At 42.6% G+C, this 55,911-nt stretch overlaps 3 protein-coding genes and 1 non-coding gene across 4 annotated transcripts; 2 read left to right on the forward strand and 2 right to left on the reverse strand.

The window, feature by feature from the left end:
• Positions 1–242: 242 nt before the first annotated feature.
• LOC136164556 (olfactory receptor 2G3-like) lies at positions 243–1,190 on the reverse strand. Its single transcript, XM_065929677.1, has one exon. It carries the CDS (start codon positions 1,188–1,190, stop codon positions 243–245), a length of 948 nt encoding a protein of 315 aa, XP_065785749.1.
• An 11,197-nt stretch (positions 1,191–12,387) lies between these two features.
• Positions 12,388–12,537, forward strand: LOC136156386 (small nucleolar RNA SNORA62/SNORA6 family). Its single transcript, XR_010660951.1, has one exon. It is a non-coding gene; the product is annotated as a small nucleolar RNA SNORA62/SNORA6 family (small nucleolar RNA).
• A 13,754-nt stretch (positions 12,538–26,291) lies between these two features.
• LOC136164558 (olfactory receptor 2D2-like) lies at positions 26,292–27,230 on the forward strand. Its single transcript, XM_065929693.1, has one exon. The coding sequence runs from the start codon at positions 26,292–26,294 to the stop codon at positions 27,228–27,230; it is 939 nt and encodes a 312-aa protein (XP_065785765.1).
• Positions 27,231–41,443: 14,213 nt separating this feature from the next.
• LOC136164560 (olfactory receptor 2D2-like) lies at positions 41,444–42,382 on the reverse strand. The gene has a single exon (XM_065929707.1). It carries the CDS (start codon positions 42,380–42,382, stop codon positions 41,444–41,446), a length of 939 nt encoding a protein of 312 aa, XP_065785779.1.
• Positions 42,383–55,911: the final 13,529 nt, after the last annotated feature.

Raw genomic sequence — 55,911 nt, forward strand, 5'->3', positions numbered from 1 at the left:
GACCATAAGGACATACTTATTGTAAATCAAATCCTTCATCTTAAATCCTTGACTGAGTCTGTGGGCAGTAGCAACTGAAATTTTTCCAACCAGTGAGGAGAAGTTCAGGGTGACCTCACCTTTTTTGGGTAACTCAAAATTTCTGGCCAGAAATGCTGGCCAGAACCTGATGTACTTTCATGATACCACATGAGCCTCATCAAGTCGGCCCATGATTCTGGACAACTCTGAAACACCCTGGGTCATTGAGCTGTCCCTCTCTGGCCAAGTACTTTCAGAAAGGCCCTCTTTACATCTTTGTTCCGGAGACTGTAGATGATGGGGTTGAGGAAGGCAGAGACAACATTGTAGAAAAGGGCCAGCTTCTTGTCCCTCTCTGGATCATACCAGGACCCAGGCCTCATGTACATGATCATGGCTGGCCCATAGAACATGGTCACCACAGTGATGTGGGAAGCACATGTGGAGAAGGACTTGAGTCTCCCCTGGGGTGAGCGGATGCTTAAGATGGAGACAAAGATGCGAACATAAGAGACCAGGATGAAGGAAAGTGGTATCAAAAGCAAGATGAAACCCAAGATGAAGTCCAACTGGTCATTGAGGGAGGTGTCTGCACAAGCCAACTTCAGGACAGCAGGGACCTCACAGAAGAAGTGGTTTATCTTGTGGGGGCCACAATAAGGCAGATGCATGGTGAAGACAGTATAGATCAGGGCCCCAGCTACGCTAATGAACCAACAGACTGTGACCATCTTGATACAAATAGGATGACTCATCAGTATAGTATAGTGAAGGGGGAAGCAGATGGCTATATACCTGTCATAGGCCATAATGGCATAGAGGACACACTCAGCAATGCCCAGGATCAAGAAAATGAACATCTGGGCTGCACAAGCTCCCCAGGAAATGGTCCTCCCTGGATATACCAGATTAACCAACATCTGGGGCACAGTGGTGGTGACATAGCTCATGTCTACCAGGGAGAGGATGCTGAGAAAGAAGTACATAGGTGTGTGGAGGTGTGTATCCAAGTAGATCAGGGTGATGATGAGTCCATTGCCCAAAATAGTGATAAAGTAGAGAAGAAGGAAGAATATGAACAGAGCCATTCTGACCTGAGACTCACTGGAGAAGCCAAGGAGGATGAACTCAGAGACAGAGCTGTGGTTCTCCTTGCCAAGGCTGTGCATGGTGGTCTGCCTATTAGGAGATAAAGACCAGTCTGTTCTGTCCTCAGCCTTGGGGGAGGGAGGACACAGCTGACTGAACCAGAGCCACATGCAGCCCCTTGCACAGTAGCTTGAGATTCAGTCAAATCTTTGTTGAGTTGGGTGAAAAGGTGTAGTAAACTAGGGCAGCTCCTGAACTGGGAGAGCCATCGGAAGATCTGGATTCATGCCTGTAACAGAATATAAGACGCCTGAGTGCTCACAGGTCCTTCCCTGGAACCCACCTTCACCTCTAGAGGGCAAGGCTTTAGGTAGCTATGTCTGAAGCAGGGGAACCCAGTCAGCCTCTGATCACTGCTGAATGCTTCCAAGCACACATGCTTGTCTTGGTCTGGAGAACAATTCTCTGCTGAAAATTTTAAATGATGACACTGAAAGTCTGTGTCACTGGGCTGTTGGTGCTTGAGGTACAGTCAACCCAGAGCTGCTGTGCTGGCAACCTGAAGTCACAGGGGAGCTGGAGTTGTAGAGAACAGTGGAGGTCTTAGAGAGATGAGAGCCGACATGCTAGGAAGGAGAGAGCAGAGACCTCACAGCCCTGAGAAATGGAAAGCATGGTTTTGATTCCTAACTTGCCCTGAGGCCTGTGATTGGATATCTGTGGGATTTTCTGTCGAATCCTTATAATTACCACCCTATGATAACATTTTAAATTCAGCTCTTCCTAAATGTCCAAAGGCTGTCAATAACCCATCTGTGTGAATTTGGGCAAGTCCTTCACCCCATCTTCAGTATCCCCATCTGTTATAAATGAAGCATTCATGGCACAGGGTAATAGAAAAAAGCTTATGAGATACCCCATGCCAATAAATTTTGCAAAATACCAACACTAGACAAGTAAAAGTGTTGATGTAAGTGGGAGGACTCTGGAAATCAGAAGAGTGGGGCTGGTCCTTAATCTGCACCTAATTTGCTGTGTGATTTTGGGTAACTCTGTTGGTCTTGACGACTCCAAGGGACTCTTCTGGGTCTGCTATTCTTTGGTCCAAGGAACACCTGGCTGGAGACCTGTGATTGCATCAGTGTCATAAGAACCAAGGGGAGGACTGGGCCGAGCAGTCAGCTGAACAGGGTTGTGTTAGCAGGAGATTCCTTCCAGGAGTTGGAGACATGAGAAGAGAGCATAGATTCAGGTGTCAACACACCTTCATCTCCTATCCTCTTTAACCACTCCTAAGTCACTTAGCCTCTCAGGGTCCCTTGTGCTTTATCTGTAATACCTCCTCCAGAATGGAGTTTGTGTGAAATCCATCTGGTCCATTGAAAGTGCTCAATAAATGGTAGCAATTTATGTAAGGGAGGCTTAGTGGAAGTAGGAATGGAGGGAGAATTGAGGAGCCATCGTGACATTTTCAAGCATCTAAGTTCCAGAGGACAGCACTGAAAACAAGACTATGAGGACTGCTTGCTGCAAAATTCTGGTGAAGGGTGAGGGATGAAGAAGTTGTCTGAGGCTATGAGCAAAAGAAGATAGTGTGATATTTTTTCTGCTGAGCTTTAGGAAACACCAGTAACTGGAAGAAGAAGGAAAATTATTCAGGTCAGGAATGTTTATGAAGAGAAGAGAACTAGGGAAGCTCAGCATCTTGGACTTTGAGAGGGGTCACATTCAAGAGACAAGGATTTGTCAGCTGTGCAAACAGCAAACTCTAAAGCCAGAAGGATGAGGGATGAGAATGGGGAGAGGCTAACATCCTCCTTCTCACTAGTCCACATCTGGATCTGGGCTTTCTCAGGAGCCCCTAACTAGCCTGCCTTCCTGCTCCACCCACCAGCTGATACTGCTTCATCTCTCATGCCCATTCTCATGCCTTCTTAGACTATACTAAGACATTTCTCTTTTAGTTCTGACCAGTTTTCAAGTCTATAGGATTTTCTATGACTCAATGAGAGTTCTAAGCCATGATGCTAACAGCATGATCACCAAAACATCCTCATCTAAACATCTTGGGGGCCCCTCCTCTCTGACCAAAAGATCCTCCAAGCTACCTGGCTTTCTCAGCACCTACCACATATGCCATGCAAATCTCACCATTCTTTCCTTGAGCTGTTTATCTGTTGGAATGTCTCCCATGGGAGACATCCCTTCTTCCTCCTCACATCCCACCAGCCCTCAAAGCCCAGTTTGGGGTTCCCTCCTCCTCACCTAACCAGTCAGCCTTGTGGGGTTTGTGTATTGTCTTCCCAGGCAGGCTACCTGCAGAGGCTGTGTCCATTAGATCTATCTCTCTACAGTATTTAAGTGGGATCAACAGATTTCTTCTGGAGCCCTGTTCCAGGACTAGTTTTCTCTGCTTTAAGACCAGACTCTGCTCTGCCTTCCTCCAAGCTAATGAGTGGTGGTCCCAGGCCTTATACTAGATTCTCTGGGTGCACAGCTTGCCAGGCTCTTAGCCACTGCTCTCTCTGCTGCCTCCCTCAAAGGCACACATGAAGGAACAATTACATCAGTCCTTTGAACTATGAGAGCTCCGTTTTTAATTTCTGCCCTCCTCTCCTCCTGCCAACCCTTCACTTATCCTTCTCAGTCTCTGCTCCTCCAGTAGACAAGAAAAAAAGAAGAGGGACTTCCCTGGTGGTCTCATGGCTAAGACTCCTCACACCTAATGAAAGGGGCCCAAGTTTGGTCCCTGGTTGGGGAACTAGATCCCACATGCTGCAACTAAGTCCTGGTGCAGTCAAATAAATAAAAACATATTTTTTTTTAGAAAAAGAAGAAAGAGGATCCTTTGTCAGGGGTCCACCAGAGTGCCCCAGGACCCATTTAGGGAATGGGGGTAGGTGGTGCTCCTGAGGGCCACTGTTTGAGTTTGAAAATGGCCATGAAGTTGTGCTAGAGATTCTACTTCTATTTATGAGGGCAAGAAACCCCTCTCCCTCCCCCGGGGAGTGGGGCAGAGAAGACTAGGGTGATCCCTTGTCCATTCTTGGAGGTGCCCTAAGAAGGAAATTCACCTAGCTCATCCCTCAGTCCTACTTACGAGTGCACAGTGCACTATCCTTCACCCCCTTCACCCCTGCAGCAGCCTTCTCCTGGTGTCTCTTGGTCTCGGTGGTGCAGTGGAAGGCAGTCTCCCCTTCCCCTTTGCATGGTGGTCCTACTGGGGAGATCTGTGCCATTATTAAGTGTCAAATGTATAGCATCCCTGGAGGGAGGGGATTCTAGCAGGCAGGCCCAGGGGCTTCCTTCACATCAGCATGGAGTTGGAGAAGAGATTTCCTGTCCCTGAAAGCCCTGAAGATCTCCTGCCCATGCTGGTAAATGCAGCAAGAGCCGCTGGGCTGGGTGAAAGGCACAGGCAGGAAGCTTAATGCCCCCAAGGCATTTTGGGCTCAACTTCTGGAGTTAGTGAGCCGGGCATCCTTCCAAAATCTCCGTGTAGGGACTGAAATTCCTTCCCACTGAGACTTCGAGGAGGGAGGAGTCTTACGGTTGAGTGGCTACATCCCTGTGTGACACAGTGACAGTACTAAAACTGTGTGCTTTGTTTCCTTCTGAGCAATTTTGTTTGCCTTTTAAATCCATATTCATCTTATCCAAGGCCACTTATGGAACAGAGATAAAACTGAGGCTTGGATATAGACAACATAAATGCTGCTAATACTTATTAGTGATCTCATAAATTTCATTTATTGAAACCTACTATTATCCAAGGCCACACTCCTCACTGCAGTAAAAATGTTATCAAACCTGACTATAGTGACAACCATGTACTATTGAACACTTACTCTTATAAGATGCTACACCGGGCACTACATATAATTAATCCTCACAAGAAGGTACATAAGCTATTTGATAGGTCAGGAGGCACAGAGAGTTTAAGAGAATTAAGGGACTTATTCACACCACATAGCAAATAAATTGTGTAGTTGGAATTTGAACCTGGATCTGCTAGATTCCATGTCATTCCACTGTAGACTGTCTATGGCCAAAGTGTAGGACTGATTTATAGGGTATGTACAGTCAGACTGTAGAGTGTCTGCAAGGCTGAGTGTAGGAATCAGGTGGTCAGAAGCCAGGACAGGTGCACAGACTTCCTCAGACCCACTGGAAGGACACCTTCCTCAACAAAGTTCTGGGAGAAAAAGACAGCAGACTGGCTTGACTTCATTAACTGCTGCAGGACAGCAGGCTCACTGGAAAGGAGCCTATTTCGTGAGTGGGAGGCAGTGATCCACTGTTAGAGACAGTCTAGTCCTGCAAAGTAGAATTCAAATTCTGAAGGGTGTGGTGATGAGGGTGAAAGGGCGCTGGAAGACTTAAGGCCAATGGGCAATACTTTTACCTTGGTAGAGGTCAGTGATGAATCCAGGTCAAGTGACACTTAGTGGTAAAAGGGTATCTGTCTGCAGAGATTGGCCTGAGCCACTGCATGGGAACTGAGCACAGAACTGGATAAATCCTGGTATGGGAGGGGTCCTGGAAAGAGAGTGTCATGTTAAAGGACTGGTTCCCAAGGCAAAGACAAAAAAATGCCCTGTTAGTATCCATGTAACTGGAACATGAAGTTGGATAAGCCAGCAGCTGAGCTGCCTGGATGTTTTCTCAGAGTAAAGGGCCAGAATGCTTAGGTCCCCAGAGAAATAGCACATTCATCCAGGGAACATGAATTTTAGGGCTAACAAGTATCAGCCATAGGTCAGTTCAGTTCAGTTCAGTCACTCGTTTGTGTCCAACTCTTTGCGACCCCATGGACTGTAGCTCGCCAGTCTTCCCTGTCCACCACCAACTCCCGGAGCTTGCTCAAACTCATCAGCCATCGTGCTTGGTCCCAACTGTGGGAAGACAGTAGGCTAGCCAAGGATGGAATTGGGTAGTTTGATCTCATACCCTAGTTTTCATGGGACAGTTATGGTTTATGCCTATTATAGATCAATTAATTCCTGTAAGTAGTTTAAATCCTCCCTTTCACTCTCAAAATGTGTCTGAGTTTGCACATTGTATGATTTCCTAGATTAGGAGGCCATGAACCTGGTAGACACCTGATATGGGGTGGCCCTATCCAGGGAACATGCAGTAAATGTTAGGTAATATAGTCATAAATTTTAAACAAAATTTTAAATTTAATTTTAAATCTAAAAATTTATATGGAATCACAAAAGACCCTGAGTTGCCAAAGGAATATTGAGAAAAAAGAACAAAACTGGAGACATCACATTTTCTGGCTTCAAATTATACCTGAAAAAGATCAAAAACACTAGTTCAAAAAGATACACTCACCCCATTGTTCACAGGGACATTACTTACAATTTCCAAAATATAGTCATCAATCTTGATATATTTTCCCTCTTGGCGATTTGTTCCCTACCTCATTCCCTTTTCTGGACTTAGGTTCTGAAACCCCAGAAGGCAAAGAGCCAATCTTTCTTGTGCAGCACAGAAAGCAAAAGACCAGAGAGATTGGTGGTTGAATGCTAACTCCACTGCTTCCCAGCCACATGACCGTGTGCCAATCACTTTCCCTTCCTGAGTCTCAGTAGAAATCAGTGCTGTGAGAGGTGAGAAGGTGCCTGTATGATGCTCAGCACAGAAGCGGGTCAGTCAGTGGAATGTCTTATACTGACAGCAAAACGTGAGCAGTATACAGGTTAGTGTAGTTCTCTGGTGGGACACCCAGACCCCCTGTAGCAAGGGCTTGAATTCACAGGAGCGGACCCTGACCCAGGCCACACCTTTCTCAAGCTAGTGGGAGGGGACAGTGCCTGTGTGGTGGTAATTTTCTTCCCCCCTTAAAGATGGTGGACCTCTTTATCTGGCATTCTTGGGATCTCAAGCAGATAGTCAATGTTCAAAGAAAGGACTGCACCTTCTTAAATACATAAGCAGGTAAGGAAGTTTGTCTAACGTGCCAGGGAGTGCTATGCCAACTGTTTAGTGTTGTCTCGCTGAATCCTGATCTGGGTTTGAATCCCCATTTGATCATTTCTAGAAACCCAGGCACGTTACTTAACCTTTATGGGCCTCAGTTTACCTGATGGTTCAGACAGTAAAGAATCTGCCTGCAATGCTGGAGACCAGGGTTAGATCCCTGGGTTAGGAAGATCCCAGTATTCTTGCCTGGAGAATTCCGTGGACAGAGGAGCCTGACGGGCTACAGTCCATGGGTCGCAAAGAGTTGTACACAACAGAGTGACTAACACACACACACACACACACACACACACACACACACACACACACACACAGATGCCTCAGTTTCTTAAATATTTGGATATTTATGATTTGCATAATATGAGCTTCACATGATCAATCTGAGGATTAAGAGAGAGGACGTGTTTAAGCATCTGACACCATAAACCTAGCATGTGCTTAAGAAATGGGAGAGAGCATCCTGATCAACATCATCACCATTCCTCCGAGGACACACAGCTGGGAAGTGGTCCAGATGGGGCTGGAACCAGACCTGCACCCCTCTGAAGCCTGTTTTCACCCCAGTACCCTTCTCTGCCTCTCAATTTAGTTTCTCTTCACTTAAGAGTTGGCCATGGTGCGTTGACCAAGTTACTAAAATTTTGTTAGAAAAATGGTATTGATGAATCTATTTGCAGGGAAGGAATGGGGATGGTGATGTAGAGAACAGACTTATGGACACAGTGGAGGAAGGAGAGAGTGGGGTAAATGGAGAAAGTAGCCTTGATATCTTTACACTACCGTGTGTAAAATAGATAACTGGTGAGAAGTCACTGAATAAAACTGGGAGCTCAGCATGGCACTCTGTGATGATCTAGATGGATGGGATGAAAGAAGGGGATGAAGCCAGGTTCCTCTGTCTCTGGGGATTCTCCAAGGAAGAATAGTAGAATGTGTTGCCATACCTTCCTCCAGGGGATCTTCCCAACCCAGGGATTGAATCCAGGTCTCCCACATTACAGGCAGATTCTTTACCATCTGAGCCTCCAGGGAAGTTCGAAAAGAAGGGGAGGGAGGCTCAACAGGGAGGGGATATATGTAAACATATAGCTGATTTACACTGTTACACAGAAAAACCAACACAACATTGTAAAGCAATTTTCCTCCAATTAAAAAATAAATTTAGAAAAAAAGAATTTTTGCATCTATGGCAGACCAGATATGGGTCTGTTTTTACTTTTCTTGTACTATCTTTATTCCCATATCAGAGAGATGCTGGCCTCATAGAATACATTGTGAGTAAGTTCCTCACCCTTAAATTTTCTAGAAGAGTTAGTGCAGACTTGGAAGTATTACAACTAAGCAGGATGCTACTGGACCTTCCTGGGACAGACCCTCCCACCCTTCCACGTCCTCCATCTGCTTCTTGTTTGTAGCACAACTTTAGCTTCCTAGGCCTTCCTTGAGTTTCAAAGAATGAATTTAACCAGAGAAGTAAGAAAATGCAAAAGCAAAGGAGAAAAGTCAAGCAAGACAAAATAGTAATAGTTTAGCCTACACAATGTTAAGACTTTAGTTCCTTCTGAAGGACTATAGCTCGTTTTCTGAGCCATGTCCTTTGAGCTATTTTGCAGATACTGAAAACCCCACCAGGTGTAAGAAGTTATCTGTGTGCTTCCCACAAGTAAGAAGATCTCAGATGGTTTGGAACCAGAAGGTTGATGATGTGGACTCCCATTATCTCACCAGGAGCCAAATTGAAGAACATCCACGAGGTGATCATGCACTCTACAACCCTTCTCACTCACCCTGTCTTTAAAAATGCTTCCCTGAAAACTATCAGGGAGTTCAGCTCTTTTAAGCACTAGCTGCCTGGACCCCTTGCTTGGCCCCTGCAATAAACACTGTACTTTGTGTCACCACAACCCAGTGTCAGTAGATTTTGTTTACTGCCCAGGCAAGTAGTCTCAAGTTTGGTTCAGTAGCAGTATTTCTTCTTTAAAGGACTGGTAGAATTCACACGTAAATCCATCTAGGTCTAGAGTTTTATCTGTGAAAAGGTTTTAACTCCACATTCAATTAAAAAAACTATATCTATGACTATTCCGGTTACCTATTTCTTTACAGATGAGCTTTGGCAGTTATCATCTTTCAACAAATTTATTCATTTTATTAAAGTTATCTAATTTGGGGATAAAGTTGTTCATGATATTCCCTTATTAATCTTTTAGCATCCCCTCCTCCTCTGGGGTTACCTCATATGCATGAACTGATCAGCCCTCATCTAAAGACAGGAGGGGACCTTCTGAAGACTCCTGGGTTCACTCTCTGTGCAGCTTTCCTCTCCATTGCTCTGCTCTGAATTCTAGCCACCTTGACCTCTGTCTTGGTCAGCTCAAGCTGCTATAATAGAATCCCACAGACTGAGTGGTTTAGATAACAAGCATTTATTTCTCACAGTTCTGGTGGCTGAATGCCTGAGATCAGGGTAAAATACTTGCCACACAATGTTCATTTTTTCATAGGCAGAACACTTAATTCATTAGAATTTCCCTCAAACACTAGGAAACTCAGCTAACAGTGGTTTAGATATACAAGAATTCATTTCTTCACATAACAAGTCTTGAGGTAAATAGTGTCATGTATTAGTTCACAGATGGATAATGTTAGTGAGAGGACCCCTGTGGTTCTCTGAGCCTTTTCCTCATGGTAGCAAGTCAGGTGCCCATTTCCGGATATGACATCTCATTTGTGGTGAAAGAAAGGAAGTTTGAGGGAACGGGTTTGTATCACAGTCACTCTGTTCCTTTTTAAAGAGAAGTAAACATTTCACTAACCTTCCTCAGCTGAGTTCCTCTCGAGTCTTGCTGGAAAGGACCAGGTTATCTGAATGCTCTCACAGAGGAATTCTGGGAAAGGAAAAATGAGCTGCCATCTAGGCTTGGACTTTCCATGATGTGTTCACTGCACTTAACAAGGGTTGTCAGCAAGAGGATGGTTCTCTCAGCAAAGAAGGGGGAAATGGATAGTCATTCAACAAGTGTCTGCCATGATAAAATTGTATGTAAAGCATGATAATCATTGAGGTGAGAAAAATATCCATTATCATTTAAGGATAGGAAAAAATTAGAGAGAAACTTCCATAAACTAAAATTTTCTTTGTCATGTGGAAGGAACTAGAGGCTAATTATTTTCTTCTTTCAGCCTTCCTATGTCTACGAACATTCCTGGATGAATACGATCACTGTTGTAACTCAGAAACAAGGGAAGACTCTCTCAGGAGTTATCCTGAGTGTGAAGGAATCCACGGGGGAAGGACATCCAGACTGAGAATCAGGATTCTCTATTCCTCACTCAGCCTCTACCAACTTGCAGCTCAGGAAGGGGCCGCAGAAACAACACAGGACCCTGGAAAGTCTGAAATCCAGCTTGGGGGGAGGGTGTTAGAAAAGCTGAGGGAGAGGCCGCAGATGAGAGGTTTGGGTGGCCCTGACCTGTCACCCCCATGGCCCACCTCAAGCAGAGTATGTTGGAGGCACTTTTGGTCCCACTCACCTTCATCCTGGCCTCGTATGTTCACATCTTTGCCTCCATCTTAAGAATCTGTTCATCCCAGGGGAGACTCCAGTATTTCTCCATGTCTACTTCCCATATCACTGTGTTCTATGGGCCATGTTCTATGGGCCAGTCATGATCATGTACATGAGGCCTGGGTCCTGGTAGGACCCAGAGAGGGACAAGAAGCTGGCCCTTTTCTACAATGCTGTCTCTGCCTTCCTCAACCCCATCATTTACAGTCTCCAGAACAAGAATGTAAAGAGGGCCTTTCTGAAAGTGCTTGGCCACAAAGGGACAGCTCGATAACCCAGGGTGTTTCAGAGTTGTCCAGAATCATGGGCAGACTTGATGGGCCTCATAAGGTATCATTAAAGTACATCAGTTCTGACCAACTTGAACCTTTCTATGTCTATGAGATACGCAGAAAGGGTGAGGCCACTCATACACTGAAGTTCTCCCCATTTTCAGCTGCTACCACCCAACAAATTAGTTGAGTACTGAAAGCAAAGTCTTTCTTTTACAAGGACTATGTCCATATGGTTCAAGGCCATTACTTTATTGTTTTCCCCGGGTTTTCTCCTATTTATATCAGTTTTATATTAGTTCAATACAATCACAGTCAAATGTTTAACATACATACACGTTTTCTACAGTATAAAGTGTTGGGGGATGAAGATGACACAAAGAGTAGACAGATTATGCAGGAACAGTCTTTCATTACTGTCTAACAAGCACTCACAGTAATATTAGCATTGTTTTTTGCACTTAGTGCTATAAAATGTAAGTTAGAATTATTTTAGACATATCTCTGGGAAAATATGACTAATAACCTGGTCTGAACTCAGCTTGTGAAACTGTCTCTTACCTGGTTTTACATTTTATTTATTATTTAAAGATTTTTTAATGTGAACATTTTTTAAAAGTCTTTATTGAATTTGTTTCATTATTGCTTCTGTTATATGTTTTGGTTGTTTAACCACAAGCTGGTGGCTCAGAGGTTAAAACGTCTGCCTGAAATGCGGGAAACCTGGGTTCGATCCCAGGGTCAGGAAGATCCCCTGGAGAAGGAAACAGCAACCTAGTCCAGTATTCTTGCCTGGAGAATCCCATAGATGGAGGAGCCTGGTGGACTACAGTCCACGGGGTCGCAAAGAGTTGGACATAACTGAGCGACTTCACTTTCATTTTCACTTTACGTAGATCTTTGCTCCCAAACCAGGTATTGGATCCATATCCTCTGCATCTGAAGGCAAAGTCTTAAACATTGGATTCCCAGGGAAGTCCCAGGTTTTACATTCTAAATCTCACTTCTTTTTTTTTTCCCCCAGGAAAAAAAGTGTATTTCACAAAAAAAAATACAATTGTATGACTGTCTATCTGCATGAATCTCTCTGTTTATTTATATGTATATAACCAGAGAGTCAGATGGAGTCAGAAATATGCAGAAAGAAATTATGGAAAAAAATAAAGCAAAGATACCATTTTCTCACATCCAAAATAAAGACCCAGAGGGACTGAATGGAGAGGGAGGTGGGAGGGGGGATCTGGAGGGGGAATACACGTAAATCCATGGCTGATTCATGTCAATGTATGACAAAAACCACTACAATATTGTAAAGTAATTAGCCTCCAACTAATAAAAACAAGTGGAAAAATAATAAAAAATAAAAGTAAAAAAAAAAATAAAGACATCAATATTTTGCCATATTTAGTCTGAGTCTTTCTTTTCCTTTTATTAAAAACGAGACTACTGCACATTGTTAGAGCTTGGAGTTGAGGCTGCTGGCCCATGGACTCACAAGTGTAGGTAGTGTACTACACGAGGGGCAAGTGTTTCGCTAATACCACAAGGGTCTCTGACCCAATGAGTGGAGTTGGATAGTAATACTTGCTACAAAACTATGATTTTTAAGGAATGAGAGCTTATTTAAGGAGAGATGAAAACATTTAAAAATAGCTTTTTTTCTCTTCAGTATTCCTAACTCTTCAGGCAGTACTTGACTTTTCTGTTTTCTCAGTTGATGTATCCTGCTCTGAGATCCTAAAAAGGGAGCACACTCAGTGGGTCTGATGTGGATGCTCGCTCGGGAAGTTCTGCGCATGCGTGGCACCATCTCCAGAGAACACCCATGGGAGGTCATGCCGGGTCTCTACTTCTACAGAGATCCTGAAGAGATTGAGAAAGAAGAGCAGGCAGCAGCTGAGAAGGCTGTGACCAACGAGGAGTTTCAGGGAGAATGGACTGCTCCAGCCCCAGAGTTCACCGCCACTCAGCCCGAGGTGGCAGACTGGTCCGAGGGCATGCAAGTGCCTTCCGTGCCGATTCAGCAGTTCCCCACGGAAGACCGGAGTGCTCAGCCTTCCACTGAAGACTGGTCTGCAGCTCCCACCGCTCAGGCCACTGAATGGGTAGTAACCACCACTGAGTGGTCGTAAGCTGTTCTTCAACAGACTTCCACCAAAATGGAAAATAAACCTTTTCTAAAAAACAAAAACAAACAAACAAACAAAAAACAAAAAACACGAGACTAAATAGTTACAAATAAAGCTGAAGTGCTCTTGAACTCAGCTCCTCTGAAGGAACTGCTATCATTAAATTGAAGTCTACTTAGTGTGTTTTAAACCTTTAGCATACATACAAGTGTATCCATAATCAATACATACAATTGTTTTTGTATGAACTTGAAATTTGATAATGGTATCAAGATATCAGTTCTGTTCTGAAAAATTTAACTCAGCATCATGTTTCTGATATCTCCCATAGGATACTTAACAGGTCTAACTAATATTGTAACAAGCATTTTGATATACCACATTTCATTTTATCTAATTATTATGGAACAATTGTGCATTTAAAATTTTTCACTTCTTAAACAATCTGTGACAAATGTATTTAGACATTTCTCCATGTGAAGTGTGAAAGTGTGAGTCACTCAGTCGTATCCGACTCTGCGACACTGTGGACTGCAGCATGCCAGGCTTCTGTATCCATTGAGTTCTCCACACAAGAATATTAGAATGGGTAGCCATTTCCTTCTCCAGGGGATCTTCCTGATGCAGGGATTGAACCTGGGTCTCTTGCATGGCAGAAAAATTCTTTACCATCTGAGCCACTTCATTATTTAAACAATTCTGTGACAAATGTATTTAGATATTTCTTCATAGGTAAGTATTTTTTTTCTAGGATTTATGCATAGCAGTGAACTTGGCAGAGTTTACAATCCAAGAATTTTCAAACTTACTGGATGCTCCTAAACTATTCTTCTAGGTATTTATGCCAATCTACACCTTTCCCTCTCATCAACACTTGTTTTAATCTAACAGAAGCAGAAGATATTAAGAAAAGGTAGCAACAATACACAGAAAAGCTATACAAAAAGATCTTAATGACCCAGATAACCACAATGGTGTGATCTCTAATCTAGAGCCAGATAACCTAGAGTCCAAAGTCAAGTGGGCCTTAGGAAGCATCACTACAAACAAAGCTAGTGGAGATGATGGAAATGCAGTTGAGCTATTTCAAATTCTAAAAGATGATGCTGTGAAAGTGCTGCACTCAATATGACAGCAAATTTGGAAAGCTCAACAGTGGCCACAGGACTGGAAAAAGTCAGTTTTCATTCCAATCCCAAAAAAGGGCAATGCCAAAGAATGTTCAAACTACTGCACAGTTGCACTCATCTCACATGCTGGCAAAATAGTGCTCAAAATTCTGCAAGGGAGGCTTCAACAGTACATGAATTGAGAACTTCCAGGTGTTCAAGCTGGATTTAGAAAAGGCAGAGGAACCAAAGATCAAATTGCCAACATCTGCTGGATCATAGAAAAAACAAGAGAGTTCCAGAAAAACATTTATTTGTGCTTCATTGACTATGCCAAAGCCTTTGTGTGAATCACAACAAACTGTGGAAAATTCTTCAAGAAATATGAATACCACACTACCTTACCTGTCTCCTGAGAAATATGTATGCAGGTCAAGAAGCAGCAGTTAGAACTGGCATGGAACAATGGACTGGTTCCAAATTGGGAAAAGAGTACGTCAAGGCTGTATATTGTCACCCTGATTATTTAACTTCTATGCAGAGTACATTATGTGAAATGCTGGGCTGGATGAAGCACAAGCTGTAATCAAACTGCCAGGGGAAATGTCAGATATGCAGATGACACCACCCTTATGGCAGAAAGGGAAGAGGAACTGAAGAGCCTCTTGATGAAAATCAAAGAGGGGAGTGAAAAAACTCGGTTAAAACTCAACATTCAAAAAAATAACATCATGGCATCCGGTCCCATCACTTCATGGCAAATAGATGGGGAAACAATGAAAACAGTGACAGACTTTATTTTCTTAGGCTCCAAAATCACTGCAGATGGACTGTAGACATGAAATTAAAAGATACTTGCTCCTTGGAAGAAAAGCTATGACAAAGCTAGACAGCATATTAAAAAGGAGAGATACTACTTTGTCAATAAAGATTCATCTAGTCAAAGCTATGGTTTTTCCAGTAGTCATGTATGGATGTGAGATTTGGACTATAAAGAAAGCTGAGTGCTGAAAAATTGATGCTTTTGAACTGTGGTGTTGGAGAAGACTCTTGAGAGTCCCTTGGACAGCAAGGAGATCCAACCAGTCCATCCTAAAGGAGATCAGTCCTGGGTGTTCATTGGAAGGACTGATGCTGAAGCTGAAGCTTCAATACTTTGGCCACCTGTTGTGAAGAACTGACTCATTGGAAAAGACCCTGATGCTGGGAAAGATTGAAGGCAGGAGGAGATGGGGACTACAGAGGATGAGATGGTTGGATGGCATCACTGACTCGATGGACATGAGTTTGAGCAAGCTCCAGGAGTAGGTGAGGGATAGGGAAGTCTGACATGCTGCAGTCCATGGGGTCAGATAGAGTTGGACATGACCGAGTGACTGAACTGAACTGAACACTTGATAATGTCATTTATATTGACCATTCTAAAATTGATATCTATCTCATGAGAAGTGGAGGGCATGGTTTTCTGTTTCATTTATAATTCCCAGATTGCTGATGAATGTAACATCTTTTCATAAGACGGTTGGTAGTATTGAGTAGTGAAGTCAACCCTGGTGTCAGACTTCTGTATTCTAACTTCAGCTAACCCTTTACTAACTCAGTGATGATGGGTAAGTTACCTAACTTCTGTGAGTCTCAATTTCCTCATCTGTTAATGGGAAGAATATATTATAGATCTCAATGAATATGAGATATTGTATATCTTTTCTTAATTTATAGTTTATTATATATCTTGGGATATTATTCCTTGTCTATTACATTCATTGAAAATATTTTCCCTCAGTTCCTTGTTTGCTGCTCTGTGCTGGGCTTTGTCGCTCAGTTGTGTCTGACTCTTTTTGACCCCATGGACTGCAGCACGCCAGGCCTCCCTGTCCATCATGATCTCCTGGAGTTTTTCCAAGTTCATGTCCATTGAACTGGTGATGCCATCCAACCGTCTCATCCTCTGTCACCCTCTTCTCCTTCTGCCTTCAGTCTTTCCCAGCAGCAGGGTCTTTTCCAATGAGTGGGCTGTTCGAATCAGGTGGCCAACGTATTGGAGCTTCAGCATCAGTCCTTCCAATGAGTATTCAGGGTTGATTTCCTTTAGGATTGACTGGTTGACACTACTCTAGTATTCTTGCCATGAGAACCCCATGAACTCTATAAAAAGGTGAAATATAGTATATGTTTGTTCTCATAATTGTGCATGCAAACAAATACTCATTACCTTAGACTAGGAGATAACCACAGTTAACCTTTCAGGGTCTAAAATTTTTTAAATTACTTTTATAAATATTTTTTTAAATAACAACACAATTCTTTAAAATTTTATTATTTGCTTCCATGATTTATAAAACTGACTTTCACAGTATTTATTCTTTTGTAACTTGATTTATTCACTCAATAAATTTGTTTTCACTGCTTGAAAAGTATTCTTTTCACTTTCCTGATGAGTAGAATAATGACTTTTGAGTGAGTGAATAGAATTCTTAATGACTTTGTAAATCTTTCTTTATTTTTTTTTTTTAATATAAATATATGTAAAAGGTTTCATTGAGCTATAGGAGAGAAGCCTGGGCAGATAGACCCAATTCAGGGTAAAAAAGATTTTGGCAGCTGGACAAAGTAGTTGAAATGAAACTCCACATGTAGGAACCAGTGAGGACTCTGGAGTTGGGCGAAAAAAGTCAGAGCTGCAGATTAGAGACAGCCACACCAGCTGTCGGAATGCTTATAGCCCCCAGAGCCTGGTTGTTGTATTTAGGTCCTGCGATTTGAAAGGGAAGGTGGGTCACAGACCTGGAGACCCTTGTCACTTGAGGTGGGCAACCTGGGAGAGGGCATTCCAGGTTGGGCCAGGGGAGGTGTGAGGAGGCCCCTGGGATAGGGGATTACCTATGGCCCAAGCAAACACCTTCTTCCCTGAGGATCTCAGAGGGAGCTGAAATCAGAAATCCCTGAATTGGACACCACCAAAACCTGAGCTCCCCTCCAGTGGAGGAAGGGGCCTCCATGGCCTGGTCAGTGCTGTAGTGGACTCTACACTGGGGTCAGGATCAGGACAGTGGGGAGCAGGAATGAGACTGTCACCCAGGAGGAAGAGATTGAGTGGCCAGTAAGCAGGAGAGTGCAGGGTGCAGTCGGCTAGAGTGAGCCTGCCTAAAGAGCCTTTAGGTGCCCTGCCTAAAGAGCCTTCTGTCCCAGAAGCCAGGCTCTTGGGCTCCACTCTCATCAGCTTTCTCCTGTGTGGATCTCAGCTTTCAATCCAAGCCCCAGTCTGGTTCCTGTGGGGAAATACCTGACCAAGTAACAAATGTAACCCCAGTCCCCTCTGCTGTGTGTGGGCAGGGGATCTTCTCATGCTCAGGAAGGATAGAGCCTAAAGTTTCTTTTGCCCTCCAGGCAGGACTGAACTCCTTATCCCTTGGCCAGAGACATCAAAAATGGGGCTCCAAAGGCTTCCCTGCTGCCTCACTCTCTCAAAATTGCAGGTGACAGGAACTTTCTATTTCCTGTCTTAAGTCCTTGGTGCCACAGTCATTGCAAAGTGAGGGAAAATACAAGGAGCCTGTCCCCTTCTCTCCTGCTTGAGTAAAGCTTCTCACCAAGTGACTTGAAATGACAGAACACATCCTCATGGGGCTGAGACCCTGAGACCTCTGGGTAGTTTCAGACCTCCATGGGCACCATTGTTTACTAGATACATATTAAAATGTACCACATGTGTGCCTAACAAGTCGCTTCTGTCCTGTCTGACTCTTTGCTCGCTATGGACAGTAGCCCGCTAGGCTCCTCTGTCCATGGGATTCTCTAGGCAAGAACTAGAGTGGGTTGCCATGCCCTCCTCCACGGGATCTTCCTGACCCAGGGACTGAACCTGCGTCTCCTGCAGTTCCTGCATTGCAGGCAGATTCTTTACCACTGAGCCACCAGGGAAGCCCAGAATGTATGATGTCCCACTTCAAAAATCTGAAAAGAAGATGTAAGAGTCTAATGAGTGGCAAGGGACTAACTGATAGAATGTTGTATTTAATAGTCATTTGATTAATCACAAAATGTGGTGCACTGGAGAAGGGAATGGCAAACCACTTCAGTACTCTTGCCATGAGATCCCCATGAGCAGTATGAAAAGGCAAAAAGATAGGACACTGAAAGATGAACTCCCCAGGTTTGTAGGTGATCAATATGCTACTGCACATCAGTGGACCAATATGCTACTGCAGATCAGAAAGAATGAAGGGACAGAGCCAAAGCAAAAACAACACCCAGTTGTGGATGTGACTTGTGATAGAAGCAAGGTCTGATGCTGTAAAAAGCAATACTGCATAGGAATCTGGAATGTTAGGTCCATGAATCAAGGCATACTGGAGATGGCAAGAGTGAATGTTGACATTCTAGGAATCAGCGAACTAAAATGGACTGGAATGGGTGAATTTAACTCAGATGACCATTATATCTACTACTGTGGGCAGGAATCCCTTAGAAGAAATGGAGTAGCCATCATAGTTAACAAAAGGGTTCGAAATGCAGTACTTGGATGCAATCTCAAAAACAGAAGGATCTCTGTTCAGTTCCAAGGCAAACCATTCAATATCATGGTAACCCAAGCCTATGCCCTGACTAGTAACACTGAAGAAGCTGAAGTTGAACGGTTCTATGAAAACCCACAAGACCTTTTAGATCTATCACCCCAAAAAGATGTCGTTTTTATTGTAGGAGACTGGAATGCAAAAGTAGGAAGTCAAGAAACACCTGCAGTAACAGGCAAATTTGGCCTTGGAGTACAGAATGAAGCAGGGCAAAGGTTAATGGTGTTTTGCCAAGAGAACACACTGGTCATGGCAAACACCTCTTCCAACAACACAAGAAAAAACTCTACACATGGACATCACCGTATGATCAACACTGAAATCAGATTAATTATATTCTTTGCAACCAAAGATGGAGAAGCTCTATACAGTCAGCAAAAACAAGACCAGGAGCTGACTGTGGCTCTGATCGTGAACTCCTTATTGCCAAATTCAGACTTAAATTGAAGAAAGTGGGGGAAACCACTGGACCATTCAGGTATGATCAAAATCAAATACCTTATGATTATACAGTGGAAGTGAGAAATAAATTTAAGGGACTAGATCTGATGGACAGAGTACCTGATGAACTATGGATGGAGGTTCATGACATTGTACAGGAGGCAGGAATCAAGACCATCCCCAAGAAAAAGAAATGCAAAAAAGCAAAATGGCTGTCTGAGGAGGCCTTACAAATAGCTGTGAAAAGAAGAGAAGTGAAATGCAAAGGAGAAAACGAAAGATTTACCCCATTTGAATGCAGAGTTCCAAAGAACAACAAGGAAAGATAAGAAAGCCTTCTTCAGTGATCAGTGCAAATAAGTAGAGGAAAATAATAGAATGGGAAAGACTAGAGATTTCTTCAAGAAAATTAGAGATACCAAGGGAACACTTCATGCAAAGATGGGCTCAATAAAGGACAGAAATGGTATAGACCTAACAGAAGCAGAAGATATTAAGAGGTGGCAAGAATACACAGAAGAACTGTACAAAATAGATCTTCACAACCCAGTTAATCAGGATGGTGTGATCACTCACCTAGAGCCAGACATCCTGGACTGTGAAGTCAAGTGGGCCTTAGGAAGCATCACTACAAACAAAGCTAGTGGAGGTGATGGAATCCCAGTTGAGCTATTTCAAATCCTAAGAAATGATTCTGTGAAAGTGCTGCACTCAATATGGCAGCAAATTTGGAAAACTCAGCAGTGGCCACAGGACTAGAAAAGGTCAGTTTTCATTCCAATCCCTAAGAAAGGCAATCCCAAAGAATGCTCAAACTACCACACAATTGCACTCATCTCACACGCTAGCACAGTAATGCTCAAAATTCCCCAAGCCAGGTTTTAGCAATACGTGAACCGTGAACTTCCAGACGTTCAAGCTGGTTTTAGAAAAGGCAGAGGAACCCAGAGATCAAATTGCTAACATCCTCTGGATCACTGAAAAAGCAAGAGAGTTCCAGAAAAACATCTGTTTCTGCTTTATTGACTATGCCAAAGCCTTTGACTGTGTGGATCACAGTAAACTGTGGAAAATTCTGAAAGAGATGGGAATATCAGACCACCTGACTTGTCTCTTGAGAAATATGTATGCAGGTCAGGAAGCAACAGTTAGAACTGGACATGGAACAGTAGACTGGTTCCAAATAGGAAAAGGAGTACGTCAAGGCTGTATATTGTCCCCCTGCTTATTTAACTTCTATGCAGAGTACATCATGAGAAATGCTGGGCTGGATGAAGCACAAGCTGGAAACAAGATTACTGGGAGAAATATCAATAACCTCAGATATGCAGATTATATCACCCTTATGGCAGAAATAGAAGAAGAACTAAATGGCCTCTTAATGAAAGTAAAAGAGGAAAGTGAAAAAGTTCGCTTAAAGCTCAATATTCAGAAAACTAAGATCATGGCATCAGGTCCCATCACTTCATGGCAAATAGATGGGGAAACAGTGGAAACAGTGGCTGACTTTATTTTTTTGGGCTCCAAAATCACTGTAGATGGTGACTGCAGCCATGAAATTAAAAGACACTTACTCCTTGGAAGGAAAGTTATGACCAACCTAGACAGCATGTTAAAAAGCAGAGACTTTACTTTGTCAACAAAAGTTCATCTAGTCAAGGCTATGGTTTTTCCAGTAGTCATTTATGGATGTGAGAGTTGGACCATAAAGAAAGTTGAGCGCCAAAGAATTGATGCTTTTGAACTGTGGTGTTGGAGAAGACTCTTGAGAGTCCCTTGGACTGCAAGGAGATCCAACCAGTCCAACCTGAAGAAGATCAGTCCTGAGTGTTCATTGGAAGGACTGATGCTGAATCTGAAACTCCAATACTTTGGCCACCTGATGCGAAAAAATGACATTTGAAAAGACCTTGATGCTGGGAAAGATTGAGGGCAGAAGGAGAAGGGCGCAAGAGAGGATGGGATGGTTGGATGGCATCACCGACTCAATGGACATGAGTTTGGGTAAGCTCCGGGAGTTGGTGATGGACAGGGAGGCTTGGTGTGCTGCATTCAATGGGGTCGCAACCAGTCGGACACGACTGAGCGATTGAACTGAATTGAACTGACTAATCACTAATTTTATCCTGTGGAATCTCTATTTTTGAGCCAATAATATCTTTCTTTTCTCTAATATGTTTATAGACTCTGAAAGCTCAAGGACCCTAGACATTTTGTCTACAGCTTCTAATGGATAAAATGGCCCTGGGGATGCCACCAGGCAGAGGGAGGGGACCATTTCATGGCCTTCATCACCCTACACATCCCCGGGTGCCTCATTTTTTTTCCTGTGTAAGGAGGGGCAGCTGAGAAAAGACCTGCCCTCAGGGCCCTGCCAGGAATGCCTGCTCCCCAGCACCACACTCCTGTCCCAGCTGAGCCTTACCTTCCCCCTGCCCTACCTGGGCTTCCAGAAGAGCCTTATCTGAGCAAGAGTGATGCTCCTGAGTGGGAACCTGGGTGCTTCCTCCCCGGCAGGAAGGGCCTGCAGGAACTGTAGCTCCTGGCTAGAGCCCTGGGGCCTCATGTCACTCAGGAGTGATCTCCTGAGTCTGGGAGCTCTGCCCACAGCCCCCTTCCCAGAAGAGTTATAAGCTAGGGATAGCGATTATAAGCCTTGAACCATTCTGGGGAGCAAGCCAGGCTGCCAGCTGCCCCCTATGCCCAGCCTTGCCAGGAGCTCTGGGTAGGACCTGGTCCACAGTTCCCGGTCATCTTGGTCTCTCTCTCCACGTCTGTGTGAGTGTGTCCTATGGCCGTCTCTGCCTCTTTCTCTCTATGTGTCCCTCCAATCATTTCTCTGTCTCTGGGTCTGATATTATCTCTGTGTCTCTGCCTTTCCTTCTCTTTTTTACTTTCCATCCCTCTTCATCTGTCTCCTTCAGCCTCTGCTTCTGCTGGCTCTGTCTGTATTTCTCTGCCTCCTGAGATTTTGTCCATCTCTCTGGTCCTCTGAGTCTCTGGCTCTGGTATTCTGTCAGACTTTGTGACTTTCTTTCCCTCTTGATGTCTGTTTACTGCTCACTGTGCCTCTGGATTTGCCTGCAGCATTGCCCTCTTCAGACACCCTGCTTCTCTCCTCTTCTCCTCACTCTGTACCTGTTCCTTTGATTCACAAGGATCGTCCTGGCAGGGTCTCTCTGGGTTTCCCCTGGAACCCAGTTCTCTGCCCTCATCCTCCGCCGTCTGGGAATCTCCCTCACCTTGCTGCTCCCTCTGCCTCCATCCCTCTGTCCAGCTCTCCCTTGTCTGCAGTCGCCCCATCTTCTTGCTCTTGCCCTCTCTTCCAGCTCCTTCTCTCTCCCCGGGAGACTGGCCTTACCCCTGCCTCTCTCCACCTGCCCTGTGGATTGCCTGTCTCTCTTTTCCCCTGTCTGGTCTCTGCAGGCTGTTTGCTGTTCCAGGTACAACCTCAGCCCTCTGGTACCCCGTTCTCATAGCCCTGGCTCACATGCCTTTCCAAGAATCTCTGACATTCCTTCCTGTCTTCTCCTTTATCTCCCTGACTTCTTCCTTTTGTGTTGTTCTGTCCTCTGACTTGCCCATTGGGTCTCATGTCTCTCTGTCTTTTTCCTCTAATCTTTTGTCTTCTTCTTACACAAAGAGAATAAACATTCTCCCATCATCTTCCTCCTTCTGAGTTCCCACCTTCTCCTTCTGTTGATGTCAATTACATGCCCACCATCCATTTTCCTCTCTTCCTGTGTGTGCCCCGCCCCCAGATTCTGATTCTCTGTTCCTCTCTCTGCCTTCTTGCCCTTTGTGTTTGTGTCTTTCCCTCCCTTCAGGGTCCTCTCTATCTTTCCCCATCATTCTCTCTGCTTTTGTTGCTTTCTAGTTTTATCTGTTTCTCTGGGTCATTTTTAGCCATGCAGGTCTGTGCCGATGCTGGGGGAAGGGAAAGGGAAAGAGCTGGAGAAGGCGAAGGAAGGAGAAAGTGTGCCTTCAGAACTTGACAGAATCATATATTATTGCAATAAAGCTTTTCTTTTTTAACTTTACAGATAAGAAACAATTACTTGCTCAGAGTCATGGCAGTAAATGGGAAAAGTGAAAATTCAAAGCTACTTTGAATTAGCCTGTGCTGCAGGAGAGTAGGTACGTATTGTTGTTGTTTAGTCACCAAGTTGTGTCCGATTCTTTTGCAACCCCATGGACTGTAGCCCACCAGGCTACTCTGTCCATAGGATTTCCTAGACAAAATTACTGGAATGGGTTGCCATCTTATTCTCCAGGGGATCTTCCTGACCCAGGGATCAGACCCATGTCTCCTGTATTGGCTGGCGTTTTCTTTACCTCTAAGCCACAAGGGAATACTGTAGGTATGTGAGTAGGAGATAAATATAAGGATTCAAAGTTAAAAAGAAAACAAATTTTCTCTGCTTTCCACTACATCTAACTATGGCCTGAGGCTGGCACACCCAACCCCAGCTCCAGCTAATTTGAGAACTGGGCACTCATTTCTACCAGGACTTGTCAATCACACAATCCATTTCTGTTTCTTCATTGGCAACAAGTCATCATCAAACCTGGCTGTGGCAGGGTCAGAACCTGAAGTTCAGAGAGGCCAAGCAAATGGCCCTTAAGACACACAGCAAATCAGCCAAGGAAAGTAAAGGTAGAAACCACTCCCCAGGCTCCATTCAGGAAAAAGACACAAACTCATCAGAGGGAAAGGAGTCCTGGGGAGCAGAGTCCTGTCATTCACATCTCCTTCTACCTTCACTCTGCAGGTACAAGCTGGAGATAATAACTGGGCAGCCTCTCATCACCAGAGGCCTTGTTCAAGGATCTCTATCACTCAGGACCTATCTCCTAGTCAAAACACTTTAACCTTGACCAGAGAATGTACTTGTATGAAACAGTCTACGTTGATTCCCAAGTGTAGCTCAGTGGAGGGGATGAGCTCAGACAACAAGAGAAGCTGTCCCTTCTGTTCTCCTTTAAACCTTGCTAGGTCCAGCATGCCTTTCTCCATCTCTAATCTTCCTCTCTCATATTCACCCTTTTATGTAACTAATCTGAATTGAAAAGTCAAAGTCCTATATATTCCATCCTTGAAGTATCACTCGGGGACTTCTCTGGCAATCCAGTGGTTAAGACTTTGCCTCCCAATGCAAGGAATGCTGGATCCACACCTGGTCTGGGACCTAAGATCCCACCGTGCCTCACAGCTATAAAACTAGGACAAAAATAACAGAAGGAAAATTGTGAGAAAATCAATAAAAACTTTAAAAATGGTCCATAACCAAAAAAAAGTTCACTTGAACTTTATTCCTTATTATAAAAATTGCTTGTGTTTCTTGTAACAAGTTTGGGAAGTTCAAAGAACTTTAAGAAATAAATATCACCTATGAATCTAATCACCAGAAATGACCACTGTTAACCTATTTCATATATTTCTTTTCAATTTTAGTCCAATTTTAGAAATCATTATGATATTTGAACTGCGTCATATATAGTTTCCTATTCTGCTTTTTAACTTAACAATCTGTTGAAGAATTTCCCCACAATGTGAAATAGTCTCCAAAGTACTGTTTTAAATGTTATAAGGTATTCAATTATATCAGTAGACCATAATTTATGTAACCAGTTCCCTGTTATAGGATATTTAAGTTGTGTGCAGTTTTCCCCATTAGAAATAATACTGCAATAAACCTCCTTGATGAAAATCTCTTTTCACATCTCTCATTTTTCCATAGGCAAAATGAACCTTCCAAATCAAAACTCTGTGTGAGGCACGATAGCATCTGACAAACCATCCAAGTGACTCAGATGCACATGAAGTTTGAAGCACTGAGTTAGAGGCATTGGGTTTGTGGCTGGTTGCCCAGGTAATGAGAGTAAGGAGAATCTTAGAATAGGGAGACCAGGAGAGATGAGAGGAGGTTCTAGGAAGGAGAACAGTCTCCAGTCACTTGCCAGCTGGCTAGGAACTAGAGAGGAAAAACAGTTGCACAGATAACTTAGGGACTTTACAACGTTAATATTTGTTTTAAAAACAGCTTTCTGTTCTGTACTAACTTGTAAGTCATCTTCCTCTTACCCATACCTTCAGGGCAAGTCTTACAAATAGCATCCTTGTGTTGGTGAGGTTTGGAGGCATGAAGAAGAAAGAACATAGGGATGACCACACAAGAAAGGCAGTGAAGGGAGTCAAGAATTCACCAAGAACAAGGATTTTAGAGCAAAATGATCAGGAATGGCCAAGAAATCTTCAACAATACTGGGGACATATAGAGCAGCTCAGATGAGGAGTTCTGTTGCTTTGTTTGGGTTATGAGAGAGAAAAGAGTCAACACCATGAGGTTGAAGAGCCTTGAACAATCAGGTGAGGCTTCAAGGCCTTTCTCTGTCCCATCATAAAATAAATATTCACCCATGTGTATAGTCTCCTAGGTTGTTTTATAGTTTCATCATTTGCCTTGAACTCTTTAAAGTATTTAGAATCTATTGCAGTCGACTGTGTGAAAACTTTCCCACTCGTACTATTTTTAACTCTTCTTTGTTCCTCTGATTTATAACAAACAGTGAACATTTGGCAAAAACATATGGAATCAATGACATAATTAATGAACACCAGTAAGTTTCATTCACCAGAAAAACTAAATCTTAAATTCTATTGCTAAACTTTACAATAGCCTTGACTTTAATCACCACTTACAACCTTAATGCCAATCCTAACAGTGATAAAAACCTCAACCCAAATAATGAGTGTAATAGTCTTAACTCTGATCCTTAAAGTGAGTCCAAGCAACCTCTCTTGTCCCAAGAGAAGCAGAAATGATGTGAACAACAGAGAAAAAGGCATGACTGTCTCAGGAAAGGGAGTAACAGAAAGGAGCATAGAATATGTCACTTCCCTGACGTGGTCTTCACCATTTCTTCATGATGATCGTCAACTTAATCCTGAACCATATCCCATGAACAGTAGGGCCCCCATCTGCTAATCCAAACTACCTGTTAGGAAACCTAAATGAAACAAGGGTGAGAAGCCCTTGGCATAAAAACCCAATAAATTAAATATCCCCCAAACTCTTTAAGCAGGCAGAGCATAATGCAGGAACTCAACCAGTCCGCTGTGACAGAATTCATCCTGTTGGGCTTTGCCTCGAACCCCAGGACCAATCCTCTGCTCTTCACCTTCTTTCTGGTCTTTTACCTGCTGATCCTTGTGAGCAACAGTCTCCTCATCACCCTCATCCACCAGGACACACGCCTCCACACGCCCATGTACTTCTTCATCAGTGTCCTCTCCCTGTTGGACATGGGCTACACCACCACGACGGTGCCCCAGATGCTCGTGCACATTCTCAGCAAGAAGAGAGCCATCTCTTTTGCTAGATGTGTGGCCCAGATGTACATCTTCCTCCTCTTTGGGATCACTGAGTACTGTCTTTTCTCCATCATGTCTGTGGACAGGTACGTGGCCATCTGCCACCCTCTCCGTTATAAGGTCATCATGAGCCACTGCGTGTGCCTTCTCATGGTGGGCATCTGTGCAGCCTATGGTGTGGTGGGCGGTCTGTCCTATACCTCCTTTGCTATGTGCCTTCCCTATTGTGGCCCTAATGATATTGACCATTACTTTTGTGAGGTCCCTGCGGTCTTGAAGCTGGCCTGTGCAGACACATCCCTCAATGACTTGGTGAACATCATCACCAGCTTCAATGTCATTGTGGTCCCACTCTCCTTGATTGTCATTGTCTATGTCAACATCTTTTTCACCATCATGAAGATCCGCTCAGCCCAAGGACGGATCAAGGCCTTCTCCACCTGTGCCTCCCACATCACTGTGGTTTCCATGTTCGCTATTCCATGCAGTATCACATATATGAGCCCTGGCTCTGACTCTTCATCAAACAGTGGCAAGAAAATGGCCCTTTTCTACAACATTGCCACAGCCTTCCTCAACCCTGTCATCTACAGCCTGAGGAACAAGGATGTGAAAAATGCTTTCCTCAAACTGATGGGAAGGGGCATGACTCCAGAGTAATGCTTTAAAGATAAAGATATGCAGAGATGTACAATTCAGGGCTCGCAGTCACACCAAAGACTCTTCCATGAGTCCTGAAGTGATCGTCTCCATAAAGCTCATGCTTCGCTCTGGCCCAGTGGGAAAGAACAGGGTGCTTGGCCATCAGCATTATCTGTGGTGGTGTGGTTTGAGACAAAGATGATCAGGAAGATCCAAGACAGTGCTCAAGAGCCTGGACTCTACTGCCAGGCAGACCAGGATGAGAGAGTTAGCTTTACCAATCACTAGGCAAGTGAATTCTTACAGCTCTTTCGGCTATTTTAAGGTTTGTATCTCCTCTTCATAGGGAAGTTGTAATAATTAAATGAGATAATATTGATACAATAAAGGTACTTAGTACAGAGCCTGCAAATGTTAGTTTTAATTTTCAAGACTTTTGACTTGAATTATCAATTCAAGTTGATAATTGAATTCAATGGGTTGAATTATCGATCTTTAAACAGCAGTGATCTTCTGGTCTTTGGAAGTGACTGGATGCCCAGAGAGAGTGGGAATAAAAAGAGTGTTGTAGGCAGAGAGTGGAAGAAGGACAAACTCAGAAACTGTCAAGTGGAGATTCTCAAGGTGCAGAAGAAAGTTGAGAAGGAGGAAATGAACCTATATAACCCATCTAAAAACTCAGTCAATTAGAGCATCTGGGATCGACTGAAGTTCTCTTAGAAGGTGAAAAATTCTCTTTTATGACCATGTTTTTCTGTTCTCTAGATTTCCTTTTTTTCCTTGTTTCTAATAGCATCCATTTTCAAAAACTATAGCCTCTCTTGGGTAATCCCAAGAAAAGGGACTCTAAGGCTGAGGGAAACTAGAGACAGGAGGGTGAATATAATGTGACCCCCAGATACAAAATGTCAGGAGTTCTGAGAGAGGTTACAATTTCAGTGGGGAGTTTTTTGCTTTGTTCCTTCTTGTTTGAAATGACTTCCCTGGAATTGTTTATTTCTCAGAGAATCTTCACAAACATGAATTGTTTTTTCCCACGCTTCACCAGCCTACAAAGATCATGTTACTGGGCATCACTCATATTCACTGCCTGCTGGCTGCCACAGGAACTTCAGCACACAACAAAGCAATTCCCATGAGGTTCTAGAGGCATGTCCCATAAACTAACTTGTAGCCCCTTTGAATTCCTCTTTCTGGGTCCTGTGTTGATGTACACTGCCTGTGAAAACCTTCGTAAAAAAAATTAACTATGCTGGCCAAAAAATATTACATGAGTGTCTGTTTGCTTCCGGAGAGGCCATGGCCCATGCTGAGAGTGCAGGTTCACAATATCCCCACAGGTATTACCAACTCCACCACCCAGAAGTCAGAGTGTTGCATAAATTAAAGACAAACAGCAATACAGGACATATAATTTCAACATATTTACATACGTGAATAAAAGCATTAACACATAAAGTACTCTTGAAAAATGATAAGAAAAAATACACTCAGAAAAACTAGTAACAGGTGTGAACAGTTCATAAAAACAAAATCCAAATAATCAATAGACACATGGGAAAAGCAAGCACAGTAGGTATCTAAGAAATGAAAATTAAAATATCAATGAGATACTATATTTTCACCTTTTGAAACTGTCAGAGTGCTTAAATAGAGTCAGAGGTGGCTGAAAGTGAAAGTAAAGTGAAAGTTGCTCAGTCATGCATGTCCAACTCTTTGTGACCCCATGGACTATACAGTCCATGGAATTCTCCAGGCCAGAATACAGAAGTGGATAGAATACAATAAAACATGGATTTTCATACACTACTCATGGGAATACAGATTGACCTAGAAAGCATATTCATATTTTGCACAACCAAGTAATAGTAATTAGTCTAAGTCCTAATTGTATGGCAGCCAGGGCTTTCCTAAAACTCAGTCTGTGGCCAGAGCTTTGTAGAAAATAAAAGGTTTATTTATATGTAGTCAACTATGTTAATAGTTTAGGTTTTAGCTCAGTTTGAATGTGTGGTGGAGAAGGCAATGGCAACCCATTCCAGTGTTCTTGCCTGGAGAATCCCAGGGACAGGGGAGCCTGGTGGGCTGCCGTCTCTGGGGTCGCACAAAGTCAGACACTACTGAAGTAACTTAGCAGCAGCAGCAGCAGCAGAATGTGTGGTCGAACAGAAAGTAAGTTAACTGAAAGCAGAAAAACCAGCAAAGCAGATTTCTTCTCAATCCCAGGTGTACTCATGCTCAGCAACAGGCTACCAAATGGAGTATTGGAAGCAGTCGTTCACTCTGAGTCTGGTCTAGAAGGCTGCAGAAGTGAGGCCCATAGGTCCGAGGTGACCTACCTAGATGACCTCTGACACTGTCTCAAGCTCTGAGGGTCCTGATTACTCAGTTCAGTTCAGTTCAGTTGCTCGGTTGTGTCTGACTTTGTGACCCCATGGACTGCAGCATGCCGGGCTTCCCTGTCCTTTACCAACTCCCAGAGCTTGCTCAGACTCATGTTCATCGAGTCGGTGATGCCATTCAACCATCTCATCCTCTGTTGTCCCCTTCTCCTCCTGCCTTCAATCTTTCCCAGCATCAGGGTGTTTTCTAATGAGTCAGTTCTTCACATCAGGTGGCCAGAGCATTGGCGTTTACTAGATTACTAGATTTGCAAAGCAGGAGTGCAAGGCACATCACCCCTTCCTCCATTGTTTTCCTCTTACAGAACTGTTCCCAGAGCAGTATCTATCAGAATTGGTTGCAGTTTGACAAGTGAATTCCCTGGTGGTCAAGAATCTGTCCTTCCACTATAGGAGTCATGGGTTCAATTCCTAGTTGGGGAACTAAGATCACACAGACCATGCCATGTGGCAAAAAAAAAAAAGAAAAAAAAGAAATTGGTTGTAGTTACAGTTTCTCCTGTATCTTAATGGATCTTATGGCTGCTAGCAGTTGAAGGGAGTGGTGCTCACAGAAGTGCTAGGTTCTACTTCTGATGAACACAAAGGATGCTCTTTCCATATTAAAGTGCCACTTGCATTGAGTAAGTAGTATCTCGTGGCCAGGCTCCAATAACCTGCAGGGCTCAACCCCCAGTTAGCTCCTCTACTTCACAGTTCAAGGAGATTTACAAGATTAGAGGTACTACCATTTTGGTTAAATTCACCTGGTTTGTGGTTTCCGACAGGCAGAAGAGGTGGCTGGTACAAGGCCATGTCAGGCAGGCTAGTCCTGTGCAAGTTTCCTCTATGTAGCAGTCAGAGTTCACTCAAGAAAGCTAACTTCTGAACATGCTATGGATAAAGAGCTTATGTTAGGAATTAGACCTTACACAACTGTGCCAAGAACTGGGAAAGTGTCATTGGAGGATCAGAGTAAAATCATCTTGAACTGCTGGTAATGTTAGACAAGTCAGAGCTTGTAAGAAGATCTGAGAAGCTCCAGATCCAGTCACTTAATAGATCATTAACAGATGTCTTAAAGAGGCTTCTGGAAACCTATTATTGCCTTTGAGTGTCCATAGCCAAGCATTCAGTTGTGGTCCTGGGGTTCCTGTTAGTCCCAGGGTCAGCTTACCAAGGAAAACAAGGACAAACTAAGACCCAATGATCTTCAGCGTCTAGCCATCATTTTATCTGATCATGAAGACTTTCACTCCAACATTAAGAACTGCTACTTCACTTCTTCAGGCCAAATCCTAAAGCATACAAAGAAGAGGATTCTGGAAAATAGGACCCACCTTTACCAGTTAAGGATTATTTTAGGAATAATGTATGTATTTTAGGAACTGAACCTTACACAATTGTGGGAGGAAGTGTGACCCAAGTTGACAATACCACAATCCAGTCGCCCTTCTGGCAAAACATCTTTATTCTGTATTTTTCATTATGGTTTCCTCTTTTATTAGGAATTATTGGAAGTAGTTTTCAAATTTCAAATATGGGGAGGGACTTTTGTTTCTGAATATGATTGAGTAACATGTATTAGAACTACCTTTCCATTATTAAAAAAAAACTATAAAACAGAAGAAAATTTATGAAGCAATGCTTTTCAGGCATTGGACAACAGACAGTATATATTAGTTTACCGGGGTTGCCGTAACAAAATACTATAGACTGGGTGATTTAAGCAAGACAAATTTATTTTCTCATAGCTCTGGATGCTGGTGCAAAAGTAATTGCAATTTTGGACTGTGATTTTTAAATCATTATAACTAAGCTCAAACATATCTTTATTAATCAAAATATGAACTGTTACAGTCAACACATTTCTGCCAATGAGAAATAAGTTTGCTTATTCCTGTGGCATAAAAATCCATGCCTCAGGATTCAACGAACTGTTGGAAAGCATATTCTCTCTCCTGCTGGTTGTGGAAGCAGTCTCCCTGCAAAAAGTTATCAAGATGCTTGAAGAAGTGGTAGTCATTTGGCAAGAAGTCAGGTGAATATGGCAGATGAGGCAAAACTTCATAGCCCAATTCGTTCAACTTTTGAAGCATTGGTTGTTCTATGTGCTGTTGGGCATTGTCGTGGTGAAGAATCGGGCCCTTTCTGTTGACCAGTGCTAGCTGCTGGTGGTGTAGTTTTCAGTGCATCTCATTGATTTGCTGAGGATACTTCTCAGATATAGTGGTTTTGCTGAGATTCATAAAGCTGTAGTGAAACAGACCAATAGTAGACCACGAAAAGTGAGCATGACCTTTCTTGGGTGCAAGTTTGGTTTTGGAAAGTGCTTTGGAGCTCTTCTCAGCCCAGCCTCTGAGTTGGTTGTCACCGCTTATCATATAAAATCTGCTTTTCATTGCACATCACAATCCAATGGAGAAATGGTTCTCTGTTGCTGCATAGAATAAAGAAGACGACACTTCAAAACAATGGCATTTTTTATTTGTGGACCCCTCATGAGGCACCCACTTATCGAGCTTTTTCACCTTTCCAGTTTGCTTCAAATGTCGAACAACCATAGCATGGTTGATGCTGAGTTCTTCGGCAACTTCTCAGGTAGTTGTAAGAGGATCAGCTTTGATGATTCTCTCAGCTGGTGGTTGTCAACTTCTGATGTCTGGCCATCTTCAAGGCTCTTGTCTCCTTCGCAAAACTTCTTGAACCACCACTGCACTGTAGGTTCTTTAGCAGTTCCTGAGCCAAATGCATCGTAAATGGAACAAGTCCCTGTGTTGGGACTGAAATTCCTTCCCACTGAGACTCAGCGGAGGGAGGAGTCTTATGGCTGGGTGGCCACATCACTGTGTGACACAGTGACAATACTAATACGGTGTGTTTGTTTCCGTCCAAAGCACTTTTATGTGCCTTTTATGTGCTTATTAATCTTATCCAAGGCCACTTATGGAGCAGAGATAAAACTGAGGCTTGGATATAGATAATATAAATGCTGCTAATACCTATTAGTGCCCTCATAACTATCCAGGAGCTTCCCTGATGGCTCAGTGGTAAAGAACCCACCTGTCAATGCAGGAGATACGGATCTGATCCCTGGTTCTAGAAGATCCCCTGGAGAAGAAAATGGCAACCCACTTCAGTATATTTGCCTGGGGAATCCCATGAACAGAGGAGCCTGGTGGGCTACAGTCCGTGTAGTTACGAAGAGTCGGACATGCGTTAGCGACTAAACAACACTATTTTGAAAGACCATGTACCTAATTATAGTATAAATGCTACTAAATCTATGACTATAGCAACAACCACATATTATTGAACACTTACTCTTTTAAAATTTTTTAATTGGAGGAAAATTGCTTTGTAATGTTGTATTGGTTTTTGCCGTACAACAACGTGAATTAGCCATAATTATGCATATTGAAGCTCCTTCCGCTCACTATGTCCCACCCCTTGGTCATCACAAGTTGCGAGGCTGGGCTTCTTGTGCTATAGATAGATAACTGATGAGCAACTTCTCACCAGTTATCTAGTTTAAATATATCGATGCTACTTTTTCCATTTGTCCCACTCTCTCCTTCCCCCACTGTGTCCAAAAGTCCATTCTCTACATCTGTGTCTCCATTCCTTACCTGCATATAGGTTCAACAATACCATTTTTCTAGATTCCATATGTATGTGTTAATATGCAATATTTATTTTTCTGTTTCTGACTTATTTCACTCGGTATAACAGGCTCTAGTTTCATCTACCTCACTAGAACTGACTCAAATTCATTCTTTTTTATGGCCAAGTAATATTCCATTGTATATATGTACCACAGCTTCTTTACCCATTCATTTGTAGATGGATATCTAGGTTGCTTCCATGTCCTGGCTATTGTATAGTGCTGCAATGAGCATCAGGGTACATGTATCTTTTAGAATTGTGGCCATCTCAGGGTATATGCCCAGTAGTGGGATTGCTGAGTCATGTGAGAGATTTATTCCTAGTATTCTAAGGAATTTCCATGCTGTTTTCTATAATGGCTGGATCAGTTTATATTCCCAACAACGGTGTGGGAGGGCTCCCTTTCTCCACATCCTATCCAGCATTTATTGTTTGTAGATTTTTTGATGGTGGACATTCTGACTGGTGTGAGGTAGTACCCTACTGTAGTTTTGATTTGCTTTCTCTAATTATTAGGGATGTTGAGCAGCTTTTTATGTGAATACTTACTCTTATAAGATGCTACACTGGGTGCTATACATAATGTAATTAATCCTCAGGACAAGGTAGGTAAGTCACTTGATTTGTCAGCAGACGTAGAGAGTTTAAGAGAATTAAATGACTTATTCATGCCACATAGCACATAAATTGTGTAGTAGGAATTTGAACTTGGATCTTATAGATTCCAAGTCATTCTACTGTAGCATCTCTGTTGCAATACTGAATTTACAGGGTATGGACAGTCAGATTATAGAGTGTCTACAAGGCTGGGTGTAGGAACCAAGTGGTCAGAGGCCAGGACAGAGGCACAGTCTTCCTTGGATCCACTGGAAGGATGATCCCCAACAAAGTACCCTCTTGGGTCCTAATGGAATTCTAGGGGAGAAAGGCATCAGATTAGATTGGCTTCGTTAACTGCTGCAGTTATCTATTTTACACATGATGCTACTCTTTCTTGTGCAACACAGAAAGGAAAAGACCAGACAGCCAGGCAGACTGGTGGCTGAATGCAGTCTCACTGGAAAGGAGCCTGTTTTGTGGGTGGGAGGCAAAGACCAACTGTGAGAGACGATCCAGTGCTTCAAGGTAGAATTCAAATCCTGAAGGGTGTGGTGATGAAGGTGAAATTCAGGGCAAGGTGAAGTACAGCTTGGGTACTGGGGGACTTAAGGCCATGCGGAATACTTTTACTTTGGTAGAGGTCAGTGGTGAATCCAGGTCAAGTGACAGTGGTAAAATGGTATCTGACTGCAGGAGAATGGCCTGAGCCACTGCATGGGAACTGAGCACAGAACTGGATGGGTCCTGGTATGGGAGGGATTCTGGAAAGAGCATGTCATCTTAAACGATAGGTCCCTAAGGCAAAGACCAAAAAAGTCCTGTTAGCATCCATATAACTGGAACATGAGGTTGAACAAACCAGCAGCTGAGCATGCCTGGATGTTATCTCAGAGTAAAGGGCTGGAATGCTTAGGTCCCCAGAGAAATAGCACATTTATCCAGGTAAGATGAAGTTTAGGGCTAACAAGTATCAACCATAGTGCTTGGTTCCAACTATGAGGAGAGAGTAGGCTAGCCAAAGATGGGATTGGACAGGGTGATCTCATACCCTAGTTTTTATGGGATGGTTATGGTTTGTGCCTATTATAGATCAATTAATTCCTGTAATTAATTAAAACTCTCCCTTTCACTCTCAAAATGTGTCTGAATTTGAACATTGTATGGTTTCAGAGATTAGAAGGCCATGGACCTGGTAAACACCTGATATGGGATAGCTCTGCCCATGGAACATACAGTAGATATTGTGTAATATACTCAAAAATTAAAAAAAAAATTTAATTGAAATAAGGAATCAAAAATTTTATATGGAATCACAAAAGTCTCTGAATTGCTAAAGGAATATTGAGAAAAAGACCAAAACTGGAGATACTACACTCTCTGACCTCAGACTATATGTGAAGAAGATAAAAATACTAATTCTGAAAGATACGTGAAACCAATTTTTTATAGCACTATTATTTATAGTATTCAAGATACAGTTGTAGATCTTGATGTATTTTGTCTCTTGACAATTTGTTCAATTCTCTGGATATGCTTCTGAAGCCCCAGAAAATACAATGACTCTCTTTCTTTTGCAACACAGAAAACAAAAGACTAGACAACCGGACAGACTGGTGGCTGAATGCTGACTCCACTATTTCCTAGCCATACGGCCTTGTGCAAATCACTTCCCCTCTCTGAGCCTCGTTTTCATCCTATTTAGAATAGAAAGCAGGCTGTGAGTGTTAAGAAGGTAACTGTAAGATGCTTAGCACAGGTTATGGTACACAGAAGGGGCTCAGTCAGTGGTATGTCTTCTGACAGCAAAAAGTGAGCAATATTAAGGGCCAGCCCTGATCTCTGGTGTGACACCCAGATATAATGTGGGAGGAACAGGAGCCTGGAAGCCTGCATCCACAGTGGAGGACCCCTGCCCAAGACACACATTTCTCTAGCTAGTGGCAGGAGACACTGCCTGTGTGTTGGCAATTTCCTTCCTCCCTTAAAGAGAGTAGGCCTCATGAATGTGACATTCTTGGATTTCAAGCAGAGATTTACTGTTCAAGAGGGAACTGCACCTCCTTAAACAGATAAAAGTAAGGAAATTTGTCTGATGTGACAGGCAGTGCTGTGTCAACTGTTTAGTGTTGTTTCCTCACTGAATCCTCATCTGGGTTCAAATCCCCGTTTGGTCTCTATTAGAAAATCAGGCAGCACCTGGGCTGCTTCTAAGGTGCTGCTTGAGTAAGCTTCAACAAGGACCACCATCATCCCATTAAGGCTCAGCCGCAGGACTGGGTCGTCTTTGCATCTCAAGGTCTAGTCCCCTTCCCAGTCCTGGCCACCCCAGATCCATTGCTGCTTGTGGCATGGAGTGAGTAGGGCCAGGTTTCCCTTGGCTCCAAATGGGACATTGTGAAGCTGTCTTGGAAAACCCAGCAGACACTTACTTAAGCAGACTTCTCTCTGCCCTGTCTCAGGGGCAAGCCTGTGGGCCAGCATTCCTCAAGAGCAAAGTCCAGGTTTCCCCAGTTTTTCTGCCTGACCCAGCAAATCCCCAACCAACCAAGAGAGCTTCTCTTCTCCATGTAGGACCCCAGGACTGGGACATCCAGTCTGTGTCTTGACCTGCTCACTCCCCAGGGTGGGTATCTGCAATCTCCCTTTTCCCAAGTCTCCTCTCAGGAGCACAGGTCCTGACCCAATTGCTTTTTCTTCTATTTGCACCAGTTACATGTGTATCTTTCTTAACGACCTGGTTGTACAGGAGTCCTTCTGCCAGTTTCCAGTTCATTCTCAGAAAGAAATACTCCATATATAGATGTATTTTTGATGTGTTCATGGGGATATGTGAACTCCTTACCCTCTTACTTTGCCATCTTGATCTCCTCCCATCAAAGACTATTCTTTCTTCATGTTTATTTATTTCCATTCTCTGTTGTGATCCCCCATCTATCCACTTACTATGTCCATATTTTCCTTTGACAATTCTTTAGTGTGTTTATTAGACAAACTGTTTTAAAGTCTTTCTGTTAATTTCAATATCCACATCATTTCTGTGTATGTTTCTGTTGACTGTTTTTTCCTCTCATTATGAGTCACTTTCTCTTCTTTATATGTCTAGTAAAATTTGATTTTTTATAGGACATTATTTCAACTTACAAGATGCTATAGGGTTGATAGTCTACATTATGTTGTTTCCCTTCAAAAAATGTTGAATGTTGTCTGACAAAGCGCTAACTTATTGTCATATCAGTTTGATCCTATTGAGACTTTGCTTTTGGCTCTCACAGTAAATCAGGAGTAACTCTTCCTTTAAGGTCTGAATAGCTCTACTTCTAAGATGAGTTATTTTGGGAGCCTGGAGTATATGGTGAGTTATCTCCACTTTGGATGACAACTTCAGTGTCTCCCTGCATGGTACAAGCACCTGAATTTTCATTCAGTTCACAGACCCAAGTAGCTGTTTCTTCCATGTCTCATTTCACCCTGTGTGTATGCATGTCAGTGACTGGCTAATGGCTGAAGGAGGCCTCTATGTAAATTTCCGGAGTTCCTTTTCTGTAAAGTTTCTTCTTCTCTCAAGCTTGTGTTTCACAAATTCCTCACTGTCTCAACAGCGCACAGTTCTGATCTTTGTTTCACCCAGTGTAGGGATTGCTGCTCTCTGCTTGGTTTCCACTTACTTAAGTGGTACTTAAGTACCACTTACCTGTGGTACTCTTGGCCAAAAATCTCTTCTGCATATTTCCTTTTCTTCAAGAATTACTGTCTTACTCTGTATTTTGGACTGAATTATGTCTGCTACCTACTGCTCCAATTTCATATGTTGAAGTCTTAGCCCATCAGTAGCTCAGAATGTAACCATGTTTGGAAATAGGACCTTTTAAGAGATGACTAAATTAAATTGAATTAATGAATAAATGACTAAATTAGGTTAAATTAAATTAAGTTAAATTGACTTGACTGTGGACTGTCAAAGGCAACAGGTTCCCAAGGAGCTTTTTAAGCATTCCCGTTATGACCTGTTAAATGACTGGATCTGGGGATTCTCAGATCGTCCTGTAAGCTCTGACTTCTCTACCTTTGCCCAGTGATTCATGATGAATAAATAATGATTTTATTCTGATCCTCCAATGCCCCTTGCAGGTCTTTACTTCCCCAGTTCTTAGGACAGTTGTGTAAGGGCTAATTCTTAAAATAGACTTTTTTTACCCATGGCATATGAAGTGGCTATCTTTTTTAAGGGAACACTGACTGCTACATATAGCAAGCCTATGCAGGGCTAGCCTGCTTGGCATGGCCTTGGAGCAGCCACTCTTCTATCTGGTGCAAACCTTGAACCACCTGAATTTAACCAAAATGATAGTACCTCTGATCTTGCAAAACTTCTTGAACTCTGAACTAGACGAGCTAATTGGGAGTTGGTCCTTGCAGGTCACTGGGACCTGGCTATCAGATACCACTTACTCAGTACCAGTGACACTTTAATGTGGGGACAGCATCCGTTGTGTTCATCAGAAGCAGAACCTAGCACTTTCTGTGATCACCACTCCCATCACCTGCTAGTAGCTAGGAGATAATTATGCATCCCACTAAAGACACAGAGGAATCTATAACTGAAACCAGTTTTGATAGGTACCACTCTGGAAACAGGTGAGGACTCCCTGTAAGAGGTAAGTAATGGAGGAAGGGGTGATGTGCCTGGTGCTCCTGCTCCACAAATCTCTAGTAACCATGACCCTCAGAGTTGGAGACAATGTTAGAATCATCCAGATTGGTCTCCTGGACTCTGTGGGCCTCACTCTGCAGCCTTCTTGACCAGGTTCAGACTGAAGGACTGTTTCCACGACTCCATTTGGTAGCCTTCTGGTGAGCGTAAGTAGATCTGGGATTGAGTTGAAATCTAATTTGCTGATTTTTCAGCAGTCAGTTGACTTTATGTTTGACCACACATTCAAACTGAGTTGAACTTAGAATATAAACATGGCTGACTGCACAGAAATAAACTTTTTGTTTTTTTCCTGCAATGCTCTGGCCACAGACTGGGCCTTGGGAAAGTCCTGGCTGCCATACAATCAGGGACTCAGCTAATTACTATCACATGGTTGTGTGAAATATACATGTGCTTTTCAGGTCAATCTGTACTCCCATTGTGTTATGTTAGTCGTTCAGTTGTGTCTGACTCTTAGCGACTGTATGGACTGTAGTCCACCAGGCTCCTCTGTCCATGGTATTTTCCAGGCAAGAATAGTGGGCTGGGTTGCCATTTCCTTCTCCAGGGGATCTTCCCCAAGTAGGGATTGAACTTGTGTGTCTTGTGTCTCCTGCATTGGCAGGCAGATTCCATACCACTGTGCTACCCGGTAAGCCCTACTTAAGTGAAGTGGAAGTCACTCAGTCATGTCTGACTCTTCATGACCCCATGGACTATACAGTCCATGGAATTCTCCAGGTCAGAATACTGGAGTGGGTAGCCTTTCTCTTCTCCAGTGGATCTTCCCAAGCCAGGTTCAAACCCAAGTCTCCTGCATTGCAGGCAGATTCTTTACCAACTGAGCTATCAGGGAAGCTCATACTCCCATTAGAAATGTATAAAAACCAGTGTTTTCTTGTTTTCTGGCCATCTCTGGCTATTGTTTAAAAATTCTTCCAGTTTGTAAAGGTGAAAAAGTGGTATCTCATTGGTATTTTAATTTGCATTTCTTTGGTGTCTACAATGGTATGATTTTCCCATATGTTTATAGTTACTTGGGTATCTTTTTAATAATGTGCTCATATCTGTTTCCAATTTCCCTGAGCATTTTTTTTTAACCAATGTTAATGATTAAACTGTGTTAATGATTTTATTTACGTCTGTAAATATTTTGCAGCTATATGCCCTATCTCATTATTGTCCCATAATTTTGCTTTATTATTTATGCAACACTCTGGCTCCTGGATAGAAGGGTTAAGTAATATCTTTAGGGACATTGTGAACTTGCACCCTTGGCATGGAACCTGGCCTCTCATGGAGGGGACAGACATTCATATTATATTTTTGGCCAGCCCAGCTGATTTTTTCTGAAAAGAGTTTCATAGGCAGTGTACATCAGCAAGAAACTAAGAAAACAGAACCCAAAGGGTCTGCATGTTAGTTTATGGGACATGTTTCCAGAACCGCATGGGAATTGCTTTGTTGTGTGGTGAAGTTCCTGTGACAGCAAGTAGTCAGTAAAGATGGGTGATGCCCAGACTGGTGAAGCCTGGGGAAAAAAGCAATCACGTTTGTAAACATTCTATGAAAAATAAACAGATTTTCAGGGAAAATCCCTTAAGAAAAGTGGGAACCGAGCAAAAAATTCCCCACTTAATTTTTAACTGAACTCCCTTTTCTTCATTGTCACATTATAGTCATTCCTCTCCTCTCTAATTTCCTACATCCCTAAGTGGACAGAATCCCTTTTCCTAGAGATTATCTAAGAGAAACTATAGTTTTCAAAAATGGACATTATTAGAAACAAGGAGAAAAGGGAAATCAAGAGGTATAAAACTAAAAAATAGCAGAAAAAAATGGTCATAAAAAAGAATTTTCATATAGGGTTTTGCATATATGCAAAAAAAAAGAGACATAAATGTACAGAACAGACTTTTGGACTCTGTGGGAGAAGGCGAGGGTGGGATGTTTTGAGGGAGCAGCATCGAAACATGTATATTATCAAGGGTGAAACAGATCACCAGCCCAGGTTGGATGCATGAGACAAGTGCTTGGGCCTGGTGCACTGGGAAGACCCAGAAGGATCGGGTAGAGAGGGAGGTGGGAGGGGGGATTGGGATGGGGAATACATGTAAATCCATGGCTGATTCATGTTAATGTATGGCAAAAACCATTACAATATTGTAAAGTAATTAGCCTCCAACTAATAAAAATAAATGGAAAAATAAATAAATTTTTAAAAAAAGAATTTTCAACTTTCTAAGATAACTTCAGTTGACCCCAGATGCTCTAACTGGCACAGTTTGTAAATGGGCTATATAGGTTAATTTCCTTTTCTCAAGTCCCTCTGCACCTTAAGAATCTCCACTTTACAGTTTCTGAGTTTCTTCTTCTTCCATTCTTCCCCTCCACCAGCTTTTTTCCCTCTTTCTCTTTAGGGATCCAGCAACTTTCACAGATCAGGAAGATCATTTCCATTTAAGGATTGATAATTCATTCCTAGCAAAACTAACATTTGCTAAAAGAAATTGTCTATGCCATGCTCTGTACATTTTGTGTATTATCTCATTTAATCATTGCAATTTCTCTCTGAGGAGAGATACAAACCTTTGAGGAGTTAAATGTGCTGCAAGAATTCACATGCCTAGTAACAGGTAAATCCAAGTCTCTCATCTTGGTCTCTCTGGCACTTGAGTACAGGCTCTTAACAACTGTTAAGAGCAATTGGATCTTCCCAATCATATTTGTCTCAAACCACAATGCTGATGATCAAGCACCTTGTTCTCTCCCTTTGGGCCAGGGTGAAGAGTTAGCTTATGAAGACCATCTCTTCAGGACTGGTAGAAGAGTCTTCGGGGTGAGTGTGCATCCTGCATTGCATGGCTCCCCACATCTTCATCTTTAGAGAGTCACTCTGGGGCCCTGCCCCTGCCCACCAATTTGAGGAAGGCCCTGTTCACATCTTTGTTCCTCAGGCTGTAAATGACAGGGTTGAGGAAGGCTGTGGCAATGTTGTAGAAAAGGGCCATTTTCTTGCCATTGTTTGACAAGGAGTCAGAGCCAGGGCTCATGTACATGATGATGCATGGAATAGCAAACATGGTAACCACGGTGATGTGGGAGGCACAGGTAGAGAAGGCCTTGATCCGTCCTTGGGCTGAGCGGATCTTCATGATGGTGGCAAAGATGTTGATATAGACAAGGACAACCAAGGAAAGTGGGACCACAATGACATTGAAGCCGGTGATGAAGTCCACCAAATCATTGAGGGAAGTGTCCGTACAGGCCAGCTTCAGGACCGCAGGAACCTCACAGAAGTAGAGGTCAATTTCATTAGGGCCACAGTAGGGAAGGCGCATAGCAAAGAAGGTATAGGACAGACCACCCACCACACCATAGGCTGCACAGATGCCCACCATGAGAAGGCACAGCCAGCGGCTCATGATGACCTTATATCGGAGAGGGTGGCAGATGGCCATGTACCTGTCCACAGACATGATGGAGAAAAGCCAGGACTCAGTGATCCCAAAGAGGAGGAAGATGTACATCTGGGCCACACATCTAGCAAAAGAGATGGCTCTCTTCTTGCTGAGAATGTGCACGAGCATCTGGGGCACCGTCGTGGTGGTGTAGCCCATGTCCAACAGGGAGAGGACACTGATGAAGAAGTACATGGGCGTGTGGAGGCGTGTGTCCTGGTGGATGAGGGTGATGAGGAGACTGTTGCTCACAAGGATCAGCAGGTAAAAGACCAGAAAGAAGGTGAAGAGCAGAGGATTGGTCCTGGGGTTCGAGGCAAAGCCCAACAGGATGAATTCTGTCACAGCGGACTGGTTGAGTTCCTGCATTGTGCTCTGCCTGTTTAAAGAGTTTGGGGAATACATAACATTTGGAGTTTTGGTGCCAATGAATTTTCACTCGTTTTTCATTTATGTTTCCTAACAGGAATTTTGGATTATTAGATGGGGGCACTACTGAATTCATCCCCATAGTAGTTTTGTTAGGGGAATCACACTGACTGAAACCCCCCACCCTGGCCAGGCACCATAGTAACAATTTGCATGAGTTGCTTTATGACAGGAGGTCCTGGTAAGGAACATGGAACTAATAAGCCACCACCAACCGAAGAGCTCAGGAAAGGTCAAAAGGAGACACCACATGTCCGACCACCTCCCAGAATCCTTCTCTCTGGCATCCATCTTGGTTGAACAAGGCGTACACCACCAGGAAGGACTCTGAGCCAGAATGATTGGCTAAAGACAACCCGGAAACTAATCCCATCACCATAAAACCCAAGACTGTGAGCCACACGGCAGAGCTGTTCTCCTGGGTTCTCTTACCCTACTGTTCTCCACCCGGGTGCCCTTTCCCAATAAAATCTCTTGCTTTGTCAGCACATGTGTCTCTTTGGACAATTCATTTCTGAGTGTTAGACAAGAGCCCAGTTTCAGGCCCTGGAAGGGGTTCCCCTTCCTGCAACAGTTTGAGTGGTGTCAGGGTTTCATGATGGGGCAGAGTGATGAAATGGTGAAGACCAAGTCTGGGAAGTGCTGTGTACTGTGTTCCTTCCTGTCTCTCCCTTTCCCAAGATAGCTTTGCTTTTCTCTCTGTTATTCACCCCATTTTCCATTTTCTCTTGGGACAACAGAGGTTGTTTAGCCTCGATTAAAGATCAGAGTGAAGACTATTATACTCATTATTTATGTTGAGGTTTTTATCACTGCTAGGATTACCATTGAGGTTAGAATTGGGAATTCAAATCAATGCTATGTAGATTAAAGTTTATAGTTAATATTCAAGATTTAACTTTTCCTGGTGAAAGAAACTTTACTGGTATTCAGTAATTACGTCATTGATTCAACATGTTTTTACCAAATGCCTACTATTTGTTATAAATTAGAGGGGCAAAGAAGAATTATAAATAATATGGATGGGAAAGTGATTTCACAGAGTTAAATATGTTAAAGAGTTAAATGCAAAAAATAAAAGTGTAAAGCAACCTAAGAGAAAATATATGAGTGAATATTTACTTTATGATGTGACAGAGAAAGGCCTTTAAGCATCACTTGAAGGTCCAAGTCCTTCAGCCTCTTAGTGTTGATCCCTTTCCCTCTAATATGCAAACAAACCTGCACAGCCTTCATCTGACCTGTTCCATATTTTCCTAATATTGTGAGGGATTCTTGTGTATCCCTGGCCATTTTGCTCCCTAATCCTCACTCTCATTGACTCCTCGACTTCCCTTATTGCCTTTCTCATGGAGTACTGACCTTCAGTGGTTCATCCTTATTCTCTTTCACCATTATGCCCCTAAACCTCACCAACCCAAGGATGTTATTTGCAAGATTTGTCCTGGATGTATGGATAAAAGGAAGATGGCTTACAATGCAGCAAAGAACAGAAAACTATTTTTAAAATGAACATTTAATGTTGCAAAGTCCCTAAGTTATCTGTGCAGCAGTTTTTCCTCTCTAGCCCCCAGCCATCAGCATATGACTGGAGACTGGTCTCCTTCCTGGAACCTCCTCCCATCTCCCCTTGGTCTTCCTGTTCTAGGACTCTCCTTACACCTGTTACTGGGGCAATCAGCCATAAATCCAATTCCTTTAACTCAATGCTTTCAGACTTCCCTGTGCTTCAGAATCACCTGGAGAGCTTGTCAGATGCTCCTGCGCTTCATATGGAGTTTTGATTTAGATAGTCTTGGGTGGAGGTCAAGAATTTGCATTTCTACAAGTTCCCAGGTAATGCAGATGCTGGGTCCACACTTTGAGAACAGATTTACTTAATTGTAAAGAGTAATTTGGTTCTATCTCAATTTTCCTGTCTCCACATTATACTCAAGCTGCTCACATTCCCCCTGCCTAAATGCCAATATGTTCTGGCTTTCTTGTGAGCATAAAATAAAGGAAGAAAAGTAAGAAAAACATGAACATTTTTGGTTATATAATAAAGAATATCTTATGTAAATTAAAAATGAATAATAGTTGTTGCATATGTGTAATACAAGTGATTAATATCATTAGAATATAAAGGTCTCTTCTTTGTAAGGAAAAAACTCATAACCAAGAATGAGATATTAATAATCAATGCACAAGAGATTAATGAAAAAATGAATCCACCATAGTTTAAACTTCCTAATAATTAAAGACTGCAAATTAAAACATCAATGAAATAGTTTTTAACTTGACATAGGCAAAAAATTCTTTTAAAATGATGATGCCTGGCTTTGACCAGTTTGCAGTAAATGAGAAATTCTTATATATTGATTTGGAAATTCATATGAGAAATAAATTATTCTGTTCTTCTGCAGGAAAATGTGATAGCATGTATTTTCACCTTTAAGAATATTGCATATGGAAAAATGAGAGATGTGGGGAGAGATTTTCATCAAGGATGTTTAATTGCAGTATTACTTTTAATGGGGAAAACTGGATATAACCTAAATGTCCTATAACAGGGGATTGGTTAAATAATTTATGGTCTATTGATATGATTGAATATCTGATAGCCTTTAAAATAATATTTTGGAGACTATTTTGCATTGTGGAGAAATGCTCCAACAGACTGTTAAAAAGCAGATTGACTATTCGAGGTTTTTTGTATTTCCATACAAATTGTGAAATTACTTGTTCTAGTTCTGTGAAAAATGCCGTTGGTAGCTTGATAGGGATTGCACTGAATCTATAGATTGCTTTGGGTAAAATAGCCATTTTGACAATATTGATTCTTCCAATCCATGAACACGGTATGTTTCTCCATCTGTTTGTGTCCTCTTTGATTTCTTTCATCAGTGTTTTATAGTTTTCTATGTATAGGTCTTTTGTTTCTTTAGGTAGATATACTCCTAAGTATTTTATTCTTTTTGTTGCAATGGTGAATGGTATTGTTTCCTTAATTTCTCTTTCTGTTTTTTCATTGTTAGTATATAGGAATGCAAGGGATTTCTGTGTGTTAATTTTATATCCTGCAACTTTACTATATTCATTGATTAGCCATATGACCCAGCAATACCACTTCTGGGTATACACACTGAGGAAACCAGATCCGAAAGAGACACGTGCACCCCAATGTTCATTGCAGCACTGTTTATAATAGCCAGGACATGGAAGCAACCTAGATGCCCATCAGCAGATGAATGGATAAGGAAGCTATGGTACATATACACCATGGAATATTACTCAGTTGTTAAAAAGAATTTATTTGAATCAGTTCTAATGAGATGGATGAAACTGGAGCCCATTATACAGAGTGAAGTAAGCCAGAAAGATAAAGAACATTACAGCATACTAACACATATATATATGGAATTTAGAAAGATGGTAATGATAACCCTATATGCAAAAAAGAAAAAGAGACACAGAAGTACAGAACAGACTTTTTAACTCTGTGGGAGAAGGTGAGGGTGAGATGTTTTGAAAGAACAGCATGTTTATTATCTATGGTGAAACAGATCACCAGCCCAGGTGGGATGCATGAGACAAGTGCTCAGGCCTGGTGCACTGGGAGGACCCAGAGGAGTCGGGTGGAGAGGGAGGTGGGAGGGGGGATCGGGATGGGGAATACGTGTAACTCTATGGCTGATTCATGTCAATGTATGACAAAACCCACTGAAATGTTGTGAAGTAATTAGCCTCCAACTAATTTTAAAAAATTTAAAAAAAAAAAGCAGATTGAATCCTGCTGCTGCTGCCCTAACAGTATACAAATTTATATGCACAGCATAAAAATTAGAAAGAAATACACCAAAACCTTACAGGAGTCATTTCTGGTGATTAGATTTACAAGTGATATTTATTACTTAAAGTTCCCTGAACTTTCCAAATTTCATACAATAAACAATTTTTATAGCAAGGAATAAAATTCAAGTGGTACTTTGAATTTGGAATATATAAGGATTTGACTGAATGACGAAGATGAGAGATGGAGACAGACATGCTGGGCCTAGACGAGACTGGAAGAGATTGAAAGGGAGTTGATCCTGATGTCTGAGCTCATCCCCTCCACCAAGCTACACTTGGGAATCAGCTTATATAGTTTAATACAAGTACATTAGCTGCTTAAGGTAAAAGTGTTTTGGATAGGAGATAGGTCCTGAGTGATGGAGATCCTTGAATGAGGTCTCTCGTGATTAGCCGATGCCCGGTTTTTACCTTCAGCTTTTACCTTCAAGGCGAGGGCAAAGGGGATGTGGATGACAGGCTTCTGCCCCCCAGGACTCCTTGCCCTAAGATGACTTAGTGTATTTGTCCTATTTTTTTCTTCTACACGTTGTGCTGTGCCTGCCTAGTTGTTTCAATCGTGTCTGAATCTGTGTGACACTATGGACTGTAGCCCACCACGCTCCTCTGTCCATGGGATTCTCCAGGCAAGAAACCTGGAGTGGGTTGCCATGCCCTCCTCCAGGGGATCTTCCTGACTCAGGGATTATGTCTCCTGCATTGGCAGCTGGGTTCTTTACCACTAGCACCACATGAGTAAGTGAAAGTCACTCAGTCATGTCCAACACTTTGTGACCCCAGGGACTGTATAGCCCACCAAGATCCTCTACCCATGAAACTCTCCCAGCAAGAAGACTGGAGTGGGTAGCCGTTCCCTTCTCCAGGGGATCTTCCCAACCCAAGGATCAAACCCAGGTGTCCCACATTGCAGGCGGGTTCTTTACCATCTGAGCCACCAGGGAAGCCCCATATATTTATCTTCTACCACATACCTACCTTCTGCAGCACAGGTGAAGAAACAAAGCCTCAATGTAGTTTTGAATTTTCACTTTTGCCATTTACTGCCATGATTCTGAGTAGGTAACTATTATCTGTAAAAAAAAGAGAGAGAGAGAGGGGGGTTTATTACAATAATATATGATTCTGTCAAGTTCTGAAAATATGTTTTCTCCTCTCTTCTCTTTTCCTTAGCTCTTCCCCCACCACACCACCCTCCCCCAGCATCAGCACAAACCTTCAGGGGCTAAGAAAGACCAAGAGAAACAGATAACAATTAGAAAGCAACAGAAGCAGAGAAAATAATGGGAAAAGATAGAAAGGACCCAGAAGGGAGGAAGAGACACAAACATATGTGGCAAGAAGACAGAGAGAGGCATTGAGAACCAAAATTTGAGGGATGGGGCACACACAAGGAGAGAAGAAAACAGGTGGTGGGAGTGTGGTTAACATCAACAGGAGGAGAAGAAGAGGGCTCAGCAGATGGAAGAAGATTTCTTCTTCTCTTGTGTAAGTAGAAGGCAAAAGACTAGAGAAAAGATTGGCACAGAGACATGGAGACCCAATGAAAGAGTCAGAAGGACAAAACATGGTAAAGACACAGAAGGAGAAAGAGTCGGGAAGATAAGAGAGAGACAGAAAGGGATGTCGGAGATGACGGGAAGGTATGTGTGAGCCAGGGCTAAGAGAGAGGAGCACCGGAGAGTTGAGCAGGGGGCTACAGGAGCAGCAAAGAGCCAGCAAAAATCAGATAGAAACAGGCAATTGACAGGGCAGATAGAGGCAGACAAGCAAGGCCAGTCTCCGGGGAGAGAAAGGAGCTGGAAGAGAGGCCAAGAACAAGAAGATGGGGCAACTGCAGACAAGGGAGAGCTGGACAGAGGGGTGAAGGCAGAGGGAGCACGAAGGTGAAGGATATTTGCTGACAATGGACAAAGGATGGCAGAGAACAGGGTTCCAGTGGCAGATACAGAGAAGCACTGCAAGGGCAGATCCTTGTGAGTCAAAGGATGATGCTGCAGGCAAATCCAGACCATAGCAAGCAGTAAACAGACACCAAAGAGGGAAAGAAAGTCGCAGAGTGAACTGAAGACCCAGTTAGAACACCAGAGCTACACAATCAGAAAGTGGATCAGAGAGATGGATGAAATCTTTGGAGGCAGAGAAGCCCAGAGACAGCAAACAGAAAAAGAGGCAGAAGGAGACACATGGAGGGAGTGGAGAGTAACAAAGAGAAGGAGAGGCAGAGACAGAGAGAGAATAACAGACCCAGAGACAGAGGAAGGAAAGGATGGACACACGAGAGAAAGAGGTAGAGACAACCATGGACACTCTCACATAGACATGGGGAGAGACACCGAGATGAACAGGAACTGTGAACCAGGTCCTACCCAGAGCTCCTGGCAAGACTGGGCATGGGGGGTCCGCCGCAGCCTGGCTTGCTCCCCAGAATGGTTGTGGGCACTGCTGTCCTGAGATTATAACTCTGCAGGGAAAGGGGCTGTGGGCAGAGCTCTCTCAGACTCAGGAGGCTACTCCTGAGTGACATGTGACCCCAGGGCTCTAACCAGGAGCTAAGTTCCTACGGCCCCTTCCTAATGGGGAGGAAATACTTGGTTCTTGCTCAGGAACATCCCACAGGAGTTCAGTCCTGCCTGGTGGGAAAGAAACTTCAGGCTCCATTCTTCCTGATCATGAGAAGGTCCCCTGCCCACACACAGCCCAGGGGGACTAGAGCTACATTTGGTTCTTGGCCCAGTGTTTCCCCACAGGAGCCAGACTGGGGTTTAGGCTGAAAGCTGGGAGACACAGGGGAGAGGCTGATGAGAGCAGAGCCCCTCTGCAGAGCTTGGCTTCTGAGAAAGGCAGTCTCCTTAGGTGGGGGCACCAGGAACATTCCAATCCTCACTGTGTCTTACACTCCCCAAATGAAGTCTCTTCTTTCTCCTTCTTACTAGCCTTCTTCCTGGGTGATGGTCACTCTCCTGCTCCCCACTATTCTGATCCTGACCCTAGTGTGGAGTTCACTGCAGCATCAGTCAGGTCCTGGAGGCCTCTTCCTCCACTGGAGGGGAGCTCAGGGTTTGGTGAATATGACTTCAGCTCCTCTGAGAACTTCTGAAGGTCTGTGCCTGCTTCCCACCCAAGGGGCCTCCTCACAACTGTGGTGGGCTGTTCCTCTCCCACATTCCCCTAGCCCAGCCTGAAACTCATCTCCTAGGCTGCCCACCCCAAGCAACCAGGATTTCCAGGTCTGTTATTCATTTCCCTTCTAAAGTGGCAGGGCCTGGATTCAACGAGCAGACTATGTGGTCGATAAGCATTCCCATGGCTGCCACAGCTGGATTTCTATCCTGCAACTCTGCCTTTGTTCCCCCTCCTTCGGAGTTCTCACAAGTTTCCATCTGGGGAATTTAGTCTCAGCTCCTCAGCCCAGCAGCCAAAACCCTTCCTGCCCTGAATCTTCTCCACTTCCCAGCCTCTCCTCTTGCAATTCAATGAAATCGTTGACATATAATCATCTAAGAAAAACCGTTAAGGATAGACTTATAAGTTCATTAATAGTTCTATTCATTCAAAGTCATTATTTTCTATCCATCAAAGAGTGAAAAAAAAATAATTTTAAACAGTGAAAACAAATGAAAATGGAAAAATGTTAAAACCTATACTGAGTGAATAAATCACGTGACAGAAGAAGAAATACTGTGTAATTAAATGCTAAAAATTATGGAAACAAAAACAAATTGTTTAGGAATTGTGTTATGCTTCTTAAAAACATTCATAAAGACAATTTTTAAAAATTTAGACCCTGAATTTTTAACTGTAGTTATCTGCAACTCTAAAGTAATGGGTATTTGTCTGAATCTATTATAAAATTTTAAGAATAAACATATATGGCTTTGCAATAAAAAAACATAATAAACTGAGGGAAGATATTTTCAGTGCATGTAACAGACAAAGGATATTATCCAATATATAATAAATAACAAATTAAGAAAAGGTAAACAGTATCTCACATTCACCGAATACTTACTATTTGTTTTTTATTATGATAAATCCTTTGCATGTGAGAGGGTAACAGGCAGGAAGGCTAGGGGTCTCCAAATGCAGGAAATAGGTTGCAAGTGTTAGACATTTTTTATCTCTCTCTTAAGCAGCAGGAGGAAACAAACAGGTGTCAGATTTTTTTCCCTTCTCTATACAAATTTAAAAGGAGATTTCTTTTAAGATTCTGTGTTGCCATGACAACACCTGGTTCCACCTGAACTTAACTTTTCTCAAATCTTGAGCTAACCAATGCGTTTTTCTTATGAAAATGTTTTTCTTCAGTTCAGTTCAGTTCAGTCGCTCAGTCATGTCCAACTTTTTGCAACCCCATGGACTATAGCACACCAGGCTTCCCTGTCATTCAGCAACTCCCAGAGCTTACTCAAACTCAAGTCCATTGAGTTGGTGGTGCCATCCAACCATCTCATCCTCTGTCTTCCCCTTCTCCTCCCACCTTCAATCTCTCCCAGCATCAGGGTCTTTTCCAATGAGTCAGTTCTTCACATCAGGTATTAGAGTTTCAGCTTCAGCATCAGTCCTTCCAAAGAATATTCAGGACTGATTTCCTTTAGGATTGACTGGCTGGATCTCCTTGCAGTCCAAGGGGCTCTGAAGAGTCTTCTCCAACACCACAATTCAAAAGCCTCAATTCTTCAGCTCTCAGTTTTCTTTATAGCCCAACTCTCACATCCGTACATGACCACTGAAAAAACCATAGCTTTGACTCGATGGACCTTTGTTGATGGACCTTTGTTGACAAAGTAAGGTCTTTGCTTTTTAATATGCTATCTAGGTTGGTCATAGCTTTTCTTCCAAGGAGCAAGTGTCTTTTCATTTCATGGCTGCAGTCACCATCTGTAGTGATTTTGGAGCCCCCCAAAATAAAGTCTCTTACTGTCTCCATTGTTTCCCCATCTATTTGCCATGAAGTGATGGGACCAGATGCCATGATCTTAGTTTTCTGAATGTTGAGCTTTAAGCCAGATTTTTTACTCTCCTCTTTCACTTTCATCAAGAGGCTCTTTAGTTCTTCTTCCCTTTCTGCCATAAGGGTGTTGTCATCTGAGTATCTGAGGTTATTGATACTTGATTCCAGCTTGTGCTTCATCCAGTCCAGCATTTCTCATGATGTACTCTGCATATAAGTAAGCAGGGTGACAATATACAGCCTTGAGGTACTCCTTTCCCAACTTGGAACCAGTGTGTTGTTCCACGTCCAGTTCTAACTGTTGCTTCTTGACCTGCATACAGGTTTCTCAAGAGGCAGGTCAGGTGGTCTGGTATTCCCATCTCTTTCAGAAATTTCCACAGTTTGTTGTGATCTACACAGTCAAAGGCTTTGGCATAGTCAATAAAGCAGAAATAGATGTTTTTCTGGAACTCTCTTGATTTTTTGATGACCCAGCGGATGTTGGCAATTTGATCTCTGCTTCCTGTTCCTGTTCCTTTTCTAAATCCAGCTTGAACATCTGGAAGTTCACAGTTCATGTACTGTTGAAGCCTGGCTTGGAGAATTTTGAGCTTTACTTTGCTAGCATGTGTTATGAGTGCAAATGTGCGGTGGTTTGAACATTCTTTGGCATTGCCTTGATTTCCTTAAGCTATGTTAATGAACTATGTATTTACCCTAGACTGTCTTCAAGTCAGTTCCACCTAAGACTCAGAACTGACTTGAAAAACCAGTATGTTTTACTCCTGCAAATGTTCTCTTAAGCTATGTTAATGAGGCTATGTATTTACTTGAAAAACTGCCTTTCTTCAAGATTCATGTCAATTGTTTTATGGCCCCAGACAACTCACCTTGTGCCAGTGTTATCTCAAAATGCATGTTGTGGGTGAGGGGCTTGGTGCCAGTCTCTGAGTTTTGAGACATTTCCTTTCTCTAATTAGCAGCCTGCTAGTAGCTATATAACATCAGCTAAAGACAGCAGGGGGGCACTCTTTCTGCCCCCTTTTGGTGTCTATGTCGGAAGCTTTCTCTTTTATCCTTTAATAAAGCATTACTACACAAAAGCTCTGAGATCAAGCCTCATCACTGGCCCAGATCCAATTCCTCTCCTTTGGAGACCAAGAATCCCAGTGTTTTTCACAGCTCAGCAACAACCTTTCACACATATTATCTCATTTAATCTTTCTAACAACCCTCTGTGATCTATAGTATATTCTTCCCATTAACAGATGAGGAAACTTAGAGAAGTTAGGTAACTTGCCCATCATCTCTGAGTTAATAACGGGTAAAGCTGAGGACAAAATACAGCAGTCTGACTCTAAGGCTGATTTCACTAGGCAGTAATGCCAACAAGCTTATGAAAAGATGTTAAATTCACCAGCAATGAGAGAACTCTGAATAAAACAGGAAATTATGTCACCACTGTCTAGCTATGAGATAGAAACTTTAGAATGGTGGAGATAGATAATACTATCAAGTGTTGAAAATGAAAGTTTTAGACTCATATAACTACTTAGAAGAATAATTTGAGAATATCTAGTAAATTTGAAAGTTCTAAACTCTGCCACATTCACTGTTACACATAAGTCCTGGAAAAAACACTTACATCGGGAGAAATGTCTAAAACATTTGTGGCAGAATTGTTTAGATAATGTAAAACTGAAAATAAACAAATATTCAATAATAATTAGATAAATGAAATGCAGTACATACATTAAATACTTGTTAAAGAGAAAGGGTTAGGCCTATATGTGTTCAGTAGGTAGATGTCAGAAACATGATTGTTGAGTTAAATATTTTCAGAGTGGTACTGATTTCTTGATATCATTATAAAATTTTAAGTTCATACAAAAACAACTGTATGTATTGCTTATGGATACAATTATATTTAAGGAAAAACTTAAAGACACACTAAATAAACATGGATATAATGATACTGGTAGATTCGGAGGAGTTGGAAATAATCAAAGCGCACTTCAACTGTACCTGTGTTGGAGCCAGTGTGAGGAAAGCAGGGGAGACTCCATCTTAAAGCCTGTCATCCATCTTAAAGACACCTGGAGACTTCCCTCCCTACAAATGACAAACGGAGATTGTAACTGAGGTCAGGCTGCCCCTATTAGATTAACCATGGAGACATTTCCCCTTGATGTATAATAATTGTACCCCCCTCCTTTAACCTTAATTGCTTGTTCTCCTAGCACCTACTTGTTGTAAAACTCAATCATATACAACTAAGAAGTTGCTAACATGTAGCCAGTCATGGAGTGGGGGGTATAAAGCTGGGCTTCTCAGAAACATTACGGTCTTTGTTGGGAACTGATTCTCTTTGGACCCACTGGCATAATAAACCATACTCCGCTTTCTTGAGTGTCCTCCGAGGTGTGTTTTGCAACTCCGGATTCCACAACATCCATCATTATTTAAACCTTTTTTAAAGGAAAAAAAAGACTCAAATTAATAAGTCAAAATATTAAACATGTCTTTGCTATACTCTTTTCTATAAATTCTTTCTGCATATTTCTGACTCTGACTTTCTTATTATATAAATATACATAGAGAGATGCAGATAGATAAACATACATGTATTTTTCTTTCATGAAATATACATTTTTATTTTCTGAGAGTAAAAGTGATATTTAAAATGTAAAACCAGGAAAGAGTCATTTTTACAACCTGAGTCAGACCAGATTATTAGCCACACTGTTCCACAGATGTGTTAAAAATAATTCTAGCTTACATTTTATAGCACCAAGTGCAAAAAGCAATGCTAAAATTACTTGTGAGAGCTTGTCAGACAGTAACGCTAGACTGTTCCTACGTAATCTGTCTACTCTTTATGTCATCTTCACCCCCAACCCTTTAGACTGCAGAAAAGGATGTATGCATGTTGAACGTTTGACTATGATTATATTGAACTGATAAAAATTTTCCAGAGGTGAGGCGAGAACCCAGGAAAACCAATAAATCAATAGCCTTGGGCCATAAGGACATCCTTGTTATAATAGAGTTTCTTTGCCTTCAATACTCAACCAAGTTCATTAATGGTAGCAGTTGAAAATGTTTAAACCAATGGGGAGGACTTCAATGTAAAAGTGACCTCACCTTTTCTGGGTATCTCATAGACACAGGAAGGTTCAGATTGGTCGGAAATTATGTACTTTAATGATACCATATGAGCCCCATCAGATCTGTCCATGATTCTGGACAACTCTGAAACATCCTGAGTCATTGAACTGTGCCTCTCTGGCCAAGTAATTTCAGAAAGACCCTCTTTACATCTCTGTTCCAGAGACTGTACATGTTGGGATTGAGGAAGGCAGAGATGACATTGTAGAGGAGGGCCAGCTTCCTGTCTCTCTCTGTGTCATACCAGGACCTAGGCCTCATGTACATGATCATGGCTGGCCCATAAAACATGGTGACCACAGTGATGTGGGAAGCACACGTGGCATCTCCCCTGGGATGCACAGATGCTTAAGGTGGAGGCAAAGAGGCAAACATAGGAGGCCAGGATGAAGGAGAGCGGGATCAAAAGCAGGATGAAACCCCAAATAAAGTCCAACCGGTCATTGAGGGATGTGTCTGCACAAGCCAACCTCAGGTCTTTAAGCACTAGCTGCCTGGACCCCCTGCTTGGCGCCTGCAATAAACACTGCACTTTCCTTTACTACAACCCGGTGTCAGTAGATTGGCTTTACTGCTCAAGTGGGCAGACCCAAGTTTAGTATGGCAATAGAATTTCTTCCTTAAAGTTCTGGTAGAATTCACAAGTAAATCCATCTAGGTCTAGAGTTTTCTCTGTGAAAAGATTTTACTCAACATTCAATTTAAAAAATAGATGTATGGCTATTTAGGTTTCTTATGCATTTTCAAATGAGCTTTGATAGTTAATACTTTTTGATGAATTTGTTCATTTTATCTAAGATATATATTTTTTTGGAATTAAGTTCTTCATACTATTCTCTTATTAATCTGTCAGCTTCCTTCATCCTCTGGTGTTTCCTCATATGCAAGAACTGAGCAGCCCTCATCTGAAGACTGGAGAGGGACCTTCTGCAGACTCCTGCAGACTCTCTCTGAAGCTTTCCTCTCTAATCCTCTACTCTGAATTCTAGCCACCTTGGCCTCTGTCTTAGTCAATTCAAGCTGCTATAATAGAATACCACAGACTTGGTGGTTTAAATAGCAAGCACTTATTTCTTGCAGTTCTGGAAACTGCAAGTTGGAGATCAGGGTAAAATGCTTATCACATAATATTAAGTTTTTAAAAGGCAGAACACTCGATTCATTAGGATTTGCCTGCACAACCCAGGAAACCCAGCTAACAGCTGTTCAGATATATAAGAATTCATTTTTTCACTTAAGAAGAAGACTTGAGGTAAATGGCATCATGTATTAGCTCACAGATGGATAATGTTGATGAGAGGACCCCTGCGATTCTCTAGCTCTTTCCTCAGGATCTCAAGACAGGTGCCCATTTCCCCTTATGGCATCTCATTCATGGTGATAGAAAGGAGGTTTGAGGGAAGGGGTTTGTATCATAGTCACTTTATTCCCTTTTTGTAGGAAAATAAACATTTCACTAACATTCCTCAGCTGAATTCCTCTGGAATCTTGCTGGAAAGGACCAGGTTATGTCACTGCCCTCACTGAGAGGACT

Source organism: Muntiacus reevesi, chromosome 1 (assembly GCF_963930625.1).
Source record: "Muntiacus reevesi chromosome 1, mMunRee1.1, whole genome shotgun sequence".
Lineage (NCBI taxonomy): Eukaryota > Metazoa > Chordata > Mammalia > Artiodactyla > Cervidae > Muntiacus > Muntiacus reevesi.

What these genes read in the sequence shown, in the direction of transcription:
- LOC136164556 (XM_065929677.1), bottom strand. Translation starts at nt 1,190, where the DNA reads ATGCACAGCCTTGGCAAGGAGAACCACAGCTCTGTCTCTGAGTTCATC.
- LOC136164558 (XM_065929693.1), top strand. Translation starts at nt 26,292, where the DNA reads ATGCAGGAACTCAACCAGTCCGCTGTGACAGAATTCATCCTGTTGGGC.
- LOC136164560 (XM_065929707.1), bottom strand. Translation starts at nt 42,382, where the DNA reads ATGCAGGAACTCAACCAGTCCGCTGTGACAGAATTCATCCTGTTGGGC.